At 36.8% G+C, this 72,089-nt stretch overlaps 3 protein-coding genes across 4 annotated transcripts; 1 reads left to right on the top strand and 2 right to left on the bottom strand.

Annotated features, from left to right (window-relative positions):
• Positions 1-11,542: 11,542 nt before the first annotated feature.
• Positions 11,543-31,051, bottom strand: LOC139135543 (uncharacterized). 2 transcript variants are annotated; one of them, XM_070702984.1, is made up of 17 exons: positions 31,012-31,051; positions 26,117-26,205; positions 24,538-24,798; positions 23,791-23,934; positions 22,077-22,127; positions 20,461-21,705; positions 19,708-20,030; positions 19,321-19,460; positions 17,880-18,042; positions 17,573-17,749; positions 16,480-16,591; positions 16,119-16,198; positions 15,733-15,944; positions 15,300-15,377; positions 14,884-14,926; positions 14,140-14,240; positions 11,543-13,483 (listed from the first exon to the last, which is right to left on the bottom strand). In XM_070702984.1, the coding sequence occupies exons 2-17, from the start codon at positions 26,181-26,183 to the stop codon at positions 13,381-13,383; spliced, it is 3,300 nt and encodes a 1,099-aa protein (XP_070559085.1). In that variant the 5' UTR covers positions 26,184-26,205; positions 31,012-31,051; the 3' UTR covers positions 11,543-13,380. The 2 variants fall into 2 exon arrangements, with proteins under 2 accessions (XP_070559085.1, XP_070559094.1); XM_070702993.1 differs by lacking the exon at positions 26,117-26,205 and having other exon boundaries at positions 11,551-13,483; positions 20,461-21,696; positions 31,012-31,049.
• A 4,230-nt stretch (positions 31,052-35,281) lies between these two features.
• On the bottom strand, positions 35,282-56,814 carry LOC139135533 (uncharacterized). The gene is made up of 14 exons (XM_070702973.1): positions 56,687-56,814; positions 50,901-51,025; positions 47,273-48,506; positions 46,394-46,869; positions 45,731-45,897; positions 44,944-45,100; positions 44,366-44,557; positions 43,794-43,899; positions 43,336-43,475; positions 38,958-39,154; positions 38,640-38,717; positions 38,292-38,355; positions 37,890-37,993; positions 35,282-37,039 (listed from the first exon to the last, which is right to left on the bottom strand). Exons 3-14 carry the CDS (start codon positions 48,111-48,113, stop codon positions 36,838-36,840), a joined length of 2,724 nt encoding a protein of 907 aa, XP_070559074.1. The 5' UTR covers positions 48,114-48,506; positions 50,901-51,025; positions 56,687-56,814; the 3' UTR covers positions 35,282-36,837.
• A 12,349-nt stretch (positions 56,815-69,163) lies between these two features.
• LOC139135525 (F-box/LRR-repeat protein 15-like) lies at positions 69,164-71,997 on the top strand. Its single transcript, XM_070702960.1, has 4 exons — positions 69,164-69,826; positions 70,189-70,366; positions 71,100-71,336; positions 71,820-71,997. The coding sequence occupies exons 1-4, from the start codon at positions 69,444-69,446 to the stop codon at positions 71,880-71,882; spliced, it is 861 nt and encodes a 286-aa protein (XP_070559061.1). The 5' UTR covers positions 69,164-69,443; the 3' UTR covers positions 71,883-71,997.
• Positions 71,998-72,089: the final 92 nt, after the last annotated feature.

Genomic DNA, 72,089 nt, shown 5'->3' with positions numbered 1-72,089 from the left:
TCAGCTGCTAATATACATAACACTTCCAGACTTCTTAACTTTACTCAGAAATTCAGCAGATTTTTAACTATCTCTTTGATACAGTCATTTCTGTCATGTTTTTTATGTGTGGTAGCACAAAGAATATTACATATAAAATCAATGTCAAATAAAGTTACAAACTGAGTCAAAAACAAAACCCTATTTAAAGCAATTCATACCTGCTTAAAGCAACGTAAAGACACTAACATATGACACCGATCCCTTGGTTTGACAACATTTCATTAAACATATGCTCTGTAATACAAAATAGATTCTCTTGATAGAGTCATTTATTTCCTCTAACTTATAATCATACGTGCTCTTCTATTTCAATGATTATTACATTTTTGGAGTAAAAATTTGTCTTTGAAAATGAAGTTTTTAAAATGTGAAATAGCACTTTTTTCATTTTTAAATTTTAGCATATTATAGTATTAGTCCAAAAAATACCACTCCATAGCAAATAATTATCAGTAGGCACTACTAATAGTCACATGAGTAGGACATATTTTTCAACAAAACAAAGGACAGCGCCATAAGTTTTCATATTTTATCATAACATGCTTGTAAAAGTGATAACTCTATAACAAGTACTTCCAAAAACATTACATTTGCAAAGTGTGCATGTATAGTCATGTTCAAAGGAAACTCCCTTTCATTGCAAAACCTCTTAAACTTTGCCCGACCCCGAACTAAATTTGTGCAAAACATAGGGTTATATTATGTATAAATGTGGACACTTGATGAAGAGTATAACCATCAATATCAGTATTTATTGATGTCAAATTTTGTGTGTATATCTGAGACATCGTTAGAGAAAGTATGACAAATAATTGACTTCATTATTAACATTTAATTTCAGTTTTTCAGTATTGAAATAGTAGATCTACAAAGGAAAGGCATCTTTCATTGACTACAAGTACTGCACTTTAATTTGTGCAGCATAAAATATGACTGTCTTTGACAACTATAAGATTTGGTAAAATTTGGTTTTCTTTGGCATCGTAGGACATTCTAAACAGAGGGCAGTGTGGCTGAACAGATTATCTGACAAAGGAATGGCATTTTGAAATGTGATTAGTTGCTGCAAGAATCCATTTTTTCTGACACACAGTAGTAATACAAACACTAAAATTCTCGTCAATGTAACTACGAGACATTATCTACCATAGAATTTCTGTTTATTGCCACTAAAAGACTAGAATGCGGCGTCTGTGAAGATATTTTGCAAGCCTTCACTTCTGGTCAATCAGCATTTGTGTCAATCTGTTGTCCTTTTGTAGTGTTGGTTTCATGAATGACATCATAGTAGTCTATAGACTTGATCAGCACATCAGGAAATTTAGCGAGGAAATATTTCATGTTCTCCGTGATTTGTTGATGTCTAGCTGCATTGCCTTCACTGTCCCTAATGTGAAAAAAATTAAAGGTTGCCTAGTAACAGTTATTGTTTATGAGTGCTCAGAGAGCATGTGTAAATTTTGAAACCTATAGTACGTTGACTTTGTTTTGAAAAATTGCAAATGACCAATGCTTGTACATATTTTGAAATCACACTTTTAAAGGAGACATACATAGCCTGGCTGTATACATTGCATTGATCTATTAACTAATATGAAAGACCTCTTCTGTTGAAATTTGCTAAACACGTGCAAGTACCCAAATTTCTAACTCGGAAAAAAAGTTTGCAGATATAAAGACAATGTAGATTCAGAACTAAGATACATTATAGAGATGATGTATGTATGTAATATACATACGGTATGTATATTATTAAGACAAATGCAATTTATCATATACCCATGCCCATATTGCTACATCCTAGTGACGTTCAACGTAAAATATCAGCCGTGATATTTCACGGTAAACGTCGAGATATGCACGATGAACGTCATCAGTTTTAGAGTTTTCCCGAACTACATTAGCAGTTTGTTGGTAAACAACGTAAACAACAAAATGGCTGCCGCTCCCCGCCTGCGAAGCGATGTCGCCGACGTTAGAAGTCGAGGAACACGGGTATACGGAAATATCACGTTGAGTCTTGAAATGTTTTCCCATGATATTTTTTTGGTAAAGTTCTAGCAAACATTCTGCCGTTCGCACGGCGCCGGCACTGTGCACGGTCTCCACCGAACAGGCAGTGACTGAGCGCGTGGCGTGACAGCGATGTCGCGCGCGCGACGACTGTTGACATGGCAACTCTAAAGGTAAACTAACAAAATGGCGTCCCCTCTCCGCGCGAGCTCCGTGCCGTACGACGATCGAAATCAGGATAGATTCAAAGCTGAGCAGTTTTTGATCGGTTACAGTTGTAATAGCATATTGCACGTTAAAATGTTCCTTCTGTATGACGATTTTTGTATCCCGGTGTCTTTCATCTTGGGTTTCATTGAGATATGGACGACTTGCAGCGATGTCACGCGTGATGTTGACATCTTCGTCGTATACTTTATGAATGAAGCCTGTTCACATAAACATTCTGATATTTATGCGCAAGGCGTAATAAAGTAAAGCCTCAAAATTAAAGGTTTTTCGTTCTATTAGTAAAAATTCCCTAAAATTATGGGCATGGGTATATATGATAAATCGGTTATTACCCAATATCGCCTGTTCCTTGTGTCGTATCAGCATTCGTGTCATTTGTGCTGCGTCAGACACTCGACTTCGTCCCCGGGGGGGGGTAACTCCATGGCTAATAGTACGGGGGGGCTCCGCACGAACATGGAAACCCAAACTGTTGTGATACCAGTTTTGAGCGGAAAAAACCTACCCTTTCTGATACCTAGTTGTGGAAACGCAGCTATCTCTTGGCGCGGTAGCGTGGGGTTGACCTTTGACCTGCATAGCAACTCACGCTACCCCGCCAACATACAATACCATACGTGTACAGGGTTCCCAGACACTTCGCACCAAAACCACTTCGCACCATACCATCTCGTCCCATACCATTTCGCACCAAAACCACTTCGCACAAAAACAACCTCGTATTAAAACCACTTCGCCCCAAAAGTCATGTCCCCCAAACCACTTTGCCCGAAACTTATCGCTAACTGGTAAAGCTGAAAATAACCACCTCCTGTCATCCTGCCAGTGGGACTGAAATCTTGAAAGTGTACGCATTTCGCGAAATTGACATCGTGCAATTCCGCGCACGGCACCTGAGTTGTAGCATTTGCGTGTTTCTTTTTAGGGGACAAAGCCCTATGGGGCTTGTCCCCTATTGTATTTACTCTGGATCACTTCTTCTTCTTCTTCTTTTTCCTCTTCTTCCGACAATTCTTTGCAAAGCTAGATCTCCAAAACCGTTGCGCGCAGCCTTTTCAAATTTGCAGGGCATATTAAGCATACTGAGTACTGGTGCACCTGACCCTTCATATTTGATTGGATACATGACCTGGCTGTTATTAATTATTAAAAATTTTAATTTCACCTAATTTGCATAAAAATTGAAAAATCGAAAATCTGTTAAGAAACTTTTTAGACCATACTACCTAGATGCTACATACCAAATTTCAGGAATTTTCACCTTGCCGTTTATGAGAAGAAGATTTTTAAAGTATTATTTTTCTGATTTTTCAATGACCTTTGACCTCCCCTATACCTCTGCAGCTAAGCTATACCAATGGCTTATTCTGGCCTATGTGAGAGTCGTGGGGGCCGGGGGGCTAGTGACTACTGAACAATGACCTACAGGGGATCAAAATGCAAATCAATATTTTGAGGATGAACTTGACCTATGACCCTGGCATGTTTCTCTACCACATTGATTATGCACATATGTAATTCCAGCCTTCAAACTAGAGCTAGAGTTCTGATTTTTGGTACACAAGGACATGTATCAGTGTTACGGTTTTTTAACAAAATGTCACATGACCAGCTCATCCTATACCTCATTGATTATGCACATATCTAATTCTGGGCAAGCCAATAGAGCTGGAGGTCTGATTTTTGGTATATAGTGATAACCATTGAAACAATTTTTTTCACAAAATGTCACATGACCTTGATGACCCTTGACCCCAAATATACATATATGTCCATAACTCAGTAACCACAAGGGCTACACCCTTCATATTTGGTATGATGGGAGACCTTATGGTACCATAGGTCATGCCTCATTAAATATGCACATATCTAATTTTGGGCAAGCCAACAGAGCTTGAGGTCTGATTTTCGTATATAAGGATAACTATGGGATACAATTTTTTTGACAAAATGTCATGTGACCTCGATGACCTTTGACCTGAATTACACATTTCTGTCCATAACTCAGTAACCACAAGGGCTACACCCTTCATATTTGGTATGATGGGACACCTTATGGTACCATAGGTCATGCCTCATTAAATATGCACATATCTAATTTTGGGCAAGCCAACAGAGCAAGAGGTCTGATTTTTGGTATATAGGGATAACTATGGGATACAATTTTTTTGACAAAATGTCACGTGACCTCGATGACCTTTGACCTCAAATATACATATCTGTCCATAACTCAGTAACCAAGAGGGCTACACCATTCATATTTGGTATGATGGGAGACCTTATGGTACCATAGGTCATGCCTCATTAAATATGCACATATCTAATTTTGGGCAAGCCAACAGAGCTAGAGGTCTGATTTTTGGTATATAGGGATAACTATGGGATACAATTTTTTTGACAAAATGTCACATGACCTCGATGACCTTTGACCTCAAATATACATATCTGTCTATAACTCAGTAACCACAAGGACTACACCCTTCATATTTGGTAAGATGGGAGACCTTATGGTACCATAGGTCAAGCCTCATTAAATATGCACATATCTAATTTTGGGCAAGCCATCAGAGCTAGAGGTCTGATTTTTGTTATATAGGGATAACCATGGGATACAATTTTTGTGACAAAATGTCACATGACCTCGATGACCTTTGACCTCAAATATACATACCTGTCCATAACTCACTGACCACAAGGACTACATCCTTCATATTTGGTGAGATGGGAAATCTTATGGTAAGATATGCTGTACCTCGTTAAATATGCACATATCTAATTTCGATGACCTTTTTTCCATAAATATACATATTTGTCCATAACTCATTAACCAAGAGTCCTATACCCTTCATATTTGGTACGATCTTAGACCTTATGATGCCACATCCAGTACCTCATAATTGTGCACATTTCTAATTTTTAGCTAGCAATAAACCTACTTCAGATTTTTTGTTGACAGATGTAACATAAGGAAAGAAAGTTTAGTTGGAAAAAAGACATGTAACGGTAATTACCTTTGCCCTCTCTGATTACATTTGCCTTCTTTTTCCCACTTAAGATTGCTTTGGCCCCGGCATTGCTGCTTGCAGCTATATTTTCTTATTCTATTGTTTATGGTTTCATGCAACAATAAATGGTTCGTGGTAGCCAAATGTCCTAACACATTATCGATAATGCTTCCAAGTTGTAGGTAAGGGACTGGTCAGTTTCTTCGGCCTGGGGGGCGGTGGATTATTTTTTGCCGACGTCAAAAAGTGGCTGACCCCCCCCCATTCCAATTTTTGAAAAACAGGGTGACCCCCCTATTCCAAATTTCAAAAACAGGGTGACCCCCCCCCCCCCGGCGCCGACATAGGTAAAACAAAAGGTGGACATAAATATATATATATATATATATATATATATATATATATATATATAATATATATATATATATATATATATATATATTATATATATATATAAGGAAAATAATTGCATCAATGAGAAGGAAAGATATCTTGTCATTTTTCTGTCCCTAAATTAAGTCACTGTATCAAATATATATTGTGAAATATTGTGCATGTTGCTTTCTCATACTGAATTCTCATAGAGAGAACAGAAAAGTATCAGGAATTTGTCATCCTTTTCATATGAAATGCAGATTTCATAATGGTACACTTTCACTCAGCAAACATCAAGATATCTCTGATTTATTGAAGTATTGCGCCCGAAGGGCGCGCCGAAAAATATGAAACATCCTGATATCTCTGATATATATGCCTTGTATATTAAAGTCATGCACCTGAAGGGCATGCTGAAAAATGTCTGATATACTAGTATTAAAGTAATGAGCTTGAAGAGCACGCTGAAAAATATTGAACATACAGATATCTCTGATGTATGTATGCTTGATATGTTAAAGTTGGGCGTGCTGAAAATATGACTGATTATTAAAGTTACGCGCCCGAAGGGCGCGCCGAAAAATACAACTGAATGATGAAATTTGTGGCTGACACTAGCATTTTCGGCAATGATGAGCCTGTTTCAAAATTCAAAAACACACTGACCCCCCCTATTGGGCATTTCAAAACACGGTGACCCCCCCCCCTATCACCAAAGTCAAAAACAGGGTGACCCCCCATGAATCCACCGCCCCCCCAGGCTGAAGAAACTGACCAGTCCCTAAAAACAACCTTATGATACGTCGTAACATCGTTGTTTCAGGACGAGTTGACGGTACTATACTTTGGGCGAAGTGGTTTTAGTACGATGTGGTACTTGGGGCGAAGTGGGGTTGGGCGAAGTAGTACTTGGGACGAGGTGGTTTTGGTACGAAATGGTTTTGGGACGAAGTTGTGTGGAGCGAACTGGTTTTGGTGCGAAGTGTCTGGACCCCCGTATACAGATACGACTCACTCGCCTTGCGTACCAGGGGTACCAACAGTCAAACCGACAGATCGGAAATATTGATGGTAGATCTGGGATGTAGATACATGGGTTTCCAGTGTTGACAGCATGATTTTTTAACAAATGTCAGTTTGTGTTTAAAACCGGACCCTTTCTCATACCAACACCTCGTGAAAAGTATACCCTTTCTGATACCAAACAGTGCAAAAAAAACGACCCCTTTCGCGCGGACCCTCCCGTATAGCCATCTATGGGAGTTACCCCCCGGGACTTCGTCTCGTGTCTGACGCAGCACAAATGACACTCATGCTGATACGACACAGGAACAGGCGATATTGGGTAATACCTCTAAGTGTCAAGCTGATACACATTCTTATGTATATCAGTTTGACAAATATGAAACATTCATCATGTGTATATTATCCTGACAATATAACAGAACATATATACGTACATATTACATACATTTATTATCTAGTCTTTGTAAACTTGAAGGATGTATACATTTGTACATTAACCAGATAAAATAAACAGGAAACGTATGTAAGTTATGCAGAGAATATAACCACTGTGGTTGGTTCATACAGAATATACATGCATGAGTATATTATCAAGATGATTTGCATGTACAATCACGGTTCCTCTCACTTTTGTGGAGGGACCGTGGTACAGTTGATAGATGCGGAACATAACGCTAACATTTACATTTATAATATGCCTTGTATATAGAACGTCGCATGCTCCATATGATTCAATGGTAACTCCCTGATGACGTCGTGGGTCGCATAGTCATCATTTGATTGAATGTGAGCCGGAACAATTTTCATCTTGACAACTTCGTGTAAAATTATGTAAGACAGGGCATGTAATAAAACTTATAGGCCAAACATGGCACTATGTACATCGAGATCGGAGATTAAGTCGGGCAAATGGTCACCTATCCCCGGGCACGTACTGTCATGTTTGGAATACAATATATAATATTTTATCCAGAAAATATAAATTGATATGGGACATATATGCATATGTAAACATGTATTATCCAGATGATATAAATAAAAAAACATAGATACATTTGTAAATAATACATGTATACATGTATAAAAACTACATACATATCAATACTTACAAGAATAATCATACAAGAATAGGTATATCAGTGGACAAGTATTGAATGATTGCATTACCTCTGAGAGCAGCATCTTGACAAAAACTTCGGAAGACCCGTTACACTATTTATAACCTCTGTGGGCTATAGCAAGTGTTCATATGTATTGCTAACTTTGTGAAGAAAAATATTAATGAAGTGAAATATTCCTCAATGTTCCTCATCTGTGTCGTGTATACAAGTTGAAATATCATATATTATATATACCAGTATATCACTTACATTCGGTTTATCGCATAATTTTGTAAAAGTTGTATTTCCTATTTAAAATTATAATTTCATCATTTTTAAATCCCGAAGGTGTGAAGCTGAAAATAGTTCCGGTACACTTTCAGTAAAATAATAACTATACGGCCCTTGACGTCATCAGCGAGTTACTGTTGAATCCCATGGAGCATGCGACGTCCGGTATAGAGGCATGTAATAAATGTATATGTATGCATATACAAATTCTCTTCTTGTAAGCAAATGTATCTCTCATCTCAATGGATATTTAGGTTCTGAAACTCTTGTACATCAAATTTGATCTGCGGGTGTATTAAACCTTTGTGTAATTATGTAGTTTTCACTACTTCCTCATTGCGAAAAATATTTCTTCTTTTGGATCAGGACAAATAGCATAACATTCCTTATGTTTTAAAATTAAAATATCAGAAAATAGAATGTTACCACGCGACTACATGTCTTGAGCTGACAGTTCTCTATCTGAGCACAAATGAATGTAGATTAAACCCATACTTACCAGTTAACGTATTTCAACAGCTGCTCTCTGCAGTCAATCTTATTTGTCACACTGTCACTACCGCTGCAAAAGAAATAATAAATCCACGTCAATGTAATGTTGATAAAATACCTATTCCAAGAATGGGTTATTTTATCACACCAAATGTGTGATAGCAGATGTATGGTCAGCATGAGTGAAGTGGGAAAAACGCAAATTACGGTTTGGCTTGATATTCATGGATATTTTCCTTCAACTCATGCAAGGGCATTGCACAACACAAGTATTTTATAAACACAATATTCAGTCATCACCTGAGAGGAGAAACATGTCAACGACATTATCCTCATCAAATCATAGATTTTCAAACTTTTGTCTATACATTGTTAGCTTGAGGTAGCAACCATTAATAATGACATTCTTACACGAATGTATACACTATGGAATGAATGATTAATATAAATTCTATACCTGCCATTGGAGATCATCTCTTTGCCAACAGACACCAGGAACACCAGTGGCGTTGAACTTTCCAGAGGTAAGGAAGTCTTTAACAAGTGCAGAAAATACCTGATGTTCAATACTGAATTATGTTCTTTTTTCTAGTTGTTGAAGTACTGCCGTTGGTACAATCGTCTGCAGACTCTCCCTTCAGCTGATCAGTATAATTTGCTGGAGTGTGCACATTATACTTAAATTTGAGAATTTCTGTATAATATTCGTTATAACTTCACGTCTTGGATGCAAAAGTGGTTATCTAACTGCTGTCAACATTCATCCACTATATTGATTTATCTTCTCATTTTGTGGACGTTACATTCATAGTTAACTTGACACTTCTTTCATTGAAGGTCTCTGCGTTCTGATTGGATCATTCAATGAATTATATTTTTGCATAAGAATCTTGATGCATTCCAGGTTATTTTTACCACACAGTATGTTCATTCGTAGGTTTAGTGGACACTTAAGGTAGTTCCAAAAGGGATGCCTTCCACCAGAAAGTATGAAGTAGAACAACATTCCAGCAACACTGTGATGAAAAATAACATGTCTGTACTATATGTATGTATGTATGTATGTATGTATGTATGTATGTATGTATGTATGTATGTATGTATGTATGTATGTATGTATGTATGTATGTATGTATGTATGTATGTTTTTGGATATATCTGTCCACTGTATCTCCAAAACGGCTGCATATAATCACTGTGATATTGGTGTGGAGATGTGTCATGGGGTGAAATAAGCTCTCCCAAAAGGGATGACTTCAACCAGAAAGTATGAAGTAGAACAACATTCCAGCAACACTGTGATGAAAAATAACATAATGTCTGTACTATATGTATGTATGTTTTTGGATATTGTCATGGGGTGAAATAAGCTCTCGTCGAGCCATCGTTATGGAAATGAATCAGCGTTTTCACTGAAGTCAATGTTGTCTATACTGAGAAGGAAAAATCAAGTGAACTTACTACTTGCTGTGTGCCTGAAAAATGACATTATACGGAACACAGAAACGATAATAAGTCTCAGAAATTATTCACAGAAGACAATAAACAGATCAAATTGATATATTACATAAACATTCAGAGAGTCTATATATTTGACTAGTTTGTTATCACGCCCATTCTGTTTATTATCAAGGGTTTTGATGGTATCTTTGTGACGTCCCCGTGTGGAAGACATGCATACCTTAGTTCCAATATGTTATTACTCTGTCAGTCTGTGTGTCATTCTGTCCTTTCTTCTGTCAATCCTTCAGTCCATATGTAGACCAAGCTTGTGGATCTCATTTCACTAAAAATTACCACGACAAATATGACCAGCTTTAGTATGTTATTGTTTGGGTGGTTATGTAGAATTAAGTGGAATCTTGCAGATGTGGCTATCAGAATCACGAATAAAATCATGATGTATTTTGTAAATTTCAAAACTTTCCATTTATAGGACAGTCATTACTTTGATATTTGGTAGTTTTGTTGGTATGGAGAATGAATGCAATATTTGTTCAAATTAACATGACTTTTACGAATTGGTACTTTTTTTCTCAACCTTAAAGCCCCCCACTCAATTATCAGATTTATCTAATATCAATATTATTTCCTTTATAAAATATTCAATGGAAAACTAAAGAATGACAGACTGTTAATGGGCTGTTGACACATTCGCTAATGCGAGAACCAGGGATTGAGAAGGGCGCCTTTAAGTAAATGTCTTCATTTCAAGAATTACCTATGGACTAAGTCTCGAATTCAGAGATGAGTCTTTGAGTCTGTTATGACAAATGATTATAAAATTTAGATAATCACTATTTGGGCCAACTTCATCTTTTTTGTCATATTCTCCAAAACTGCTAGCGTAATAGTTTTCGAAGTTTATGAAAGGGGCATAAACTGTAACTTATGGCACGTTTTTCTGTATTCTGCTTCTGTATATCAACTACAGTGTCTGACAATTTTCAACAATAACAATGGAGATTATACTCACAAAGGTTGTGTTGATATGCTAAATACTTGGCATTAAATTACAGTTTGGGGATTCAATGCAGAAAGTGTAGGGAAACCACAAAACAAAAGTTCTGAAAAAAATAGACAAAAGATACGCAGCTTACGGAGCTTTAATTTGCATTAAAATTTACATATTATAATGTGTAAATTTTAATGCAAATTTTTCATTTTTGCCGTCTAAAGATAGATATTTTTGTAAAATACTTTCTGATTTATGCAAATAACAATATAAATTTGCATAATATGTTCTTTCTTTAAGCGATGACAGTAAAATTAACCATTTTCAGTTAATTTTTTTGTGTTTGAATTTCGGTGCTTAAATACTGATTAAGTTCGGGAATAATCTTGTACATAGAAGTGTACATTGTACAATTGTTTTCATTGCTACCTTGTAGCACGGGGGATGTTGGAGTCTTGTCGCTGAATTTTTACCACTTTAGGTACAAAATATCCTCTCAGAAACTGAACATTAGATTTGTTATATTTCTTTATTTGCAGGTTCTCACAGATGTTAGAACACATATCTGTTAAAATGTAAATGAAACGAATTATGAAGACTTATTTCGAAAGGCAAATTGCAATATTGAGAACTGTGAATACCTTGTAAATTTGTCAAGTGTCTGGCTACAATGAATGCACCTTTGCTAAATCGAACCTTAAACCACTCACTTTCAAAATGAAAAAGAAAAATAACAGGTGGCACTACACATTGCTTTCGTACCCAAGGAACATTGTCAGCTTTCTCAATGTTTATTCTATTTGGAACAATTACTTTACGAAAATAATCGCAATCATACCCATCCATAATCCGATAACACTAGGTTAAAAATGGTAATACAGTAGTTATACACATAGACACAAAATAGCACAGAACAGACAGTAAAGCACCGGTACACACAACAAAGTCGAATGCATGACCTCACAAATGTGAAGATGAAGACTTGATTTACTCCATCAGTTTCAAAACGAACCTATACAGGCAGCTTACAAGATCCGTGTCATAAACGTTTAAAAGTGTGAATGTCTGTCCTAATCAAGGTCTAACTCTATAAAATTCTGAGAAATGTAAATGATTCCTTTTTAAATTGCTCGTATACGGAATGTTTATAGGGCTAAAGCTTACAACAGATCACCGATGGTCTGCGTAGCATAAAACATACCTCCTAAATTTATGAAAATAAATAATTTTTTTCCATATTTAACATGAATCCGTAAAATTTGTACAATTTTCGTTTTCCACAATTCTTTAGGTATTCGTAAAAGTTTAAAATTTTACATCTATTCAGAGTCTGAGTAAAGGTAGCGTTAACAACTAAGTCTACGTTCTTAATCTTATCAGCTTGTAACAACTCTAAAATTGCAAGCTGTTCATTTACATCTAATTCCAATATATAGTTTATCACAACAAGTGCTGTGAAGAGTAGTTTGACTAATTAAAGGCCTGCCACATAGCACAACTCATCACACATTAAAGAAGATGATCTCTGTGGAGCTAAGCTAAATGAACTGCCGCTACAATGACCAAATGACGAAATCAATGCTAGATTGAGCAGTTTTATGCAACACATTACTCAAAAATTTTATGTTAAATTATGATTTGAATAAACATCTGATATTCTTCATTGTGATCAACATTACAACAAAGGCCGAAAATTAGAGGAAGAGTCTTTGTGTAACAACAGCATGAGAAAAGCTCTAAAGATCGCTCTTTTTATAATATGAAATTCAATAACAAATCCGGCCTTATAAATTTACAACTCTGGTCAAAAGTTTGATTACAATAAAGATTCCCTAATTGTAATGCATCTCGTTCTAACAGTCATTTTTCCTCGACATTTTGATCATATTTCAATTAATATCAAGAACTGTTTCCTGGTTTATTAATTTTCACAAAGTTTTCTGGGTAGCGCTTTTTATTTTTGCTGTGAAATCCATCAACTCTTCAAAAACACGGTGAAGAAATCCTCCATAGTATGAAATTAGATTTTTCTATATAAGGCACGTGTGGATAGGTGAAAGTGATTTATGATGGATCAGAAATATGAATGCTGTAATTTGAAACATCATTACATAGTAGCCTGTGTGGCTAGCTGCATTTTCAAAATAATCTCTTATTCACAGTAATGGGTTGACCTTGTGGTATTCCTGAGGAAGCGGAATGATTGTATTTTGGGCTTTGAAAAGAATCTAACCTTAACAGTAATAGAATTGACCTTGTTGAATTCCTGATAGAATCCAACGTTTTGGTATATTTGTGTTTCACAAATATGGCCGTTTGTAGCAATAACAGTATATGGCTGTGCGCACGATTATTGGTGCTTCGTGCTTGGCCCATGTACGGCATCATAGACACTGATAAACATGTCTGGAAAGTTAGTCATGATGTACTCAGCTGCATTATCCCCAGAAGCACTGTTGAGGTAATACATATAATATTTTATCAATCGGCGTACAATGAGGCATCGGGATGCAAGATAATACTATGTACATTCACGTTGAATAAGTATGGTCATCTGTCGGAAGTTTAAAGAAATAAAACCAGCTCTGAAGCATTGCCATTATAGACACGTTTTCTGTTGTCTTAAGTTTACTTTAAAACTCGTGACAAGTTTACTGTAATAAACTCGATATATCTCAAACAATTGATTTTTCTCAGCGGATAATGATACGAGACCAGCTACAAAGATACTCAGCGCATGTAAAAAGGTGTTTGCATAAGAGATTCTTGGCGCATGAATTTTCCCTTGCATCAGTATAATGACAAGGGTGGTTGGGATTGATTTATTTACAAACGGGTAAATGGGCAGCGACTAATGCTGGCAAGTCCTACACAAGTTCTATGGCGAGGAGACCCCTGACAGGAAAAGGAAAGAACTGTGATAAGAAACAACTACTAGGAAGCAAGCGATTTTTTAAAACGGTATCGTGACGACCATAAAGAATTTTTATCCTCTCCTCCCAAATTTTGCACTGTTCTCTATATGTTAGAATGTCACATAACTTCGAAAACACCTCTGCATTGCTAATGAAGTCGATGAAGGGTAACAAAAAAATCAATGTTCACAAACCTGTCATTGCAGTTCTTGGCAAATTGGAGAAAATGTTTGAGTGAACGACCATTACCGCCAGGTAGCTCATTTTTGAAAGGTCCAACAGCTGCTATCTCTACCTGTTGTTGAAAAATGTCAGGTAATTTTCTTAGCATTTAATGAAGATGCCTAAGGACATTTACCTTTGTAATATAGCTTGGCATGTGTTAATGTTTTATGGTTGTATAGGCCTTAAAAGTGAACGACTTGAACTTTTACCAAAACTTTCCCCAAAGAAACTTTAATGTTTCTACATCAAGAATAAACGTCAGGGATTAAAATGCAAATATTGATACCAAAAATACATATTGCCGTAAATTTACCGTAAATTTACTGGTATTTGAATTCCAAACTAGCTGCCAAATCTGTACGAAATCTACGGCTTAAAAAGCAAATTTTTAATTTTCATAAAACGAAGAAGTTGAAAATGTTTCTCTAAAAATCTTCGACATGTACTCATACAAGTGGCAGTCTAAAAGCGTCGTAAACTTGTGCCGCAAGCCACATTCCTCCTGACAACATCAAAGTTTCGAAAGGTGTTATTTTCCTATTGACTCAGGAAAATCATTGTGCACTTGTTTCTTCAAGTTGCAACAAAAATGAAATAAATGATCGAAAAGTAATACAGCAGGTGCTACAACCTTCCCTATAACGAGTTTCATGGATTTCTGACCAGCTTTACATAGGAGAAAATATACGAGCAGGTTTGAATCAATTTCTCACCCATTTTTCGTCCGACTGTTTTAAATGAAGATGCTGGACATTGCTGTTTCGAAAATAAAAAACAGGAAAATGGATTACTAACGTCAATAAATATTTTGTTGTTTAAGAATTGTTCTTGGCTGTCAAAATTAAGATTAGATAAACACAAATCTATCATGGATAACTTGGAGTGATATATTATATTGCCATGCTGAGAGTTTGTACAGCCCTAGGTTGCATTTATAATGATCCTCTTACTTTGAAAACGATTATCAGATTTGGTTTTAGCATATGTGTGCATAATGTTTAAATACAATGACTATATAGGCGAAGTTGCCACTGAAAACTAGTCCGGCAATTTTATGAAAGGAGACAGCATCTATTCCCTCTACTTATCTTGCAAATTCGTTTTTCATGCAATTTCTTAACTATGTTACCTTGTGTCGGAGTCTGCTTCTGATGTTAATTTAACGATAAATTCAAGGCAATGTGAGTATTCCCAAAAGTATGGATGTCTGCAACATAATCAATTGAGAAATAAGTGGAGATTACATGTGAAAAAAATTTATTAAGGGATCTTTGTATATCAATGGGGATTTGACATAAATTACAAGAATAACATTCACTAAACATTAACATTCACTTCTTGGTCTTTAGGCCATAGGTCCACATATCTTTCTTTCATGAATTTGACTTTGTTTGTGTACCGGCTATTTACTATCTGTTCTGTGCTGTTTTGTGTCTATGTTTACAACTATTTTGTTACGAATTTTAACCAAGTGTTATCGGATTATGGATTGGTATGATTGCGATTAACCTAGACACAAATTCGTAAAGGTAATGACTTTAGTAAAGTGTGTCAAAACATACCCCAGCACTTCCTTCATTGATGGTCGCGCCTTGCGTTCCTTTGCGAGCATCCAAGCAATTAAGTGTTTTGCTATAACACAGTCAAGGTGGAAAAGAATGTATTTTCCTTCAGAAATATTGTGTTGAGTTGCTGCAATATCTTTTGGTGTGCCAAATTTACCAAAGGGATGATGACCATCGGATAATATGTAATACATCAACATTCCCGCCACCTTGAAGAACAATGCACAGTTTCATTTATATGCATAGCTACACCAACAAAATGTGTTGAAATTAAACTTAATGCAGAAATATATTGTCCTATTGGCAGTAAAACAGTAATCTCAATATAGAAACATACTCTTCTGCATTAGAATATAAATGTTTGTAGGTTGCATTACTATTACCTGGATATCACCCTTCAGACTACATTCCATTAGTCCATGCTCACTCGTCATTGCTTCTGTGGGCAGCCAACATGGAGTACCTACAACATGATCATAAACCTTATATGAATAACTGATGAAAATAATGACAGAAGACATCTAGCGCTAGCGTTTCTACTTTTGCAAAATCTGATGAGGAAAAGCAACCCGAACTGGTATGTGTACATTTTTAGAAACACACATTCAGATCGAACTTCATTTAACCTTAAAGGTTGAAGTAATAAGTTAAAAACAATTATTCTCAATTGTGTATTATAAGTGACAGATTTGAGAAATCAGTTCATTAATTAAAATTCATCAATATTTAGAATGGTCAACATGCCTGCAACTCCTGTCTGAAAGGTTTTTTGGGTTTTCATCATATCTAGCTGGCGACTTATTCCAAAATCAGTCAGTTTTGCTGTACCATCACAACCAATCAAAATATTCTGCGGCTGCAATGAAGAATTTCCAATATTAGTTTTAATTGCTATGAGGTTCATCTCGCTTACGGTCGTAATGTTAGGGAAAGGGGAAAATATGGTGTCTCCGTTTTCAGTATGTTTTTATATCTTACCAACTACACTACGGGCTTGCTTTAACTAATGTAGCTTTTAATGTTTTAAGGTTCTGCATACCTCGCAATCATACTTAGACTCTCGGAAAATAAGTTTGCTAAGGTTTAAGAACTGAAGTAATTCTGATGTTTCTATTAGATATCACATATTTTCTTATCCTATAATCATTTGTAAAGTCTGGCAGCCAGTTTATTATCATGGACTTTACCCTTATTACCATGTTTATTATCCCTAGCTGTCTCACCCAGTTTTTAAGGTATAGAAATATGTTTTAGAAATAATGCTTGATATAATTTTTGCATACATTCATCATGAATTAACATGTTGACAGGAGAGAGAAGTAGATAGTTTTTTTATTTTTCAAGTGTCCAGTTTTACTCTTCAACAGAAAAAGTCCCAAGTGTTTTATCACGCGCAAGTTTGAAATGTGCAACCCAACACCAAAGCCTCCTTACGGAAGATGTAATTTATAATTGGAAAAGAGAATATCAAGATTGTTATGAGTTTTGGGCGGTCCTTGAAAGGATTTTGAGTTTGTTAGATGGTTCGTTAAAGTCAAAGATAGCTTCCTTGAATCTTTACCCCTCCCACGTGTAAGTGAATACAGCCTTAACACATAACATCAAATGCACATTGACCTAATAAAACTACCTTTTCCGCGGCCAGTGTTCAGGTAGATTAACTTAGGAGTCTGTAGACCCTGAAAGCACCAACTTATTTCTAATAAGGTAAATAAAGAAGCCCTGATAACTAGCCATTGAAATTCAATTGATAATTTTGCCCGGGGCTGGTCAAGAATGAATCTGCTAAAAAGCCAAGAACTGCTTACACTAACACAATGACAAGTTATGCACTTACTTTCAAGTCCCTATGAACAATGTTTGCATCATGTAAACACTTTAGACCATTCAGCATGTCAAGTACTATTTTCTTTCTCTTCTTTTGTGGCATTTTTTCATGTTTCAAGTACTCATCCAATGTTCTTTCACATAGTTCCATCAAAATGTAAAGAAAGTCATCATCTGCAATAAAATCCTGCCAGGCAAAATATCAAGTAAAATATGTTAAAAGGAAATTGTTTGAATTGTCAAATTCGTTTCACCTAGTGAAAAATTCTTCCATATAAGTTTGAAAACGCAAAAGTACAAAAAGATTTCATACTTACATGGTATTGAACAATATTGCTATGTGATTTAATGATGCTATTCTTGGACATGGTAGATTCAATATCCTTAGCATCTAGCTCTGAATCGTTATTGATGCATTTTACAGCAACCCCAGATTGCTGTTCCATATCAATCCCTAAGTAAACTTTTGTGCCATCTTGCCTGATAAAAAACAAATCATAAACTGAATTAGATTTCAATAAGAGTTTCGTCATCGGTGGAGCATGTTTAGCAAACGACCAAGAACACTCTCACTGCACAAAAACGCAATAATACAGATAAATTCACACTAATGAGTTGCCTGTATTATAGAATAATACATGTGAATTCACATGAATCCACACAAATACAGGCTTGCTGAATACAAGAAATGGATTCTTGACTGTATTCATCTGTATATGCACTCTTTATCAAAAATACAGGCAATAATCCATGTAAATACAGTAAGTATTATTGGGTTTTCATGCACACTCTGCTTTTACTACACTGTCATGAAGCAGTAAAATAGTCAATTAGTTACAGATTGATAGTCAACAATGGTCGAAATAATAATTGTGTGATGAATAATGGATAAAGGAATCTTTTAATTTATGAAGGTGCATATTGTAATAGCTAGTCTAATAACCTATGGGATATCAGAATAATTTCATCTAAAAGGTGATTGGTGTCAAGTTATCGCGTAAAATATCGGAGATATTTGTGCTTGATACAAATAATTACTTTGACAATATAGCCTGTTCCAATGTCTTCCCATCACGGATGCTACTTGCATAGTGTCATGGCCTGAATGATGAGGACACACAAGGTACGGGGACATTGGGTAATAAACGATTTGTCATAGACCCATAATTTCACATATTATTTCGAAAATCCTCAAATGATTTGCTTTAACTGAATTCCATCTGGCGCACAAACATGGCGATGTGTCTTTAAACAGATTCTGTTCACAAGTTATATGTATACATTGCTACGTCTACAGGCTTGTGTCATTTCAATGGGAATGTACAGACGAAAACATGATGTAGAAATAGGTTTTTATAACACAAATTCACATTGATCGAGTCACCAATGTGCTTGGCTGCAGTACTACTATGTAAATATAACGCATCAGTGCAACGACTGTTTTGTCGTGAAATGCAAAACGTATCAGTCAGACTGAACCTGCAATCCTTGCCGCGGGTGGCATTTATTAATAGAGAATGATACACCTTGATCAATGGTAGCATGAAGGGCATATTTACCACATAAAATGTTATTCATTGTTGCACAAGCAATTGTTATCGGCAATCACACATAGCTGATATATGGTTTAGGTTACTGCGTATTGACCGAACAAAATATTACTGGAATGTAATGATCAGCTTCAACAACAACATATCTTGAATTACACATAGTTTACTGTATGATGAACAATTAAATGAGATAAGGAAATAAATTTACCCTCTGGCAATAAGATACTTTTTTTTCTTGCAAACTTTGTATAATTTTGATGATTCCTCCGATTCCAATATTTTCGAGTCTGTTTTCATGTCTTTCAGATCACTAAGTTGTTTTGCCCATTGTGTACTCAAAGCAGTTGTCTGAAACAGAAAAAACAAACAAAAATGACTGATATTGATATTGATATTATAGAATACAAAAACGAGCACATAATTATTGATCCAGAAGCAATGTGTATGGCCAAGCGTCATTTTAACGGAAAAGTTAATGTTGTGATGCAAGGCTGCATTAGTATGATTGCATTTAATGTAACTTTATAAGCATCATTGTTCACTTAATACTGGGGGAAAATATAAATGTCTTCAAAGGGGATCTTTCAGACGATACCTTTACTGGCGATTCCGTACTATGAAAGACTTCTTCACTGTCATCAATAGATGATAAAGAGGCCGCACTAATTGTCCTCTGTCTCTCAGATGTGTCACCTGTAGACGATTTCCTACTAATGTCATAGCTGGTAGCAGGAACTTGACTAGCCTTGATGCCCGAAACATCCGCTGCTGGTGCCGACTGGCGTCTGTTGGGATGTACTTTGGCGCTCTGTTCATTTGACAATTCAGCAACACTATAAGGTCGTTTCTCGCGTACTGATTCTTTCTTCTGAGGTTCTTGACTTTTCATACTTTCATTAACGACCTGGTCGCCAAATTCTAAAATAGATTGACGTCATAATAAATGTTTGTTTGTATCTCTATATGTCTGTCTATTTGTCACACACACACTCAATTCATGAAATATGCCGATGTACCTAAAACAGTAAGACAGATAGGCCAGGCGAGCTGTAATTCAAAACAAGCAAGTGAAAATGAGTGTGATTATGAGAGCTGTATTCAAGCGCCTGTATGTTTTCAATTTGATTCTAAATTTTAACAATAATGGTTCTACTCCGGAATAAAAAGGACGCGATGCGTTCTACAGACTCAGTACGCCCAAATAATCACGTGATGCCGGTACAAACAAACCCACATGTGTACTAGCGCGTATGGAAATACACGTACGTCTATGCGCGTTTGCGCACATGGCTTTGTTTGTACCGTGGTCGATTCGAATTCCGGGTTTGGCCTATTAGAAGTCACTTACGATTTTGAAACCTCAAAACCTCCTGGCACTTCTGTATAAATTGCTTTTGAGACTGTAAAATCTCAGGGTTGTCGACCAGCTTCTTTTTAATTTCATCTGCTCTCTTGAAGGCAACACCACATGTCCTAGGGTTGATTCTACTGATGATTTTATCACACCAGTTTTTACTGTCCGTTTCTGCTGTGTTGCCATAGAATCCTGTGTCCACACTGCAGTAATCGCTGTAGTCATCCCCTGGAAAGAGCCTATCCAGGAAAACATTGATGCCAGAGCAGCTAGGAACCAGTGTTGGAAGACCAGCCTGCATAGCGAGATATGCCGCAAAGTTGAATGGATCCTTCTTCTCTGGTGCTAACAGCAAGACACTTTGCTGAATTGCAGTCTTTAAGGTAGCCAGAGAAACGTTTGAGTATGGTGCCGGAATGTTCAGGTGTCCACACTGTGATTTTGCGATGAGATACTTTCTGAAGTCATCACTGATTCTTTCATTTACACCATACAACTTCCAAACAGGAACTGTTTCATGCACACCATGGAATTGCTTTCCAACCTTCCCCATTGCCATTGCAACCACATCATATCTACAGAAGTCGTCCTTTGACTTTACGTTGCATATTGTCAGGATTTGCTTATGACTGCCACTGTATGGTTGCACCATCGTCTTTGAGAACTGCTTATTCAGATCGGGATAGTAACACACATGTTCGACGGACTTCAAAGCCTGATATTTAGTGCGGTAGTGCTCATACACATATGGACCAACAGAAAAGATGGCGCTTGCCTCACTTGCGATTTTGCAAGCACTGTTCTCTACATCGATTTTTCCACAGTCTTCTCCAATTTCATGGTTAAACAAAAAGAATTGCGAACCACCAGCAACTTCGTTCGTGATTGTCAAACCTGCATTGGCCAGATGTTGGTTGTCTTCATCTACTGCAAAATGTCCTAGCACGAGACTAATACCAGGAATGTCAGACTTTAAGTGACTGAAATAGCTCGCATGGCTGACCAAAAGCCATTCGATGTTTGGCGCCCTGTTGGGAAGTCGATTCACAACCTCTTTATTAGGACTGACCAATCTCACGCCCGTTTCTTTATCTTCAGTGATGTTGTAATCTTTGACTTCCAACATTGTAGAATATGTTGGAACTTTCTCTGCTAATTGAGTAGCAAGACTCTGATTGACAATAGCTACCCGATCCAAACCATTATTCCATTTGTTACAGATAAGTAAGGCTGATGAACCTAGGCAAATAAGAGAAGGCAGTAAGATATGTGTCTGAAATTTCGCTCCATGTCGTTTTCAGGACTTAGTGTAAACCTCAGTCGATGAAATATCACCATGTAAATTTCAACAGAAAGAAATAACACACAATTTACGTAACCCACTTTTGCTTATATTACAGTTGGAGATTCGCCATTGACGTTATGATGAGGGGTAAACCAAAAGTGAGATCATGTGCCAGCCTAGGTCTTTGCAGCAATAAAGACGCATAGTTAGTATGTTTTGAAAAAAATCATTGAAGGGAACATTTATTTAAATATTTCTCCATCAACAGAACTAATAGTGTAAGCATTTCTTTAATACATTTCTGTGATTTTGATAAGAAACTTACTAGAAGGGTTACTGCCTTCCCTATAGGATAACAAGCGTGCGTCTGCGTCGCCTGAAACCAAACAAAATTACTCAGCAATCGTGTTCAATATATACGTACATTTCGTTGGAAAGTTGCAAGGAAAATCATACTTTTCACATTTTAGCCCATGAAGTCACAGGTATCATTGTTTACGGACGTGTTTTGGCAGTAAACTAGTAAATTGTCTCTTTAGTGATTCCGTATTGAAACACTCATTTTTGTAACTTAAGAGAGTTTCAGTGATTAACCCTTAAGGATGTACGATCGGTAAAATTAAAAGTAATGTCATTTCTCTAAATTGTCAATTTTTGGATACTCCTTTGTAAGTATTATCAAAATGTATGATAAAATATAGGGGTCACCGTGCTCGTTTGTGAGATAAATGACCATGAATTTTGCCATTTGTGAGAAAAAATGCTGAGTCAGCATTTTTTCACCAATGCATTTTCTATGGACGAAATAATTCAATGCTGTTTATCTCAAAATTTAGCGCGGTGACCATATAATTTTATTTGATCAGTATTATTTATTTCTCTGGACTGAGCTTTGTGCAAATTTTCATGAAAATGACATTAGTAGAAATTGATTTTCCAGCAAATTTCAATGTAATCCTATGGGAAGTGACAAATTCCACGCGCGCGTACCACTCGTACATCCTTAAATCAACCAATTGTTAGACCATATCTGGAATTAATATGAGAAAACGAGCGTAAAATTGTGAATGTGCTGTAAATTACACACTGCGTCACATTGTTTGCCGAGTATAAACACGACAGCTAAAACGTTCGCATGGAGACGGAGTACAATTACAACTAGTTGTGTTTTGGTTCTGTATTGATGTAATAATAGAACACTTAATTTGCCATAAATAACTTCAAGAACTCCGAAATGAAAGTTTCCATCGTTTTTAGAGTACTGTCACTATTTATATGAAACTGTTATGTTGGTATAACAGAAAGATTGTCTTATTATGTGAAGGCGTCATGGGCCAATGGCTAGAGCAGTGGACGCACGATCACTGGATGGTGAGTTCGAGCCCCAGCATGGTTATGGTGTTGTGTCCTTAAGGGCACTTTTTCCTCATTGCTTCTCCCCACCCATGAGTGATGGGTACCTGGTAGGACAGTGGTTGTAACGTGTGTGTTTAGCTCTGCTGCGCTTATTGGCTGCACATGTGAGCTGTTGATCTCCCCAGGGAGCTGTGTTGTATCATATTAGGTCCAGTGACCAGGGTAATAATAATGTGCGCTATGTAACCAATTATTATTATTATCGACGCTCAGATCGCTCACTCTTTCTTGCCTTGGGTGAAATCAACCTCGATATATCGACATGCCCAATGTTTATTTCAATTATTGCAGATATTTTCAACTTATAGACATTGAGCACTGTTGATAGAATTTGAAAAGGATTATTAATACAATAGAGAATTATTTTAACATGTCGAAACAATAAAATAAAGATCTCGGGCAAATTGCCCGAAATCTTTATTCATCTTCTATCAATCGCAACATACAAGAAACATCAAGATGGAAACATCATTTAAAAATGAAATGGCTCTTTTTTCTTCTTTTGAAGAAAGGAATGCAGCTCTAGTTGACCTGTCATCATACTTGATCAGGTAACATAAAATTAGCTGACAAAATGTATTTCATAATCCTTGCTGCTAATATGGCATTTTATGTATACTTACTGCTGCTTTGAGATGATAGAGATAGCCTCATTGCATAAGAAATCTGTTCTTCCTCTGTCATGGAATGTATGTCAGGCGTGGGAGAAATTGGCTCTTGTACCGACATGGCAATGGCTTGTTCTGTCGAAAGTGCTTCACCGTCAACTTAGTCGAGGAAATCACAAGAAAGTGTTTTACTGAGTGTTATCAAAATACTGCACAAATAATTTTATTGGATTTATTCAGAATACAGTTGCAGACTACAGATACCTAGATACCGGTAGTAGTGGATGTGTCACAGATAGTCGTGGATTCACTATGTGGCTGTGTTAAGGACATTTTGACAACTTTTAAACATTAACATATTGCATCTGTGCAAACAAGGCCACTGTATTTGAGGATGTAAATTAATCCTATCCGTCTTTGTAAAATTACATAAATCTTATTTCAAAATTTGGGCAAGTAAGAATATAATGATACCCGATGTTGCTTTAAGCTACCAGAGACTGCAGGAGGCTTAATTTTCGTGATTGCAACACTTTCAAAGAGTTCTAGATAAAACTTAATGAACGCTTTGTACAAAATGGATTGAAAAGGTGTCTATCCCGAAATGACTTAAAATGGTTTTAGTCAATCAATACGATGACTGTCGTCGGGCATTGAATCTACAGATAAGCTTTCATACGGGATCGATAATTACTTGTAAGACGGCGCATAAGCAAAATGATATGTTGAAAAATATGATATCCATAACGTGCTCAGTTTTACCTTGTGAATCCTTAGAACCTTGGTCTGGAACTCTTCTTGTAAATCCGCTTGCATACCTAGCTTTGACCTTTTTAGCGATATCTATGCAATTCGATTTCTCAAGAAGATACACCAAGGTATCGCAATTGTGCTCATCTAGATGACCATGACTGCACAGTGCCTTTAGTAAGTCGAGAGGTTGTTCAAAATTTTCAGTTTGTCTTACTGTTATCGGCCTAGGCCGTAGATTCTTTGCATGTTCGACCAATGTTTTGAATTGATCTAAAATTTAACATGAAGAAGGAAAGTTATTCGATCATTTGGTTGTCATTTCCTTCGTCAATTACATAATATATCATGTGTAACCGTCAAAATTTATGTATCTTCAGTCTTAATTACATGCCTCGATGTGAGTGCAAAACATTTCATTGACTTGAATAGGAACATCTGGGGAGTTAGCGGGCCGGTAAACGATGTACTGACCGGTTTCCATGGTTACCCGGTCCTGTGAAGCCCTTCGACGTTTTCGACGTCAAGGTAGACGAATATATTTCCTAAAATATCACCAAAATGTCGCCAAAAGTTGTGTGAGATAATGATCAGTAAATCTAGTGCAAAATAAATGTGCCTCGAAAAGAGATTCAATTATGGTAGAGTTGACTTTTCAGATCCTCAGATTCAGATCCTCAGATCCTCAGATTCAGATCCTCAGATCTCAGACCTCAGATCCTATAACTTCAGATGCAGATTCATAATTAAAATTTCACAATTTTCAAAGTTTAATGAAATATACTGATAAATAAAATATAATTTACGTTTGAAAAGGCTTTAGAAATTATTTGATTTCTATTTTGAATCTTGAACTTAAAAACTTCGATCTCAGAATCAGAACGTCATCCGTCGAAGACAGGGTGCGCAATGATTCCACTTGTTATGTCATCACGTGAACGTTCCCTCATAGAGATAAACACACCCGCGCGCGATCGAACGATCAAGACCGCGACGATCATGTAAATGCTGGCTATCGACAGTCCGTATTTTACCATCGTTCGTAATATTGATGGCGAGGGAATATCACTAATCCATGTTGGAGGCCAGTGACCCCGGGATAAATCAGAATTCAGGGGTAGGAAGAAGCAAGTTAGCTAATCTGTAATTGTAGACCCGTGTTCGTTGAAACTTGTTGAGCGAAAACGTTTACGTAGACTTGTTTTTTTTTTTCATAACTGCTTTGTACATGTCATATTCAAATTATTAAATTTAATATTGCAATCATACTATTAATACGGGTATTGTAAAAGGCTTGTAAATTCGAATCTGCATCTGAAGTTATAGGATCTGAGATCTGAGGATCTGAATCTGAGGATCTGAGGATCTGAATCTGAGGATCTGAAAAGTCAACTCTACCATTCAATTATACATTACATCCTTCATACATACTACGATTACTCTACCGAAATATTCTATTTCCCTATATGCAAAATGCACTGAAACATACACAATTATTACAGGACACATAGGACAAAACTCACATTCAGCGTTTCGATTTTGTTACAGTGTAAGATATACACTGAATAAAAGTTTTGAAAAAAATGCTTACCTGTGGAGATGTCTTCTGAAAGGCTTATTAAATATTCGCCGAATGGATCAACTGTTACGTTAGCCATTGCATTGTGGTTTAGAACTCACCTGGAGGTGATAATGTCAATGAAGTAAGTGATAAATAGTATTATGAAATACATTGTTTGTGAACAACAAAATCCGAATGTCCAGTACCGACAACTCGTTTCCTTATACATTTTATTAAATTTTGTGATGTCATAAGATATAACTTATAGGTCCTATTTATACTTGTCAAAGTTTCGTAAGTACACAAATTAGCAATATCATTGACAAGAAACAGCCCAACGACCGTGACCAATATATGACTCATGAAGTATTGCATGATATTATTAATTATGTATGTCACACCTACTAAACATTGTCCATGTACAGGGTCCTACCAGATTTGATTCCGACACGATGTCTCTCTCTTTGAATATTGAATCGACAGAGACGCACAAAGGCAAATAGAATCGGCATGCATGATATTGTCTGCCGCGTGTGATGGGGGCTTAAAGTTAAATACCACAGTGTTACGGCAAGAACGGCGTTACCATTCTTACTTAGACATTTTGCCTCTCAAATGACACGCAGCCATTTGAAATAATACAACGAATTAATGTCATGGAAGTACATGTAGTTTACCTACAGATAACGTTGCCACAGAAAATATTTAGGTCGAAACTGTTACTTCACAATTGTGGCAAACATGTCAGTCATGATATAATTATCGACCTCATCCTGAGAGCCACTCTTTTTAAGATGGGAGTCGTCGGAACTGAGCGTGTGCGATTTTCTTGTTTACAAACAATGTAGTCCATGCGTGACATCTAGATGCATCACGTCAACATAGCTGCAACATTTAAATTTTACGATATTCCAAACAAGTTTTAACTTCCATCAATCTCCAACGTACCCTTGATACAGTGTTTGCATCGGTCGTAGGGGTCTGAATGGAGTTCCGACGACCCCTTCCTTTTACAAGTAAAACGAGTACTAATCGGCAACACTCGACTTGTGCGTGAACTCTGACTACACTTGACCTCTTGACCTGACCCGTCGAAAACAACGTTACGATAACAAAACAAGTCATTGACAATGACACAGTCCCCACTTGTAATAGGAGTATTTGTCTTGATGGGGCAGGGAAATGTGGTCATTAAGAAGTATCACTGGAGTGTATATGTTGAGATCTATGGGCACATAGGTCTACGTCGTTGTTCCCAATTTGAAACACATGAGGCATGTCTAAGTTATGGTTCTAAATCGGGAAAAAAGATCGGACCTCTAGCTGTATTGGCCAGCCATGAAATACATATGCACATAATAAATGAGGTACAAGATGTGACATCTTAAGATCTAATGTCCTATCAAAATTGGAGGGTATAGAACTTGTGGTTACTGAGATATGCATATATATATATATATATATATATATATATATATATATATATATATTATATATGTAAAATCAAGGTCAAAGGTCATCGAGATCACTTGACATTTTTAAAACAAATTGTATTGCTAAATCAGACCTCTAGCTCTATTCGCTTGCCAAGAATTACATATGTGCATAATTAATGAGGTAAAGCGTGTGTTGTCATAAGGTCTCCCATCCTACTAAATAAAGGACATAGCGCTTGTGGTTACTTATTTATTGACATAAACGTATATTTTAGGTAAAAGGTCATCGAGGTCACATGACATTTGTCAAAAACTTTTATCCTATAGTTATACCTATATACCAAAAATCAGACATCCAGCTCTATTGGCTTGCTCAGAATTAGATATGTGCATAATTAATGAGGTACAATATGTGGCGTCATAAGGTCTCCCATCATACCAAATATGAAGGGTGTACCACTTGTGGTTACTGAGTTATGGACAAATATGTATATATTTCAGGTCAAAGGTCACCAAGGTCACGTGACATTTTGTCAAAAATTGTATTGCTAAGTCATCCCTTTATACCAAAAATAAGACCTCTAGCTCTATTGGCTCGCTAAAAATTAGATATGCACATCATTAATGAGGTACAATATGTGGCGTCATAAGGTCTCCATCATACCATACATGAAGGGTGTAGCACTTGTGGTTACTGAGTAATGGACAAATATGTATATTTCAGGTCAAAGGTCACCAAGGTCACGTGACATTTTGTCAAAAAAAATTGTATTGCTAAGTTATCCCTATATACCAAAAATCAGACTTCTAGCTCTATTGGCTCGCTCAAAACTAGATATGCACATAATTAATGAGGTACAATATGTGGCGTCATAAGGTGTCCCATCATACCATATATGAAGGGTGTAGCACTTGTGGTTACTGAGTTATGGACAAATATGTATATTTGAGGTCAAAGGTCACCGAGGTCACGTGACATTTTGTCAAAATATCTGAGATATCTGCGTGAACTGATGGACGAAAGGATGGGTGAAGGACAGACATGACCCAATCTATAAGCCCCCTGGACTTCATCCGTGGGACTAAAAACTGTGTCACTGCATCCTTTTTGCAATATGAATACGATGAGAAACTAAATTTTTATTTTTCTTGGCCTTATACATGGGAGTCTATGGAGAACTGACTTATACATGGGAGTCTATGGAGAACTGCCTTATACATGGGAGTCTATGGAGAACTGCTTTATACATGGGAGTCTATGGAGGTGTAAACTAAAAAGTCCTCTAACACGGCCAAATTTGATCGCATTGTAAAACAAATCGACGTGCATCTGTATGGGGTAGGGTACTATCCATATTATATGCAAAGTTTGAAAGAAATTGACCTGGGCATGTCTGAGATATCTGCGTGAACGGACGGACGCACGGACGGACGCACGGGCATGACCAAACCTAAGTCCCCCGGACGGTGTCCGTCGGGACTAACAAAGCGTATGGGAAGATTTGCTCATTTTTCATAGTACAATGTTTCTATTTTTATAGCACAGAAATGGACATTTTCGATGTACACGACTGTGCTAGGTATGTGACATCCTAAGATGACCAGTCTTTTTACAGCTACACGACTCGGTGATTATTGGCCGTTCTGTTAATGATGTCAGCATACCTAATGATGCTCATGGTCTTTCTACCTGACACCCAACGTCATGCAAGTGTGACGCGCGTATTTTGAATCTATGCAAATCTGATACATGTATGTCGTCTGAATGGGAATGGGAATGGACCGAAATTACATGTCGCACAACCGAGGGTCTAAGACCAGGCCGGCTCGATGCCTGACCTATCGACCTGCCCCAATGCGGTAGAAATTTTGGACATCAAGAAGCAGCAGTGAAGAAAACGTGAGTTAGTTGTTTGAAAGCCTGTCCGCTGTTGGGAGTCGAACCGCTTCCTTTTGCAGCATACTGTCCAGAGAGTCTTTCTCGCCGATGCAGTAGGCCTACTGTGACCGCGCTACTGCTGTGAATATCGACCACATTTCTTGGGGTCTGCCTACAGCTGGGTAAATTTGATATAAATAAGCTTACTTATCATCATTTAGGATTATAGTGCTGTACGGTATTTTTGTAAGTGTACAATAATGACTGAAATAAAATTTTTGATCAAGAATATTTATGATCATAAATGTATTAATAAGAGGGTCTTTAAGCTAACTACAACTGCCTGAGTTTGGCATAAAAACTAATTTCCATTTAGGATAAGTTCAAGTGCAGTAGGGTGCTTTTTAAGTATTCAGTAATGGTAGTAATACCAATTGTTTATCTTAAATTAATGATTTTTTTAAACACATACTATGACTGATAACGCCATATGACACTGACCGGTACGGCATATCACCCATGTACACGGTTGGATCAACACAATACATCCTTCATTTATGCACATTTCAGTCGGTTGGCGTTTGACCCGGCCCATATTATGACCTCGCTCTTTATCAAACAATTTCGTGGAAAAAGGTGGTTGTAGCAGCCAGGCGCCTTATAATCAAAGAGATACGGTGGCATGTATGCGAATGAGTCATATGTTTTTGAGTACGCTTGTCTAAAAGTAAACAGAGACCGTTTATAGTACCATTGTCAAATTGGGCCACAGAACCATCACGTTTCTCGCAGGCACTCACTGTGAACTTGTGTGAGTTCGCAGTACCCAGAGCCTCGAGGTCATAGTTCAAACGAGCAAGGGTCGTTGTTTACGACATGTTGTTTACAAGTACGTATAATAGTGCAAGCCGACGTACAGCAGAAAACTGCTGAACAATAATAACCCAGCCTTCTACTTCCTGGTCATAGGCGACCAGCATTGCATATTTGGAGAGGGGTGATGCAATGCTAAATCGGCCGTTTTGCAGCTCGGCTACTTTGTTAAAATATCAAATGATTGTATGCCGAAAAATAGTAACTTTCATCAAAACTAACTGAAAGCATACTACCCCGAAAACGGTGTCAAATATCGGGAAGTGAAAAAATGTATGTCGATAACCTTTCCCATGAGATCTGTAACGATACCGAAAAGTTTACCCCTTACGCGTAAGTGTCGCCGTATGTAAGCTTGGCTAGTTCTTGTGCTTCAAAACGAATTAAAATGTCGCAATCTCCAACTTTTATGCTGTATATTAGGATCTCAGACAAGACAGATGGACATCGATGAGTAATAACAGTAAGTGTACCTAGTATAAACCATTATGTATTGCAGGCTGTATTCAGTGACGTCATCAGATAAAAAATGAACGTAACCGTTAACGTAACTTGACCTTGACAAAGATAAGGAAATAATTTCCGATTATTACGATTGGTCAGAAGTTTTTCTTTGAAAAGCAAATGACAATAAACGTCTCAGTTGTTGCCGAAATTGCGAAATACCTAGTCTAATTCAGTACTCATTGCTTTATCGGATAGGGAACTAACAATGCAGACCAAAGTACAAATCTTACCTTACAATTGTTCTCTCCACTTCGCCGGTTATTATTGTGCCGTTCTGTCCAAATAAACCTACACTTATAAACAACTGGACCCTCTAACCCGCCGACAATTCATACGGCACCATGTAACCAACAAATAGCGGGGTTGGGGATATTGTCCTGAAATCCACAGGTGATAAGCACACACGGTGAGCGCCACTGAAAATTAATGAAATAGATCTTACAAATCATTAGCTTATGATCTTAGTCGCGCCATAGCGTTTCAAATAAACGGCCATGGCTGCATCTTGAATTAAGTGTTCAGATCGAGCCCATCCATGGTTTTTGAAAGTACGGTATATGAGGTAAATAAATTAAACTACGATGACAGATCTTACTATTTTATTTCCTAATTTAAGAATAATTCATCATTGCACACTTTATAAACTGACGACTAAAGGTGGCTACACAAGATTGAATGCCTACCTGTTCAGTACTTCGTAAATCTTAATGGCCTTTGTAATAAAAGTGACTTGAATGTATTGTCCCAAGGCCGCTTGACAGGTTGCTATGACAGTCGAAAGTCGGTAACCCGGGAAATACCCCAGGCATTCCCCAACAGATGACACCTGCCTCAGTGATTCTTGTTCGTTAGCCAAGATTCAAACTTTACATGGCATTATCACACTGGCAGCTGGCCAGAAGCATTTAGCAGCAGACATTACGGGACACTTGTTGGTCGTAGCATAGACTGCTACCACCTCTGATCATAGGCGGTAACGTTATAATTGTTATAAATCAGCCCCATTACATCATGTATGAGTGACTCATACACTTACGAGGGACCTAAAATGTGCGCTGGAAATACCCGAAGACGTGGCCATTGCATGCGTGGGCTGCACACGACCGGACCATAGCCTTCTCGGAATGAGAATAAGGGTATGGTCACTGTGTAGGCGACGCAGCGTAAACAAACAAATAGTAATAGCAACAGCCGTCCCACCCCTCCGGTCGACATTAGTGCATCTATAGTTATATATCACATAAAATGGGGACTTTACTCCGAGATAAGTAAACAGGTAATTAGTACTGCATACCTTTAGTCGTATTGTATTTTCGAAAAGACGGAGATTTCTATCCAGCAGAGAAGGAAATAAACACCTGCCCTGCAACAGGTAAAACGTTACCGGGCATGTGAACTACCTGAAGTAAATTTCTTGTCGGACTGGCGGAGAGTATTTGTCTGCCGGGATCAGAGACGACCTGTACCTTCACTAGTTATTTTATTCGGGGCAAGTGTTTTTTCACCTTGTTAAAGTTCAAGTCCTGACGTCCATTTTTTTCCATGACATTTTCGACGAATTCCCCCTCATTGTTTATGTACCCTCGGATGGCAACCCAGAATTGAATAAAATTTTGCTCCGGTCACTTTTGCTCCGTCCAGGTTTCCGAGTCACACTGATGAATCGAAGGGACTTTAAATCAAAGAGCTACGTTAAACGGTCCAACGGAATTATTGTCCATGGTTCCATACCAGTATGGAGCCCGGGCATGAGTTAGATAATGCCCTATTAACATTAGAGTTGATACATCCGAAGGAATCAAAGTCAATTAAACTCGTAGAATCACACAGTACACACACACACTAATAGTAGTAGGGCATTCATATCACATATGAATCGCACTAAGAAATATCTAAGTTATCTTGCAAGTAAGGAACGTTTGTAAATTCGCTGTACGATAGAGAAAGGTCTTAGAAGGGCATTCAAACAAATCACTACATTGATTGGATGTAATGTGGTATCAAATTCACAATTAACGTTCTGCACTCAATTCTAAGGTTTCCATCACATTTGCCTGCACGTCTAATTACTTGTCATTGCCTTAGGTTGTTTCACAGAATAGCGTAGCTGTAAATATGTGTACAGATCATTAAAAGTAAAATATCAGCGTAGGAAGTGTCTGTTGCTAGCTCTCACTTAGTTCGTCAGGTATTACAGTGCACAGAGTCATTCATGTTTCATACATTGATATGATACTTGTGGATATCTTCATTGAAAAGGTCAATGATGTACGTACCTACTCAATGCAAGCAATCGCTCCTCATTGTCCAGTATAAGGTTAAATATAAGCTGATCGGCCACGTAGTTGGTGTTCTAAAGTTCCCTTCAGCTGGAACCTAGCCAATCTTGGAGTTGACCGTTGACCCTCAGTGTCCGTACTTTGACATAGAAACAGTCCTTTCTAAAGTTTTATAGTCCAATATTCTGAGCACCATTTCGTCATATTCGGTTCTTGTTATTGTCATCGTGGCTGGTTGCCGGTTTTCAGTGTCTTCGTTGAGTTTGCCTCGTACTCGGATTCTCCACCACTCGTTATAATTCAGTTGATAGAACAAGACAACTTGCATCTCCTTCACATCGAAGATCAACTCTCTTTGACTGTACGGGACATTCAGAGTATTGCGATTTGTTACAAGTGATCTAATTATGTCACCAACTTTGCGAGGCGTGACCGTAAAAGTGAGATCGAATCATAGCATGTTATCGATCCCTAATGTTTTTTTTGCAGCCTCATCTTGAATAGAATCGACGGGTGGCTATCATTGTTAATAAAATGAGAAATCGTGCAAAGAGATAGCAAATATGTCAATTTTAATTCATATATGTAGTGTTTTCATATCAACTGGAGGAAAGACAGAGATATAACAGTTGGTGTGCACATTTTTAATGTATAATTGAATTTTGGAGGGAAAGACATTTACAACAAGTCATCGTTGATGACACAGTCCCCATTTGTTAATGGGTACTTTGATTACAGGTCCTCAGAGAGAAAAGAGTCCTCTTCATTAGGTCTGTGATGAAAATACTTTTGAATAAATTCGCTTGATACATGTCTGAGTTGTAGTTCAGCACATGAAAAATCGTAATGAAATGGCCTCATGGTGGCCATATTGGATCGTATCACAAAACAAATCAATGTGCATATGTATGACATAGGTCAATGTCCTTGTACCAACTTTGATTAAAATCGGTTAAGATATGCCTGAGTTATGGCTTTGTACATGAAAAAATCATAACAAAATGGCCGCACAGCAGCCATATTGGATTTATCACAAAACAAATTAACGTGCATATGTATGACATTGGTCAATCTTCTTGTACCAACTTTGAATAAATTCGCTTGATACATGTCTGAGTTATGGTTCTGGACATGAAAAAATTGTAATAAAATGGCCACACGGCAGCCATATTGGATCGTATCACAAAACAAATCAATGTGCATGTGTATGACATAGGTCAATGTCCTTGTACCAACTTTGATAAAATCGGTTGAGATATGCCTGAGTTATGGCTCTCTACATGAAAAAATCATAACAAAATGGCCGCACAGCAGCCATATTTGATCGTATCACAAAACAAATTAACGTGCATATGTATGACATTGGTCAATCTTCTTGTACCAACTTTGAATAAATTCGCTTGATACATGTCTGAGTTATGGTTCTGAACCTGAAAAAATCGTAATAAAACGGCCACACGGCGGCCATATTGGATCGTATCACAAAACAAATCAATGTGCATGTGTATGACATAGGTCAATATCCTTGTACCAAGTTTGATTAAAATCGGTTGAGATATGCCTGAGTTGTGGCTCTCTACATGAAAAAATCGTAACAAAATGGCCACACAGCGGCCATATTTGATCGTATCACAAAACAAATTGATGTGCATAGCTATGACATTGGTCAATGTCCTTGTACCAACTTTGAATAAAATCTGTTGAAACATGCCTGAGTAATGGCTCTGTACATAAAAAAAAATCGTAATAAAATGGCCACCTGGCGGCCATATTGGATCGTATCACAAAACAAATCAACGTGCATCTGTATGACATATGAAGTAATCCTTGTACCAAGTTTGAATGAAATCGCTCCAGGCATCTCTGAGATATCTGCGTGAACAGACGGACGCACGGATGCCACACGCACGCACGGACATGACCAAACCTATAAGTCCCCCGGATGGTGTCCGTGGGGACTAAAAAGACTCACCAGAAAAATCCATTCATTTTTCACAAATTTTCTCATTTTGCTAATTTCCTTATTATTCTTTTATGAAAGATTAGCAATTATATTATAACATAATGTCCCTTGTCACTCATGCAAACATCATGTATATAAACAAAAAATGGCCGTTTCTAATGAACACATTCACTGATGAAGCACTCACAAAACATTCAATACAGGGGCATCTTGCACCATTTCAAACAAAAAAAAAACAGATTCAAAGGAATATGTGTCTGATACTCTATGGTCTCTTTAAAACAATGACAGCAGTACCATTGTCATGTAAAGTGGCTTTTATTAGAAAATAAAAGAAAATCACGGAATTATATAAAACTTGAATGTTGTTATTACAATATTCTTGAACTACTCAAACCTTTATATAAACTAAAATGGCCTACATTCTGACCTTCAAAAAACACACAAAGCAGCAGTTGTGAATTCATTACATGTAAACAAAATTTATGTCCCCTGTCAATGTGATCTTGAAGGTTCAGCTGCTAATTTATACCGCACGTGCAGACTACAGACTTTTATGGTTTATTCAGAATTTGAGCAGGTTTTTGAACGATCTTTTTGAAACTGACGAATCTTTCATGTTTTTTGTGTGGTAGCACAAAGAATATATAACATAAAAAATAAATTTCAAATAAAGTTACAAACTGCATCAAAAACTAAAACCTCTATAAAGCAATTTACACTTGCTCAAAGCATAATGCAATCTCAAATACATGACACTGATCCTTTGTTTGACAAAAGTTCATTAAATGTATACTCTGCTTTAAAAATATATTCTCTTTATAGAGTCATTTATTTCTAATCTTATAATCATAGAAACTATGCATAGTCTTGATAACGATTAATGTACTCTTATTTTTCAACGATTATCACAATTGTATCCTTTGGGAGTAAAAATTGGTCTTTGGAAATGGATTTTTGAAAATGTGTCATAGCACATTTTATTTGTAATTTTTTGACAATGCAGCATACCATAGTATCAATTCAAAACAAGAACGGCTCCTTAGGGTAATAATGAAAGGTTACTGGTAATAGTCACATGATTAGAATACAGTTTTCAACAAAACAAAGGACATACAAAATCACATAAAAACACATTTTGCAGTACTATAAGTTTTCATATTTTGTTTATCATAACACACTTGTAAAAGTGACAATTCTATGATGAGAAAAGACAAAGTTTACATTTAAAAAGTGCATGTATAACAAGTTTTACGAAAACTTTCAAAACTTACTGGGCTTGTCCTGACCCTGAACTAAATTTGTGAAAAACAGGGCTACATTTGTATGAATAAGGACACCTGATGAAGAGTTGGTATTGATATAGGTATTTGTTGATACCAATATTTGTGCATATACATCTGAGATGTCTTAAGAGAAAGCTTGACAAATAATGTGACTCCATTAAAATTTAATTTCAGTGTATCAATAATGAAAGTAGAAACCTGCAAAGGAAAGCCATATTTCATTGACTACAAGTATTGCCTTCTTTGTAGCATAAAATATGACAGTCTTTGAGAATTAAAAGATTTGGTACAATGTAATTTTCTTTTACATGATTAGACATTCTAATCATGAACGGCACAATGGGCAGTGTAGGTGAAAGACTGAATAGATTATCTGACAAAGAATTAGCACTTTGAAACATGATTAGTCTCTGCAAGAATTAATGGCTCTTTTCTGACACACAGTAGTCATACACAGACTAAAACTCTCATCAGAGTAACCCTGAGACAATATCTACCACAGAATGTCTATTCATTGACTCTGAAAGACTAGAATGCAGCTTCTGTGAAGAAATTTTGCAAGCCTTCTCTTTTGGTCCAATCAGCATTTGTGTCAATCTGTTGTCCTTCTACAGTCTTGGTTTGATGAATGACATCATAGACATTGATCAGCAGATCAGGAAACTCTCTGAGGAACTGTTTCATGTCGTTCATGATTTGTTCATGTCCAGCTGCATTGACTTCGCTGTCCCTAATGAGAAAGGGGATATAATGATGCCTTGTAAGTGTTATTATAAGTGTTCACAGAGCCTCTCTCAATCTTAATAACTACAGTACTTTCTGTGGTGACAATTGCAACTTACTGGTGCTTGCACATTTTTTAAATTACACTTATCCTGGCTATATACATTGCATACCGTAGATCTACTCACTAATCGGAAAACTTCTGATGTTGAGCTGTGCGAGTAGTTGTATACGGTACATGCAAATTTTTCCAACTCAGAAAAAAACTTTGCAGATATAAAGACAATATAGATACAGAACTTAGATGCACTGTCAAGATGATATAAGTAACATGCATACAGTAGGTATATTACGACAACACATTTTCTATGCAGCATTCGTAAAAATGTATCACTATCAGGCTGATACACATACATGTACCGGTACTTATCATATTATTTTAGACAAATACGAAACATACATCGTGTGTACATTATCCTGACAATATACATGGAATAATATACATATGAATACATACAGACAGCTGTGTAAGCAATAAAACATGTATACCTATGCACATTAGCCAGAAAAAAATACACGTAAGTTTTGTACATAATGCAGACAATATAATCATGAATATATATACATAAGTATATAATCCACATGATATGCATGTACAGTGCATACTCCCAGGACATACATGCATACATGTATTTTATCTGGAAAATGTACACGTCTTTTCCAGATGATACACATGAGAAAGATAGATACATCTGTAAATTATACATGTACTGAAATGCATATACTGGCCAATCTATATTTACTAATCATAGAAGAATTGTGTACGTCAGTGGAGAAGATTTGAATAATTGTCTTACCTCTGAGAATAGCACCTTGACACAAACTTCAGAAGGTCCGTCACACAATCGGTCAACTCAGTGGGCTGCAGCAAGTGTTCAAATGTACTGCTAACTTTCTGCTTCTATGAAGAAAAATGTTAAAGCAGTGAAATTTCAGCGAGAAGTGGGAATATCATTTCTTGTAATATATGTAACATGCAATGTTTCTCTTTGTGTAAGCAAACAGCAAAATATACCATCTTGATAGATACTCAAGTTCTGAAAATCTTAACATCAATTCTTATTTTTCATATTGGATTTATATCAAACTTAATGAAATTAAGTATATAGTTTTTATTTCTTTATTGTGAAAAATATTCCTTTTTGATCAGGATGAATTGAAAAAAAAAATGCTTATGTTAGTTTTTAATCCACACTTACCCAGTTTTTATATTTCAACAGCTGCTCTCTGCTGCCAATCGTAGTTTTCACACTGTCACTACCACTGCAAAAGAAATAATCGAATGTTCTGTTGACAAAATACCTATTCCCTGAGTGAGAAGACAATGCCTTACAAAATGTGTGATGGCAGATGTACCAGTATGGTCAGCATGAGTATGGTGGGCAGAAAGGAAATCATGATTTGACAAGTTGATAGATTGTTCTCATCAATCATCGATTTGAAAACTACATTTTTATACATTGTCAGCTTGACATAACAACACTCAATGATACTTCTATATGAGGTGTATATACTGATGGAATATATGATTTATATACATTCCATACCTGCCATAGGAGATGATCTCTTTGCCAACAGAGACCAGGAACATCAGTTGCTTTGACATATCCCAGAAGTATGGATGTCTGTAACACAAACAGAAATACCTACTATTCAATACTAAATTCAAGATTCTTTATTCCAAAATACAATCATCCAGCGACTCTCTCTGCAGCTGCAAAATGCTCTATGACAAGCACATTACAATGAAATTTGATAATTTTGCTTGATATTCATCACAACTTGTCTTTTAAGGAAAATGGTCCCTGTGCTACTTTCAACATTGATTTCTTTTCACATGTTGTTAGAGTGAAATTCATAGTTACCTTGACAGTTCATCTATTGAAGGTCTCTCCTTGCGTTCTGATCGGATCATCCATGAAATCAGATGTTTTGCCAAAGGATCTGTGATGCATTCCAGCGTGCTCGTTCCGTTACATATGTTGTACTGTATTAGTGTTTTATTATTTCCGAATGGATGCTGCCCACCGGAAAGAGTAAAACACACCACCATTCCTGCAACCTTTGAATCAAAGAAAGACACATGACCTCATAAATTATCATTTTCTCGCATACATGTATTGACAACAAAGTGGTATCATGGTAAATAATTCATATCCCTATGACTGTACCCTTACCGAAAATTATTTCTACTGCAAATTTGCCGTAAGTTTGCTGCAAATATGCAGCAAGCATATAGCTTGCAGGAAGGCGTTGCAGAAGTTTGCAGGTAGATGTGACCCTCCCGCAAACCCGTAAGTCAGTTTGCAGCAAATTTGCCGTAAACGACCAAGTTGCTATGCAAATTTGCCGTAAACGACCAAGTTGCTGCAAATATGGCGGCAAAACATATTACTTGCTGCAAATATGCAGCAACACATGGATTGACATATTTCCCACTATTTCATTACCAGGGAGTACACACTACACACTGAGTACCGTTGCACTTCATGACCAGTCATGTGTAAGCAACATAAAATTGATCTTTCATTTATATTTTATGTTCATTTATTTCATAACAGACAATCCACTTTTTAAATTATAATAACTGGTAATGCTAGATAATGAACAGCTTCAGTTATGCTGGTGAAAGCATTGCATGGATATAGAGTGCATCTATAGTATATACTGTAGTGACATGATGTAATAAAAGTGCCCTTTGACAATCCGGTTGGGTAAATTATGGTTGGATCGAAAACTGAATTTTTAGGAAACAAATTTTTAAAACAGGGACTTGTCTGTCTTGCAAGTTACACCCTGTATTTTCTGTGAATGATACCAAAATGCAAACAGTTTCGAACGAAATGTGCGTTTGATGATGGTCTGTAAGGACACGTCGTAGACTTTTGTTACTGCAAATCTGTACAGTAATATTTCCGCTACTACCTCCAAGCAGAGTAGTGGCTGTGCTCCAAGCTATTAATCCCATCAATATAGTACATAGTATATACGGTACGTACAATGCACGCAATGCAATGTGGTGGCGGGGTTAAAATCGTAAAAAGTCAAAACCAGCCCGTAAAAGGCAGGAATCCCGTCCGAAAACACCACAGCTATGGACCCACAGCTAAGTCTGTCCCATTGATGCCGCTGACAAAATCTCGCCTTCTGATAACATGGGTCGAGGTAAAAGGCTTTTGTCCATGTTTTCAGCGTTAGAGTTATATTGCCGAGCACAAATTTGAGGTTTAGGATTACACTCCATCCCGAGTCGCTGTACGAAAATTCAAAGCGCCGCTTCACCAACGTCCAACACGTCCTGTGTATCAGCTGCGAGCAGCCGACATGTTTACACTCTCCGGTCACGGTTCATCAAGGTCAGTTCGCGCATTGATATTGATTCTTCGTGCTGAAAGAATTTTTACTCTCTTTTTAGTCTTTCTATGATAGAATAACCATTTTCATTAAACTAATAAATTAAATGCTATATTAAGTATAAAATATAACGGATTGGTGCAGATGTAGAGTCAATTCCAGCATTTAAAAACGGGACTACATTAGCAATCGCGTAATGATTTATAGATCGCACTTCCGTTATCGTCATGAGGCTTGATCGGCGCGAAGTTAGATTTTAGTACCATCGGCCAGTGTCGGCTGCGTACTCGTGAGCAGGGAGTTTCTAGTGGACAATTTCGTGATCTTTCTATGGAATCGCCAACCAAATGATATCACATAGTTGTAAAAACGTGTATACAGTACCGGACAGGCGGAGTTCTAAATTTGTGAACGCGAGCGGCAGTAAAGATGCCGACTATATTTTCTGAGTACGGTTTTTACACACAGCACGGTGAGACCTGCAACCGGACCGGGAATCGTCCAGCGTCTGCGAGCCGTTCAGAAATGTAAGTCAATGTACTGTTTGTCTGTACGTCGATCGCTATAATTATGTTCTGTAATCGTTGTATTGCAATCTTTACCTATAGATAAATTTTCGTTGAGTACTGATTCATACTGAATTCACTTTCGTTTCACAACAGTTACTTACAGTAAGTGCTGAGATTTTTGCAGATTGTCGCCGTCGTGTATGTAAACAACATACGGCGAGTTGTCCGCTGTCGGACATTTTAATCATTATTAATTTAATTTCGATCATGAATATTTATGCATTTTCTGCTTCAATTTTTCAACTTGATTTTGTCTCATTTTCAAATAATTATCGATTTCTTTCATGAAATTTACAATGTTTGGTCAAACGGTAAAGACTTACACTCTTCCCTGAACGATTTATATTTTTCAGAATCCATTGCTGGTATACTAAAGGGGACAAGAAATTCAGAGAACAGAAAGCCAAATCGCAGCCTTTGACAGTAATGTAAATGTTACATGAACTTCTCAAGTCAAAAGAAAATCTTGACATGATCATGACACTTATGTGGCATGAAATGAACATGGCATATAAAATAAATTGTACCACAATTGAATTTAACTTTTTTTCTCTGTCATCTTTTTGTTTATAATAACTTTATTTGCGCTGACCGTTGTTTCTCGTGAAACTGGTATTTCAGAGTTTAGTTGGATAAATAATATTTATATATTGGCGGACTGTGGACAGCACAAGATGTGTTTTATCCAACTAAACTCTGAAATACCAGTTTCACGAGAAACAATGGTCAGCGCAAATAAAATAATTTGCTGTATGGAGTTTGCGGCAAATTTTCAGTAACATTCAATTAATTTGCCGCAAGTTTGCTGCAAGGATTGTGCCGCAAATTTGCTGCAAAGAGTTGCAGCAACGTTGCGGCAGGGAGTTTGCTGCATATTTGCAGCAAGTTCACAAGAAACCTAATTTGCATCTGAAAAATGAACCACCCGCATATTTGCGGCAAGTAGTTTGCTGCAAATTTACTGCAAAGCTTGCGGCAAATTTGCAGTAACAGTTTGCGGGAGACCTAAAATTTCGGTAAGGGTAGTACCAGTACAACACAAAGTTTTACCAGTTTTGCCTGAACTACATCCTACAGACCAGAATTTCAGCATAAACAAGATTACCATGTAAATCAACATCAGCATTTCTGGAATGGTACTGATAGAATCATGACACATCACTTCTCAGTTCCTTTTTTCTTTTACAAAACAACTTTGATGAAACTCGTTAGCATTTGTTTGCATCTCCTGTATACGGCACCAGTTCTTGTGTTTTTTAGTCATCAGTGTTATGAAAATTAGCTTGTTTGACTGAAGACTAGTAACCCAGCGAGTCCACTCATACTATCACTTTTAATAGAGCCCCTATGGAAATCCATTTGAGTCGGCTACCAAAGTGAATTAAGGGGGCGCTGTACCCAACACAGCATATTTTGCTCAAAAATCACTTTTTACAAATATTCATTCAATTTTAATTAATATGTTAACCCAAGATTAAAATGTTGGTGGGGTTCACCTTTGGGCTTGTCAAGTAGTCGTAAGTTTTGTGATAAAGAAGTGTTAATTTATGCAAATGTATGCAAATCACCCGATTTCCTGGCTTCTTTTTCCTCCTAATTTCAAAATTTCCAAAGAATTTAACTCCACTTTGGCTGGGTCAAATTTTCTGAAATTTTCACATTATATTCTTCAATGATCTTTAAAAAAACGACTATTTTGTTTGGCAATAACGTTCATACATTTTAAATAAGAGGCATTTGAATGTTACTAATCATGATTTTAATCACCTTTTTTTGAAAGTCAGTTTTTCAACCCTTGCCATTTTTGAATGAGGATAGATAATGCAATATAAAATAGTGGTTTTTTACTACATATTCCCTTCTTTCAAGTTAAATATTACATTTCAGAAAATAGTGTCAAGGTTTTGACTTAAATTAATTTTCATCATTAATACCGAAATTGAGGTTTTTTACCCCAAATATACACCCAACTCATCTTTCGAGTAAACTACTGCTACCATACTAAACTTTTGAGTCTCTGCTTTTTGAAAATATATAGTATGAGGGGTTTCCTTGTCATCTTTGATGAGAAATATTGCTTTGAAAAAAAATGTGTTGGCAACATGCAGCTCCACCTTAACGCTAATCTTAAGTCATCCCTAAAAGTTTAAATACAGCCCATGTTTCTTCTGTTCTCTTGCTAGGAACTCTATGATAGATAATATTTTGTCCCTATGATTTTATGGATTTAACTTCCTCATGTATACACAATAAAGTAAGAGATTATGAATGTAATTGCACCGTTAATGACACGCACATTGGTGAATTCATTTGACCCTACCTGAATATCACTTCGCCAACAGAATTTAATCTTGTCATTGTTTTCTTCAATACCACTGTCTGATGCCTTATTTCCATCACACTCATCCTGGTCTTCAACCAGTGCCTGTAAAAACTCTGTAGGCAGCCAACACATTGTACCTAAGAGAGGAAAATCAGAGGCAAAAGTGAGCAAATCATCTCAGCATTGATCATACACTGTCAAAATATCTCTCTCTACATGCAAATCAATACATTGCAGGCAGTATGGCTCAGTCAATATGTTTGTACACAAGGCAGGAACAAAGGCAACTTTTTGACGAGGACTATCAAAGAAATTGTTGCTTTGTGAGGTAACCAAAAGTGTCTTTTTTTACTGGTATATACAGTTATAGCGAAGACACAATGCCTTGAATTAAATGGCCTGAAGTGCAAGGGTACATGGCACAGTATTTCAAAATATAGTACCGGTACACCTACCTATTCCTCTGGTTGTGTAAGTGCTAGTTCCTGTATCAATGCATCGGCTGATACCAAAGTCTGTGATTTTTGCATTGCCTTCTGAATCAATGAGAATATTCTCTGGCTAGAAATTGGAATGAGAGGACAAAAGAGCAAAGCATAATTACAGGTGCACAATGCTGATTGATCTTTTGGCTGACACTTTACAATTCTGTTAACATAAAGTTAAAACTTTGAATGTATCAGTGAGTGTGACAATTGACAAAACAAGATTAGACCTCAGTGAAAAATTAATTAAGATCTCAATAACAAATAAAATGTACCACAAAAAGTAAAGATACATGTATGCATTATTAAAATTTCAGGTATTTCTGGCAATCTTACAATGATAGCAGTCTTTTACTAATAACAAAACTAATATGATAAGTAGACTTCTATCATATGGCTTTTAAGATTATATTGTAATTTTTAGCCCTAAAATATTTGTACAATTTTCAAAGTGATGATGGAATGGTCTTCAGCTGATGCTTTTTCATCCCACTCAGCTGATCTGTAACAAGCTTTTAAAAGTGTGATATCTAGTGAATCACCTTTAGGTCTCTGTGTACAATGATGGGATCATGGTTGTGAAGAGCTTTCAAGCCCTTGAGAATGTCATGTACTAACTTCTTGGCTGCTTCTGCTAGCTTTCCATCTTTCTTCAAATGTTTGATGTGTTCCTTGAGTGTTCTCTCACACAATTCCAGTACTATATACACATACTGCTCTGTTTCAATAATGTCCTACAGGGTAAAGCAAATGTGAAAATGGATTTTACCTGTTTATTAGCAAAGTAAATGCTTGTCGACATTACAACACAAGTTGCTGTTGTTACAAGAGTTAAGGCACGGTTTCACTGTGTGAAGTTGTTGTATCAGAATGCACCGCCTTTGTTTATGAATGAAACATTTACTGTTAGCAACATATCTATGAACAACAATGAAGCTAGTTCTGAAATGCGCTCTAATCTCTTGCCAATATTTGGACACATTATGCCCGGACGCCGGACGTGATATGACAAATTATAACACAAATGTGAGTTTTTTTACTCATAGCGCTACACAGGAATTTACATGTAGCTTGAGGTATATGATAATGTACGGTTTAACGTCTACTGGCCGATACTCACATGACACTTGACAATATTGCCAAGACACAGATTAGGACTTCTCAATACCATTTTTTCCTTGTCTATTATGTTTGACATCGAACTGTCAATGCGTTTTACAGCTACTCCCTGGTTATTGGTCATGTCATATCCCAAAAATACCCGGGTACCATAGGATCTGTTGAAAAAATTGGAAAGTTGGTTACCCAGAGAACTATGATCATATCAGTCATACACACGCCAGTCACACACATGTAGAAAAGAAATGACATGAATATACTGTATCATTCTGTCTTTCACACTGCTGGGCTTGAAGTTCATCTGCTCTACCTCGCACAACTGGCACAATAAACTGTAACATTTTGATCATGATGATAGTTTGTGCAACAATTGACTTTTATTTTAAAACAAGCATATTATATTGTTTTTCTCCCTCCATTTTGCAGAAATGCAAATTTATAATCATCCAAAGATAAAGCATTATACCGGTATTACCTGTGATATTAATGTTGGCATATGAATGTAAGTCAAGACTGCAATTCAGATGTCAATAATAATATCACAAATTTCATTCGTACAGGGCTATGATTGACAAGCTGAACACTACCTTTAGGGCATTGAGAGTAGAGCAAGAAAATGTACATGTTCTTCACAAATTTAAACAAAATTAATGGAAACTCTTGAAAAGGAAGATTTAATGGAGCTGTAACATGTGGTGTGCAAACGATATCGATCAAATTCCATGAAAGATATGATGTGAATAACTGCTTACAGGATTAATAAAGTGTACATCATAAACTTATCTTACCCAGTTGCAATCTGGAATTCTCTGCCAGTTTTCTCACAAATTTTTATCTTCCCTCCTAATGAAATACTGTTCAATAGAGTACATTGGTTGTTGGGGAAAACTTGCAGCCTTTCTAACTTGTCTGCCCACACGCGAGTCTTATGAGTCATAGGCAAAATTCTGTCTTCCTAAAGTAAACGAAAAAAAATATGATACTGTAAATGTTTCTGAACAGGTGTACATGTATTCCAACAAGCTCTCACAGAACAAAACACAAAAAGCAAACCAATCAAGGAAAAATATTTGATACATCCGAAGAATGATTATACTGACACCACCATGGATGAAAAGATTTTAAATAAGAGCATGTTTACATACCCTTAGTCTTAGCTTGAGAAAGAAAGGCTTTTGTAGAGTATTGGGTATTTTTCTTCATTTTCTCATTAACTTTAGATTCTCTTGTACATAAAGTTCAGGCGCGTTTATGTTGAGAAATAAGTCTAGCTTACTACACTTGATATCACAAAGTTGCAACAATGATAAAATTATCTGTTGCAACTGGTATTGTGATTTTCATTTTGTCTAATTTGACTTGCAATGAAGAGCACACGTACATGTACACACAGAGGGTTTGTCTACCGAAAGTCTGAAGTTGAGTAACGAGAGTAATTCAAAGTATGTCACCTGGTCTTCTGGTATTTCCATCGGTGACTCATCAACACAAACACTGTTTTCCAAGGAATCCATAGAGATGTCACGGAGGGATCTTGTTAAACTGTCTGTGCGCCTTCGACTTGGTATACCTCCCCTGTTGCCCATGTTCGAACCTCCATGTACATGTCCCCTGGGCATGCCCTCCTGGGCACTACTGCTTTCTGCAGACACCGGTACACTCACCACATTTGATGATGAACCATTTCTTGCGCTACCAATCGGCCCACTGATAGATTTTCTTTGTTTGGCAGGCACAGCACCATCTTGTCTCTCCTGCTCAAGGGATGTCCTAATACTGCTCTCTGTGTTACTGCGAGCCAGATTGTGAACAGATCTTCCTGTAGTTGCCTCTGGAATCAGTTCTTTCTTCCTCTCCCCTGTGGAATTTCGTTTTCTACTTGTCTTAGCAGCTGTCGGCGGGGTTGATTCATCCATGCCAATTGAATCTATGAGTATAATGAATTGATAATTTAAATTCATTCAAATAATTTTTCCAATATATCGACAATACAGTGTTTTCAGTCGCGTTCAAACCCACAACCTACGGTATCAATCACCTAGCGGAGAAGCAACAGACAAAATCGCTTGGCCAAATCCCCACTCTCAAAAAGAGTGGTTCAATAACCGGTAAGTTGTTACATTTTTCTGGCTGAGACCCCTCCACAGGCTGTAGAGTTCAGAAGCACTCATGCTTGTACGCTCACTATCACACATCACACACAAACTTTATTGAAGTAATGAATATACATCACTTTGAACTGTTAAGATTTGTTTAACTTGCCGCATAGCATACCGTACAACAGCTACAGTATACCGGTATATGTTCCTAATGTATACTACTGTTCTCACCTGCAGCCTTGAACCAGAGATCTACAAATTGATTCTTTGATTCTGCCAATTCTTTACATTCAATCAGATCAGCTTTCAACTTCCTTGCTTTCTTGAAGGCAATGTCCTTCTGAACAATTCGCTGTGTGATCTTCTCAGCCCACTTTGAACCATCTGAGGTTTCAGTGGTCGCATAGAGTCCAGTTTCCACACCGCAATAGCTGTTGTAGTCGTCAGTTTTGAAGAGCTTTGCTAGGAACTTAACAATACCAGAACAGCTTGGTACCAGGACGGGCAGGCCGGCTTGCATTGCCAGATACGCTGCGTAGTTGAAGGGATCTTTCTTTTCTGGGGCAACGAGCAAAATACTCTGCTGGATGACAGTTTTCAGTTCTTTAAGTGACACAGCTGCAGCAATGTTGATCTGCAGTTGACCACACTTTGATTTTTTCAGAAGGTGCTTTCTGAAGCTTTCAGCCACTTCACTGTTGACACCGTATAAGTTCCATTTTGGTACCTTGTCATAATGATGGCTGAAGTTGTCACCGACTTTACCCATTGCCACGGCAATCACATCATATCTGGAGAAATCCCTCTCAGACTGAACATTACAGATTGTCAAAATTTGATTCACACCACTGTCGTAATTCTTCACTTGTATACTGGTGAATTGCTCTGACGTTGGTGGATAATAGCAAAAATGTGGAACTTGTCTGCGTAGACTTTGGTACTTATTCTGAAAATGACTGTACACCTCTGGGCCGACCGACAACACAACATCTGCCATCTCTGCAGCATGGTATGCTTTCTGTTCAAGCTTGTAGTCACCGAAATCTTCAGGAATGTCATGGTTTATGAGCATGAATTTTGAACGGCGACCAATCAGCAGTCTTAAGTGCCATCCCTGCAGCCACCAGTTGCTTGTCAGCTCCCATTGCCTGATGTGCAACTATCAAACCAATCCTTGGCATTGAACCATTATACAGTTGCCCATACAAACTACTGCTGTATACAGAAAGCCAGTCAATGGATGGAGTTTTGTTGTGTAGGCCCTTAGTTTTATGTTCCTGAGCATTAACGAGGTAGACACCAGTTTTTTCATCAAGAGTGAAATCTTCTGCTTTGATTGTCAGCCTTGTGGAAAATGTTTGTATTCCCAGACTAGCCAAGGTAGTGGTAAGCGTCTGATTGCCTATTGCAACTCTGTCAACCTCTTCTGACCACTTATTGCATGCAAATACTGCACAGTATGAACCTGTGAAGAGCACAATGAAACAGATCATGATGCTGAACTGTAACATTACATGCAGATCATACTACAATAAATGCTCAAATCACTAATGTACATCAAGCCGTAGCCTCACTGATAGGATGAGCAGAAATTATGCAGAATATCACACAGTGTACATGAGGAAGTCTACATACTGGTACCAGACTACAAGTGTGTGTATTTACAATTGCCCACAGACATTGGTCTACACATGTGATCCAGCCCTACCCCTATTTACCCTAGTTCCCTATAAACAGGTCCACATCTACCATTTGTAGCCATCAGTTTAGGCGAAATCATCGTTGTGACAGGGTTAATATGCAACTACGTGCGACCTGGCAGACAATATTGTTGATGTTTTATCATGGCAAAATTATCTGACAGTGTTTAATTTACACTTTCTCTTGATTTTGTTTCTAATTTGTAGATACATGTACGGTACATTCAAAACCAAACAATACTGGTATGATGAAACTTTGGCAAATTTATATGAAAACCCAACACACAATGTATACATGTAATGTAAATTTCCTGATTTATTTATTTGAATCAGAATATGCTACGTTATCATCTCTATACTTTAAAATAAGATGCAAAGGTTATGGGACCAGTGGTTTCAGAGAAAACGACAAAAAATGAGTTGATTCACCAAAAAAACCCACATATTATGCAAGCTCTTCTCACTGTAAGTTGTAACCAGATATGAACTGAAAATGCTCACGTGTTTCATTATTATTGCAGTTATGTGTAAATTTGAACCTTTGCCACATGTTTGCAACTTCATTGAAAGTATTATGATCAACATAATGAACAATATTCACAGCAGATTAACTCTAAAAGATCATGAAGTATACAAATATGTAATTAGCTGAAACAAAAATATTAAAGTTCTTTGACTGCTGTCATTGCACCACCACTTTGTATAGCAAGTGTAATTACCTTTAGCCAAGTCCTTCAAGCCATATATGCCGAACTGTGAAAGCTCATTAGATATGCAAATTATAAAATTAGCTGATATGAAAATGTGAAATGACTTTCGATATTGTTTTAACCTCGAATAATCATCAATGTACATAGCATGTTTTGCCAACTTTGATCAAGTAAATCCCAGTATATATCCCTAATTAGAAAAGATCATTGAAAATGCAAATTAGGAATTGGCTGAAGAATTTTGATCAAGTCAAATCATATATATATCCCTAATTAGAAAAGTTCATTAAATATGCAAATTGGCAACTATCTTTCATGTCATCCCTGAATGGTTCCCACTGATGATATACCGGTATCTTGTGTGATCAACATTTGTACCAAATCTCATCAAATTGAGTGCAGTTGTTTTCAATATCCGTTTTTTTTTTCTTCTAAAATCATTAATTATGCAAATTAGCAAAAAGTATGCAAGCTACACCCACCAAAAACTAATCAGTTCTTGGCATTTGCTAACTGAATCTATGTACCAGATTTGATTCTGATCTGATAAGCCGTTTTTGAGATATCGGACCAACAGACAGACAGACACACAGACAGACAGACAGACAGACAGACAGACAGACAGACATCGCTGCGACATATGCTCACGTGTCTGAACACGTGAGCAAAAAATCAGTCCAAAATTATCCCTATGAATGTAGAAACTAAATTTGAAAAGTAATGATAGAATGACAGAAAACCTTGGCTTGATATTTATCCTTAAAATTTACATGTGAGAACATCACCTGATATTTTTTTCACATCAGACCATAATCCACTGACCAAATTTTAGGCAATCAGACTAAGAGGTGACAGAGGAGAAATATTTCAGCCAAAAGACTCTAAAATTTACATATGCAAATTTCCTCATGAGGTGAACATAATCTACAACAGTTTATCCCTAAGCATCTACAAAACACACGTAAAAGCTGTTGGAACACTGTTTCAGAGAAAAATCTACCTTCCCCAAAACACAAGGAAAAATCTCATACAAATATGTATTTCAATCAAAACTGAGTGACTACTGATACATAATTAGCTAAACTCCAAATCTCAGAGTTGTTTGATACCCATTGTGAAGATAAAGAAAACTGAGAGAGTATTTTTAATTTACATCTTCAAATCAGGAGGAATGAGTAGTTACGTGTACCAGTAGTACTAAACAGCAACAGGACAAGCAGTTTGAAACGACTTCCGCATAACAATTAAATATATTGAAGCCAGGCAACAGAAACTGAATGAAAAAAGATGTTTAGTGTTGTTTATGGAGGAACTAAAAAGGAAGCAATGAATAACAAAACACATAATACGATAAAAAATTTACAAAAAATATGATTTAATGCAAAGTTAACATTTTTGGGGACAAGGGCAATTTATATGTATGGATTTGGTTGATTTCAGTAAACTCACCTGAATCTGATGCAAAAGCTGACATTTTGTAAAGTTCATTTAGGGTGGCGTTATTTCTAAAATTTCTCTAAGTTTCAGTCTTCTCTGCCTGGCACTTCAAAAACTAAAGACTCTGCACATCCATGCTAAAAATGTAAAATAATATATGAAAAAAAATATTAAAAAATTTTCACCAACCTTTAAAACATACAATGTTCTTGTGCCAACCATAGATAGCTGTACAAATATGTACAAATATTGATTGTTTCCAATTAGTAGGTCTTTTTTAAATGTCTGTGCTGCAGACACATGAATGATGAAAACATCTGTTAGAGTCTTGTCAAGAAAGAACTACATTAGTTTTGTTTTCAGTCTATGTACGGTAAATGATTCTGATTGAATTGACAAACAGTGTCAGTGGATGACCTGCCACCATACAGTAGGCAAGTGGTAAATAAACCAATTCAACTGCTTTCTCAGATCATTTGCATGTGTGGACTGCTGTAATAAGAAGAGGGACTCACTGTTTGGAGATAATATATTATTTCAATAAGTTATGCACCTTCACTAATAGCAAGTACAAATGCACAGCTACATGTACCGGTAGTTCCTAAAATACCGGTAGAAAACAGGTTCCATGATAGCTGTGAATAATCAGCGGTGTTGTAGCATATATGTACATGTATTGATTGGCCCCCCGGGACAAAAATGCCGGCCAGAAAAAGTGAGTTGCATGTACAGTCAGTGATAAAGCAGGTACCTGTAGGTTGATTTTGTCAAAGCCTCTTGATTCATAATTTTGCGAGCTAAATCAGCAACAACGATCAGTGTCATAATAAACTACCGAAAAAGCCCATTGGTTAGCTTGCAGCGGTTCTGTGGCAAGGACCCCTGACCCAAGTGCAATCGATATGCCACAGCACTGTTGTATATTAAAAGCTACATGTAGTTCCAGGACAAATGTACTTGTATAAAAAGCCCCATTCAGGAAGAACTATGCAAATAGCAAAGAAAAGTGTGACTCCTTGACTCATCATTCTTAACGTTAATATAGTTTAATACCGGTATAAATTTTTCAAATTGAATGTTCATGCTTGTGAGCAAAAGTTCTCAGGAGGCAACATAAAATCAGCATATTTACGCATAAAACATGAAAAATTAGACAAATATGAATCTTATTATCTATTTCTTGGTATCTCAACATTTTCTAGGGTTTTTCGTTCTATTTTAAACTTTTTGTAAATCTACCGATATGTGCATAACTACTGTTAACTCCCGCAGACCTAAATTTTATGAATGAACCAAAGCAAAATTAATTTTTTTATGCATTACAGGAAAAAATACATACATACATGCAGAGTTCGCGATTACGCAAAAATTGTGCGTATTTACGCATTGAAATTGAGTCTCTACGCATTTTTTTCATTGTTATGCGTTTTCTATACGCAAAGGATAACACCGAAAGCACTCCAAACAACTGAGCTTAGGCGACAACCAGACGAAATTTGTTGCAACACATTTCTGTCAATCGCTCATTTTGTGTGGAAAGTTTCGGATTCTCTGGGCGTTGTCTAAAAATCGGCATCGTAGTTCACACGTTATCGCGTTAGGCATGTTATCATGTCAGCTGTACCTATGAATTACGTTGCTAATTTTCAGGTGAGCGATAGTTTCTGAAACTTATGACACAAAGTGAGTGATTGACAGAAATGTTGCGACAAATTATATAAATGCCAACCGTGCACGATCATGGCATCTCGCTGTTTCCAAATTTTGATCAAGCACACATGCAGCATAGCGTCAAAGCAGACAAATCTGTTTTCTTTCAACTTTGCTCTACGAGTCTGTGAAAAAAATGATTCATCCGTAGAGCTCGTCGGAATCCCGATAAATTTTGAACACTGCAGAAGTGTCTGGATAAGCTGCCATAACTCTAACTTTTGGGTTGCCCGATGTGTTTTGACGGTTGCATGTATACCCTTCGCTGTTACGTTTCAACATTGTTCAAGTTGTTCGTTAAACTGTTTTCATTAAAATAATGTTACATCGTACAATCCGAATATGTAGTGTAGGTTTATTCAACGGCACATTGTATTTTGCAGTCAGTTTTTTCATCAATCGAGTGCGGAAGTGAAATTACACACTCAAATCCAGCCATTACGCAATTTTAGCAGACTAATGCGTATGCCGTACGCGAGGAGAAAAAAGTCACCGCGAACACTGATACATGTATAGATAAATAAATAAATGAATAAATTAATAAATAAATATAATATGTATTAAATCATATGAAAATCAAAATTTATGCTGATTGTATCACAGGGGCTGAAAAATTATGGTGTGAATTTTTCTCTGGCGAAATACATGTAACACTAATTAATATGTGCATTAATATCTGCTATTGCAATTATTACCAAAATACAGGTACTTGAGCAGTACTGGTATGCACCTGTGACTGCTGCTATCATTCATGACAGGTCTATCAACAAAGCAATGAGATTATGGAGAAATGTAGTTATCGCAAATGCATAATACAGCATATTGCATGATTAAGGTTAGATTCTTCCATGTATAACTTTTATTTAGAATCAGATTTGCCTGTCCCCATGTTTTAATAGGCACCCTGGAATCTCCAAAACAAGTATGGTTTAAGTTTGTGAACACCAGCCATCACATCAGTCAACACTGCCAGTCACTGTTCTCCACATACAGTTTGGAAAATCAGAGGGTCAGTTTACATGTACATAACAAATATGTGTATTCTTTTCTTGTGAAAGATGTTTTCTTTTTGTTTGGTTATTAACATCCTGGTATAAATAGATTGCTCGCAAACAACAGAGGGGTGACCCACATTTCAAAATCTCCTTGTCGACACACCCTGCAGACAGAAAGTTCACATGTCACATGACATGCCACCACAGACTACTGGAAGTAAAGTACCAGGTGTATAAATATGCTGTCTGGCGATAATTAATGCTATATGGATAACATACATTTGAATTAGGGGGAGTTTGTGATACTCATAGATTTCTAACATGCCACCTCAGGCTAGTAAATAAACTTAAAGTTTAAAAGTTCAAGCATGGATGATTCACACAGTTTGAAGGCTATAAATATACACATTCTGAACAATGCACTCAGTCTGGTATTGCATTTCCATGTTTTTGACACTAGAGGATGTTATTGAAATACATGTATTAAATATAAAACCAAATATGAGCTAAAAATACATGTACAGGTAACAAAAGCAGATGCAGTTAAATAATAGGCATTTTTAATACATGTCAAAGTGATCACTACCAGTACCGGTACACTGTATCATGTATGTGCAAAAGTGCATACTGGTACATTGATTGGTAAGTCATATTTAATCTATATGCATTGGTTAAAAAAATAATATTAAAAGAAATATTGATATTTTTCTGCACTTGTGCTACATGTATCTCAGGACAATTAATCAAATGCTATATATCACCAAAGTTTATAGATTGGATCACCTTTGCATGCCATTTTCAGTTTGTCTACAATTAGATTAATTTTATTTTTGTTTCTCAGGAGCAGATTTTCTTTCAACATTTACCATACTGGTAATGTCTACAGATGCATGAATCAAGAGTACATCTCAGGAATTGCAATATTTTTATCTCCATGATGACCACTGGTATACTTGTATAGATTTGACTCCGTGTTGTCATTGTGTTTTGTCATTTTAAGAGAAAAATGTTTCATGAGAGAATCAGTGCAACTTCATATGTTTCAATAATACGTAGGATCAGGGGGCTGTGTGCTATTATGTGATCAGATTTGTTGCCTTCTAGCCTGCACATACACATCACAGTTAAAAACTGCAATTATGCAATTCACCATAGTCAAATCAATTATAATATGCCTTGAAACTCAAATACTCGGTCATAAAATTGCTTGGAAATTCCCAATGGAAATTAGAGACCAGCCTCTCCAACACAGAAACATCTCCACAAGATGCACTACTTTGCTGATGTTGCGTGGGCAACAATATGTCAGTCTAACCCCATCCTACATAAATGATGACTCATCAAGTCTAAAGGTTGGGTTCTGTTATACAGGTACACTGAAACTAATAAATTTCACATACTGCCAGGAAACAAACACCAATATTTTTTCAAAAAGGCTGACTGCAATCAATGTATGATAATTCCAGATTTTAACTGCAGTTAAAAGATCACATAATGTCAGTTAATTAGTATACTGGTGCTGTATGTATAAAATGTAAAGTACATGTCCACATATTACACTGTGTGTGACCTACAGTATCTTAGGTATATGCTCAAATCATTGTACATGTATCAATACTCCTGCAACTGCTTGTCTGAGCATCATTGAAACTACCATACCCCTGAATTCATTGCGTGATTGCAAACAGATCACATTCAAGTACACAAATATGATAGGTGTACCGTATAGCAGAGTTTGGCTCACCATATCTACTCAATGGATATTCCTAATGACTCCTTTTCACTCCTTCTCTGTGCATCAACCAAAGTCACTTTGTTTCAGATCATGAGTGTGGACATGTAAACCAGGCACAGAGAGGTGAAAAGGTGAAATGGGACAGGACATAAATACAATATATTGAATTGCAGCCAACTGGGAAGTACACTTTTAATTGTGTTAAAATATCATAATGAACAAAACTTTAAGACTGCCTTTGTCATCTGATGAAAACACAATCAATTATTGTACGTCTTTCTTTCTTCAGCAGAGTATAATGTTATAAATGCAAATTTCCTTGATTTATTTGTTCCAATCACAACACACTAGTTGTCATCTCTAAATACCGGTACTTTACCAAAAATGTGAAGGCTATCAGACCAGTGGTTTCAGTAAAAACAACCAAAACTGAGTTAATTCAACAAAAAACACTACATATAATACAAGCTCTTCTCACTGTAAGTTTGAAACATCAGTACAAAATCATTCCCATGACTGTTGAAACTAACTTTGAAATGATAGAGTAATAGAAAACCTTGTTTTGACCACGTGTTCATCCTGAAAATTTAAATGTGAGATCAGATAATCACCTGATCATTTTTTCACATCAGAACATAATCCACTGACCAAATTTAGGGCAATCACACTAAGAGGTTGCAGAGGAAAATATTTCAGTAAAAAAACTCTAAAAATTTACATATATGCAAATTTCGTCATAACTTGAACACAAACAGGAACAGCTCTACAGTATCTGTGTGCATCTACAAGCACATGTGGAAGCTATTGAAACTGTTTCAGAAAATAATATATCTTCCCCCAAACATGAGGAAATATCTCATACAGATAATGCATTTTAATTGAAACTGAGTGACTACTAGTACATATGTTAACCTACCGTACACTCAAAGTCTAATGGCTATTTGATATCCATTGAAAGGACAAAGATGTATAAAAATGATGAGAAAACGACATATTTTAAATTTACATCTGCAATTTATCTTAATTAAGCCACTGTCAGGAGTAATGAGTCGTTAGTACGGTACTGTTAAAACAACACCAGGAGAGGCAATTTGTGAGAAGTTCTGCATAACAATAAAAAATTGAAGTCAAGCAACAGAAGATGGATGAGAAATGCCACTACCAATTACATGTACATGGTACATCTGATAAGTTACATTGTAAGTGTTGTTGATGGCAGAGCTATAAAATGAAGCACTGAATTACTTTCCTCATATACGATCAAAATTTAACTAAAAATGTGATATAATGTGGGAGAACATTTTCAGGGACAAGGACAAGTTATTTTGTGTGGATTGGACTGATTTCAGTAAACTCACCTGAATCTGATGCAATTAAGCTGACATTTGCAAACTTAAATCAAGGTGGAAATTTCTTCAAGTTTCAAAATCTCTGCCTGGTACTTCAAAATCAAGGACTGTACACTTCCATTCTCTATAAGCATGCTGAAAATGTAAAAATATTTATAAATAAAAATTATGAAAATATTTTACTAACCTTTAAGATGTGTTTTTGGGCTGACCATACAAAGCAAAACATACGGTATAAACATTACATGTACATGTATACATGTACAAAATAAAAATTGATCCCACTGTAGTAGATGGATCTATTTAAACACCTGCCATTTACACTTCACAAGGTACCAGTAGCTCTTTAATACCGGTACAGGTACTGGTACCGTAGGTCTTTAAAATGTCTGTGCTGCAGTGGTTGAAACTTATCAATGTTTAAAAAAACACTTTGTAGGGCACATGAAAATCTGTACATGTACAAACGGTAAATCAGTACTTTTAAATCCCTTGAAATCAAACAATTTTACAAGCATTTTCACTGGCTTTGGCAAAAGGTATGTGTACATGCTTTTAAACTGTGGATTTATTAAAATTTCAGTGCATGATTTCATAAAGGTTGACAAGGCCAGATTTTTTAAAATTAAAATGAAATTAGCAAGTGTACCATTGCTATCAACTCCAAAGCATAGATTTGTTGTTAACTCAAAATCCATGTTGAGCACAATGAGTAATATTTTGTTCACAAATTTCCTCCTAATTTTTATTTGATTTGAATCACAGCTACAGTTAAAGAAAACTACATTTCCAAACTTCAAAGACTTGCAAATGTACCATACTTGCATTTCTATGAAATTACACACTTAATGGCAGTTAGCCCTCATTCAAGCCAATCTTCATTGCAAATATCATTGAAAATTCCTCTTAGAAACTGTTGCTCAGCTATTTGAATCCTCACAATTTGCTATAAAATACCAAGTAAATGTCAAATTATGAACCATACCGGTACTTGTTGCAGAGACTTTTTAGGTGAAAGGTTGAAACTTCCTTCTGTCAGCTAAATACTGAAGACATCTGTTGGAGTCTTGTAAAGAAAAGACTAGTTTTGTTTTCAGTCACATTCTGTGTCTAGTAGGTTATTTTGATTAGGGTGAGAAACTGGGTCAGGGAGTCACCTGCCACCATAGGCTAGTACTGCACCTATTCAAATGCTTTATAAGATAAACAGTCAATGAGTCATATGTGACGGGGCTTTTATTGGCAAATATTATTATGGCAATTCTGCTCAACAACAAAACAATATAAAATGCACAATTAATCAAAATGCATGGACTTAGCGAGATCATTTACTTGTGTGGATAAAAGGAGGAATTTTTTGAATTGTAGACTATTAGAGATTATATTATTTACTATTACTTCTGTACCTTTGCCACAAGCCAGCACCGGTATAGATGCACAACTTGTCCCAAAAATTAGAAAACATGTTCCTCGAGAGTTGTGAATACACAGCTGTGCTGTGGCATATTGATCGCGCTAAGGTCAGGGGTCATCAACACAGAACATGAGTTGTAGATAATTAGTGATAAAGCGGGCATAGGTTGATTTATTCAAAGACTGATATATTTCATAATTTTGTGAGCTTATTCATTCAATTCAAAATTTTTTTTAAATCTCTACGTCTACTGTAGTAACACCCTGCAGATCTAAATTTTATGAATGATAAAAAAAGCAGAATTTATCTTGAATGCATTACAGGTGAAAATAAACTAATAAGTAAATAAATAAGTAAATAAATAAATAGGTCTTAGTTCAAATGAAAATCAAAATTTAATATGATTGCAAATTTCAAGCCTGACTGACTTGAATGTCTCCATGTTTATCCCTAGCATACAGGATTTATGTTGGGCTGAATTTCTAAAACAGTACCAAAATGGGCCTTGGTGTAAGTTTGTTGACACTAGATACATCTGTTTACCTGTCAGCCATGACAGAAAGTTCACATGCCACCACAGACTACTGGAAAGTACCGGGTCTATAAATACATGTAAGATGTCTGGCAGTAGTTAATTGTGAAGGATGACATACATTTGAATTAGGGGAAATCCGAGATACTCTTAGGTAAAGGGAACAAGCGACCTGGCGGCCGATATAGCTCCGCTGTGTTTATGTAGAGAATAACTATTTTTGACACATGTTGATGAAGAAGGTGGAAATCTTTGATAGCTCAATGCAGTGGCCAGAAAAAAGTGGCTAAAATAAGCTGCAAAAATACACAATTGAAGATTTCATCATACTTTGAATGTATCACATAGGATCATCCCTAAGAACATGTCAACCGAAGCTATCTGATGAGTAATTTTTGAGAATAAATTTTTTGACCTAAAATGGCAACAATTGCCCCCCAAAATAAAAATTGCAGATTTCATCATAATTTCAAAAGATCAAATTTAGTTTCTCTATAGAAACCTGTATACCAAGGGAAATTTCAAAGCTGTTAGACAAATACTTTTGAGAAATGCATTTTTGACCAAAAATGGGAAAAATTGCCCCAAAAATTCAAAATTGCAGATTTCATCATTATTTCAATAAATATCATTAGTTCATCTATGGAAACCTGTATACCCAGGGTTCTCAAAAAATTTTGAAGTAGGCGGAAAATTCAGAAAAGTAGGCGGTTAGCTTTCTGTGTGCAACCAGGTTCCCTGGGCAAAGGGGGGGGTGGGGGTGGGGGTGTGTTTAAATGAAGGCATTTCTGAGCACTGTCATGCATTCTTATACAGTGTATAAAAGACTATTCCAACATACACACAGGGGGAGGGTTTCAGGGACGGGGTCCCCCGTCTCTGTGGGCAAGAAATTTTTACATTTTGAAGACATTTTGGAGTAATTTTATGCATTCTTGTACAGTATTAAAGACCATTTCAGCATACAGAATAATCATTACCATTGTCAATTACAACATGTTTTCAAGGGATAAAGTTTTTAAAACACGTCAGAAAAATTAATTTGATCACTCGGGCCTGTCAACTGCATTCAGTTGTCAATGACAAGGATAATAGCAAAATTTCACCAGACTGTTGTGTAGAATTATGTTTAGCTCATGACTTGAACAAACATTTTGAAATACATCATACCGGTAGAATAGGGGTTTTCACAATCCAGAAAATGATCCGCTAGAATCCTGACCAGCCTTGCTGTACAAAGTTTTTACTGATTTAAATAAACTTGATTGAAGATACAGTTAATCAAACAGTTCATTCAATTCAATGAATAATAGAAACACAATTTTCAGTGATTTTAATTCACAGTACTAATTTCACAATAAAACGAATCCGCGAGCTGATTATTGATTTTTTGGTGATGTTGAATATAATTGAAAAAGAGAGCTAAATTTCAGTGTTCATGTTTGATAAAACCTCAAACTAACGACACCGAACGCCAGCCTGTGTACTACACCATGTGTGTACAAAGCACCAGCAGTAACACAGTACACACAACTCGATATCGGTCGACCTGAAATTTGACACTGTGATCGACGTAGCGTTTCAAAAGTATGAAAAGTGAGACCAAGTAATTTTTTGTTTATTTAGATTTGATCTAAACCTCCCAAAACCAACAGACAAAGTCCTACTCTTACGCAGAAAATCAAAGTTTTCAAGCGTCGACTTTCTCTTCCGCGATGCACACAAACACGGCCCCTCCACAAAACGCGATGTCGATCGACTTGAATATTGGCATCGTGATTGACCATGGATGGATTGACATGGCGTTTCAAAGTATGAAAAATGAGACTCAGTAACTTTTGGTCGCTTTAGATTTGATCAAAAACGTACCAAGCCCATCAGACAAGGCCCTACTCTTACGCAGAAAACCAAAGCTCTCAAGCGTCGACTTTCTCTTCCGCGTTTGAGAAACAAAAGTCGGCTTCATTCGGGAATGGTCGGGCTATTTACGGGCATAACGTAATTGTATCTTACGTCGGAATAATTCGGCCTGTGATCGGGCAAGCAAGGTTGACGTACCTCGAGAGCGGCCCAGTATGAGTACAACACGTTCGCTGATCGCGGTACTACAGTGATAGCAACAAGTTCACCGCGTAAATTGCTAGACTACATGATATAGCCACATCGGCACTTCTGAAATATTATCTCCGGCTTGCAAGACCACAAAAAAAAATCAAATATTGTTATCAAAACCAGACTTTCCGGGCCAGAGAGCGAAACAGTGCTGAAAAGTAGCCGGCCAAAATACGAAAGTAGCCGGTCAATTTGACCGGCATCCGGCTAAAAATGAACACGCTGATACCAAATTTCAAAGCTATCAGATGAGTAGTTTTGGAAATACACATTTTTTGACCAAAAATGGCAAAAATTGCCCCAAAAATACAAATTACACATTCCATCAGAAATTCAATATATATTACTTAGCTCATCTGTAGAAACCTGTATGCCAAATTTCAAAGCTATCAGACCAGCACTTTTTGAGAAATACATGTTTTGACAAAAAATGGCAAAAACTGCCCCAAAATTACAGATTTCATCATAATTTCAATAAATATCATTTAGTTCATCTGTAGGAACCTGTATACCAAATTTCAAAGCTATCAGATGAGTAGTTTTGGAAATACACATTTTTTGACCAAAAATGGCAAAAATTGCCCCAAAAATACAAAATTACACATTTCATCAGAAATTCAATATATATTACTTAGCTCATCTGTAGAAACCTGTATGCCAAATTTCAAAGCTATCAGACCAGTACTTTTTGAGAAACACATTTTTTGACTAAAAATGGTAAAAATTGCCCCAAAATTACAAACTTGTAGATTTCATCATAATTTCAATAAAATATCATTTAGTTAATCTGTAGGAACCTGTATACCAAATTTCAAAGCTATCAGATGAGTAGTTTTGGAAATACACATTTTTTGACCAAAAATGGCAAAATTGCCTTAAAAATGCAAATTTGCATATTTCTTCAGAATTTGGACAAATCTGAAATAGATCATCCCTAGGGACCTATGTACCAAACATCAAAGTATCTGACCTGTAGTTTTAAAGAAGTAAATTTTTAAAGATTTTTTGACCAAAAATGACAAAATTGCCTTAAAAATACAAATATGCAAATTTCACCACGATTTGAACAAATCTGACTGAAGTCATCCTAAGCAAACTGCATATCAAATTTCAAAGCAATCGGACAAGCGATTTCAGAGAAGAAGATTTTTTTACCAAAAACTCCAAAAAATGCCCCCAAAATACAAATATGCAAATTACACCACGATTTGAACTGAAGTGAGGTCACCTCAAGTAAACTGCATATAAAATTTCACATCAATTGGACTTGCAGTTTCAGAGGAGAAGGCAATTGTTGACAGACGACGACGGACGATGACGGAAAATCAACCTATTAAGCTCTGCGTCGCTGACAGCGGAGCTTAAAAAATAGGGTTGGTCCAAACCATGGTGGTGAAAACGTAAAGCCAAGCATAGACCCTCAAGGGTCTATGAGCCAAGCTGACCTGCCACCTTAATTACAAAAGATCATTCAATATGTTACTGGTAGTTAACAATAAATTGACATGATAGTACAGATAAAAGTCTTTGTGCATGATTTTACACTTTCCGGTCAACATCGTTACTAAATGTAATAGTGGTAAGTCATATAAACTAACAGTATGGTTGAAAGGGATGTGGTACGGTACATGTACAGGTATTTGCTCTATCTCAGAACAATTAATCAATTCATAGAACCATACTTCACAGATTTGATCACTTTTGAATGCCAATTTCAGTTTATTCATATATTAAACTGCTATATTGGTTTTGTCATTACTTCTAAGGAGTCAATAATATGTACAGATCAAGAGTACGTCTCAGGAATTACTGTGTTTACATGTGTATATCTATGATGACAATACTTGGATATGAAAAAAGTACCCATATTTAACCCTGTGTTGTCACTGTGTTTTGTCATTTAAAGAGAAAAATCCTCAATGAGGGAATCAGTGCAACTTCAGATGTTTTATTAATACCTACATAAAAGATCACACAGGTGGTTCTACATTGATGTGTTAATTGCAATGAGATTAAACCCCAAGCTGCAATTTATAATTCACCATAGGTCAATTAACATGCCTTGAAACTCAAACACACAGTCATCAAATTGCTTAGACATTCCCAAGGAAATAAAGGGGCTGTCCCCTCCAATGCAAAAATAATATATTAATTAAAGGAACATGTCATACCCTACACTATTCTGACATTTATGTGGGCGACAATGTCAGCCTGACCCCGACCTACATACATGTACATGTATATGATGACTCATGTAGTGTGGAGTTTCAGTTCTTTTCTTCTTATACATTGAAACTACAATGGTACATTGCATACACTGCTAGGAAAATGAACAATGGTATTCTTCTTTGAAAAAGCTGGCTGCAATCATCATATGATAATACAAACAGATTCTAACCGTGTAGTTCAGGGATCACATAATGTCAGTTAATTACTATTGATAAGGTAGTCCACAGAACAAAGATACTGTATGCCTGAAACTCAAACACACAGTCATCAATATGTACAGATCAAGAGTACGTCTGTGTCAGAGTGCCTATCTTAGGTATGATATTTTTACCTTTGGAATAATTATCTTGGTCTTTTAATACTCCTGCTTGACTAACCATCATGGGAACTAAACAGAATCATAGACAGTAGAGAAACGCTGTCTATGACAGAATTAATTTCCATGGATACCAACAGTGCAATAACAACTTAAGACTGACTGACCAAATGCAAATAGGTGTAAAAGGCATGGCAGATTTTAGTACAGGACAGCTTGCTGTATTTATTGGAAATTCCCAGTGACTCATGTTCACTCCTTCGCCATGCACAATGGCATACATTGAATAAACACTCATTGTTTTCAAATATCCAGGTAAACAGCAAGGTGGAAAGGTAGAATGAGGACAGGTCAAAGGTCATAAACACAATACATTTGGATGGCAGCCAACTGGGAAGTACATTTTTGATAGTTTAAATATCAATGTGAACAAGACTGCCTTTGTCATCTAATGGAAACAACATGAAATATGTTTTTCTTCTTCAGGACAGATCAATTTTAAGATAATTAAAATTAAATTATGGCCTATAAAGTACAAGAATTAAATCAAAAACATGTAGAACAAACAACTGCTACTAAATGAACAACACTGGAACTGTATCAGCAATAACAAATAAATAGCTGTACATGTATGATGACAGACTTTACTTTGATACATGTATGCTTTCAGGTAACCTAAAAGGAGATAGATCGAATGGCGAAAGCATTCAATTGACATCAATTTTGGTGAAGAGTTCCCAACCAGTTTTAAAGATTATTGTGTACATGTAATTGTTATGACATGTACGGTACAAGTAATGTATGGAATACTCTGCTTTAGGTCAAAGTTGACTAGTTTGTTCATATCTGAAAAACCAACTTTTCAAGAAAATTACTGAAACTCAACTTACACATCATCTGGCAGTTGTGTTACATGTGTAACACTGGGAAGTGTTAAAATGCCATTATTTTCACTGATCCTACCCATTGTAACAATGATATATCTGGCCATAATCAAATATCCCTATGAGCAGACTGCATGGTGTTTCTGAGCTCAAAAACTTTTTCTTTGAAATAGAACTTTGTTGAGGAATCCAAGCCACACAATCAGCATTGAAAAGAGACTGTTAGCCTGCATCAAGTTTTTTTTAACTTACATTTTGCCAACATTTGAATTTGTGCATTCATAACAGCTATTCATAACATTAACTGTCATTGACTCACATGACCCAGGGCACAGTTTGCTGTGAAAAACACCACCAAAATAACACCATGACATCATTGACTGATTAGTTTTTAGATCGGAATGTTTGCAAAACAAACGCCTACAGTTACTGAGTACATACAGGTGCATGTACACAGAAACTGTGCTGCACTTGGCCATATTTTTTAACAATGTACATGTACACCAACCAAGGAATATTGTACATCAACCAAGGAATATTGAGGAGATAGAAAAGAGTAAATAAACTCTTAGAAGTCAAAATGATCAAGTCAAATCCAATTGTTGGTGGTAGACACACAAATCAAAGACAGAGAAAACAAATGTGATATTTTGTCATGATGAACAGATGGCCAGCTTGACAACAGGCACTATAGGGGCACCCACCTTTCAAAACAAGTTCCTGCATTCAGGACACGTACAGGTAGTTATTGTTCCTGAACTAGTACAAGGATTCTTTCTCAGAACTTTGTGTTCCGAAAGAAAAACATATTTACACAAAGTTATTTTTGGAGTTGTGCACCAAATTGAACAGTTACACAAAAATTGTTGAGTGATCCCAAACATGTGAAAGAAGAAATCATACTAAGATACCGGATTTGATCCATACTTTCATGGTAGTGTAACACGATTAAATGTGGTAGGATTCAAGTTGGCACAATGACAACAGATCCCTGCTACTGTGCATCTGCTTGCTAAACTTATGGTGAAATCCCATGCAGACAAGTTACAGTTTTCTTTCATTGACTACATACCGGTACATGTACCGGTATGCTTTAATTCTAAAGATGAAAATTTTGAAAACTAATAAAAAATTCATACAATCCAGGTGCACTTTTTTAATTAGTTTCATATTCTCCTGGAATGTAGCTTGACTAATGTTTGATACTTTCTTAACAACTCCTCCCCACTTGAATAAAATTTGGAATATATTTGTTGGAAACCAAACCTGCTAAAATCACCTTCAGCTGTGCTTTCTAGCTGTGGTTTAGGTGTTTTTGATCTTAACAGACATACATCCATAAATCCATACACACAGACATGTAAATGAGATGCAAATGAAATGATTCATCTTATACGATAAGCACTCTTTGGTATACCAAATGAGAGCTAAAAATACACTTATTTTCAGACTGCTACTGGTATATTCATGACCAATGAACTACTGTAGCTCTTGTGTGTTCAAATACAACCTGTCAGCTAATACTTAAGTTCTTTTAAATTAAGGTCAGCCTTTGATGAAATTGTGTCACTGATTGTAATCACTTGGCAGAAAAAATTCAGACCACTAATAGATATTTGTTTTACATGTTACGTATGTGGCAAAATCTCACATTTTTTCCAGTAATTCCCATTGTTGTGATGGGATTTTCCCCTCTTGTGCTAAACAGTTTTCACAACTGCCAAAAATGGAACCAACAGTACCGGTATATTGTGGCATTGCTTAATAATTTTGGGCCAGTGAAAACACAGAAACCGTACTTTGTGATAGCCCTGCCAAAAATTGCTCATTCACATGCAGTTTAGCACACATGCCCATATAGTGTTGGCAAAAGAAAATGGACCATTACCAGAACAGCTTCATGGGACCACAAATAGTTGTTTGTTGTTGGCTTTCATTAATAACCTGTTCACCAAAGTTCCCTCTGAAAAGTTCACAATCACCATTGATAAACAACAATGGGTTTGGTTCAACTGCATGGTGATGAAAGAGTCAGTGTGATACCAGAATTTGCCTTAAAGCAGGAAGTCTGAGACTTTCCCAAAGGTACAGTAACAGTTCTCTTTCATTCTCAAAAATAAAAAAACAGTGGTCACGGAGCAAAGATTAGAATTACAGAAGCACAAAACCTAACATGTGGTGCGTTATGAAATTCAAAATGATGGCTATATCCTGAGTTAAAGTCTGTGAGAGAAAAAGTTGCTATTTGCACCTATAATCGGAACAGCACATATTTTTTTCTTGGCCTAAGCGGTGAGAATAAGAAATCTAAATTTCTTATTCGCCCTGCAGGCTAAAACCGAATCAGAAAGCAGTTTACATGCACCCAATGAAATTGTAGCTTTCAAACATGCAACAAAATCTGTTCAGTATAATATGCTCTTTGACCACATTTATTCAAGTCATAGACCCAGTGGCCCACCGTAGTAATGAAGTAAACTGTGGTGTCTCTCCCGAATATTGCACTTTTTTCTTTGTTGCTGCTGCATTCGCCTCCTACTACTGTAGGTGACGATTTTTTCCCCCTTTCCCATCTGTTTTTTTATCTCTCTCTTGTTTGTTTTTATCTCTCTTTCTCTATCCCTCTCGCTCTCTCTCCCCTTTCTCAAGACCCTTTCCTCTAGCCCTATTTCCCACCTGTCTCTCCATCCCTTCTGCAAATCCATTAAATACACATTGCCTGGGCCACCCCTTTCGTTTACATGGCCTGACCATCGTGAGAACAAAATTAATTTTTAAAAAGCATTGTCCCATGCACTACACAGCGTAAGCACTGATGCAATGCCAAGGCAGCTACCGTACACTAAAAAAAACCAAAACAAAACAACCAAAAAAGAACAATAAAAAAGTTTAAGTTTTATCCTATGCCACTGAAACATGCATAAGTTGGACTATTGAGACTGCCCGCAGATCACTCTACTACACAGAATATTTGAGTCTATTATTTAGGATAAATGAGAAAGAATTTGTACAAATGGGCGTCGCTACTCTCACAAACATTGCAGTTGAAGGCCTCAAATATGCACTATGGATCAGGAAAAGGAAATTTTGGGGCCTTAAATAATGGCGATTGCCAAGCTTTGATACATGTATGCCAAGGCTAAAAACACATTTTAATGTCATAATTATTATCGGTTGGATTGTTCAATGGTCGTGAAAACATTATAAATCAAAAAGAGTCGTCTTGTACCACAGGCAGTGACTCGAGTCAACTAAGTGTAAGCTCTGACACTCAGACAACACGAGTGCCATGAAGGACATCCGAACTTCTTTTCGGGCTTTCCGTTTTCAAAGCTTTCCGGAGGAGTAAAAATTCTGATGTCCTTTTCCCTTGAACTTTACAAGACAAGTTCGTTTTGCCTGTCTAACATGTCCCTGATCCTTGTCAGAGGATGATGATTTTTGCTGTTGGATGAATAGCTATTCTTTTTTTCTTATCCGCCCTGCTGCGGGGCAAATAAGACAAAATTTACTTTTCTTATCGCACCGCTGCAGGGCGAATAAGGAATTTAGACTCCTAATTCACACCGCTGCAGTGCAAATAACATCTTCCGTCATTTCGTATATACAGATATCCATGTAGGAAAAAATAATCTGAAAAATCATTCTTAGCTGTCCAATTTGCTGTTTCGCCTTGATGATGACATGCTGCATCATTGCAAATGTAATTATACCATGTTCCCACTCTAGGCTTGTACCCATGACTAGCTGCAGTACTGGAGCTGGAGGTTTGTCTGGGTTATATGTGGGCCGGACGGTTTTGTCGTCCGATCCATATACCCAGGCAACATCTCGAGCTACGGCACTGCACAGCCCGCCTAGGACTGCAGCTAATCCATAATATGCAAGTAGGTTTGATTCCTGTCTCGAACATCTCCGGTCGGAGTGTGGTATGGTGCCCCATGGAGCTACAAACGCCCCATGGGCGTCCTAACACATAAGAGCGGAGATGCTCTTCCAAAACTACGGAGATATACTGCTACAAGTGCTGGACAAATTTGAATCTACCGCCATGATGTCCTTGTACTAGTTGTAACACCCCGAGCTCTCAACGAATATGAGCTAAATACACATTACTATTTTGTAGTACATACCTCACTGTTTCCTCGTGGCTTTCCACTAATAGCACTTATCCATCTGCCTAGCAGAGAATATCTGTCACGCCTCTTATTACCTATTTGCTCCCTTATTATGCCGCTGATATGCTGATGGACCGAGGAAAGCATGACATTATGGTCCGCCCACTCCCACTGGCGCACACTTTGTCACGACTCCCTAACTTTGCCATTTCCAGCCACAGCAAGACAATCTTTCAAAAGATATTCAATCGCTATCTTGCATATGCACAGTGCTAGGGATTCATCGAGGAAGATAAACAAATTCATACCGAAAGACAGTTTAAAATTATCCCTTCTATTTTAATAAAGGTGAGTTTTATGATTATGATAAAATACTGCTGTGAACGAGGATAAAATGACGCTTAGGGAATCCCCTGCAAACAATGAACGTAAACAAGTTATTCTTACTTCAATATCTGTATACTATTTTTCGTATTTGACATAATTATAACAGAGCTTTAGACCAAATAATGTGACAAAGTGCACGTTCAGAGTGTAGCTTCGAGGGAAGGGACGTATTGCATACTGCTGTCTCCTACGTTGGAAGGCATAACTGTACCGGGCGCCAACCCCGGGCGGCCAGTTGTGGGCCTACGGCTCTGGTATATGTGATGATTAAACACATACTTCTTATGTTTTCACAGCCGCTGTCCTTCAAGCTTGTGAATTTTGCAAGAAAATTTAATGGCATTCGTTATTCTTGACATTTAAAATATGGCATACCCTTTGCTTTATATTCTCATGACCATGACTGGTGGGGACGAGGAGAAAAAATTATATAGGTCATCGTTGCTGGCGTCGTTCATGACCTTACAGGCAACAACACAAAGTTGCACTACATCTACAGGTGATGCGTGATTTTAAAGTATATATATCCCTTGCACCGCCGAGTCTATATTTTTCCACGCAATGACACGCTGCTAATTTCTTGGTCGTCGCATCGCCCTTCAAAACACATCGATCAACTGACTGACCCCATTCCAAGTAAGCATGTAACACATGTATGCGTGATCGTTGTGTTGACGTTTTGTTTGAAACAGGATATATACTACTATATAGTGCTTGTGCCGTGAAGACTTGGGGAAAAACACGTTTTCAGCGAGATTGTTTCACTGCCTTGACATGGAGGATCTTCGTTCATCAAATGGCAAATTTAGGAGACATAATGCGCCAAATACCTCGCACTCGCAGGACGACGGCGACGATGGTTACCAAGATTCAGTACCGGTCAACCACGGCTGCACTATAGAGACATGCAAACGATGTTCCTCGGAGTACAACCATTTCACCCGACTGCCAGATGAAATACTTGTCTACAACATTGTCTCAAAACTGGAGACGCCCGAGCTGTGTCTCCTGAAACTTGTTTGCAAACGATTCCACAGACTTGTGGAAGAATATTTTAGACATATGAGGGCGCTCGATCTGACCAAGTGGAATTTCATGATAACACAACAGGGTCTCAATCACATTATAAAGCACGCATCCTGCCTATTGGAACTAAGGTATGACACATTACATTGTACTTAGTCTTCATCCCTTCCAAAGGACTGTGTTAATGTAATGGTATAATGATATACAGATGATATCATCTCAAGTCAAGTGTACTGGCACTGTTGTGTTGTGGTATGCTGAAAATCAAATTACCTGTTCAGTTCAAGTTGTCCTGATATGGAGGGGACATCTTGTGAAGGTTGTGTGGTATTTCTGTCATTCTGATACGTACAATCTTCTTTGACAAGGTAAATCTGGCATAGCATCAGACTTGTTCAGGCCATTAATTGTGCAATCTGATATGGGCATATCCTTTGCATAATGTAAGATACAGGATTTAATTTAATAATATTATTGTCCTTTTTTTCCAAAGACTGGATAGGTGTTGGACAGCAGCCACAGAAGCCAATCTGTTGACCATTGCCAAACGTTGTCAAAACCTCAGAGCATTAACACTCAGCATGTGTAAGAGTGTCACTGACTTTGCTGTCACTGTACTCTCACAAAACTGTACACAACTTGAAGAGCTTGACCTGAGTAGCTGTTTTATGGTGAGTGGGTTTTTGTTTTTGATTGGTTTATTTCCAGACAAAAATTGTCAATTAGGCCAAGAAAAGTAAAAAGTTTGTTTCTCATCCTAGTCATATTGCAAAATGATGCGGTGACGCATTTTTCTTCTTCTAATTTTTTTATTCTTCAACCAATGAGAACGTGCAAAAAACATGAAAACATCATAGGAATCTAGCAACTGTTCTGTGGTTTGACTTTTAGTGCAGCAATGCACAGTTTTGACACCTTAATATAACAGTGACATATGTGTACAGTTCTGAATGGAATGTCAGCGTCAGTTATTTTGTTGACAGTTCTGTTTTATACAGCACTGTGTTACATGTACATTAACATTGTATGCACTATTGTCACGTATTTTTGCAGGGTTTTTCCATTTTATTTCCTCATGAGCAGGAATAAAAGGTTGACGCAGGGGACGGAATTGAGGCGCACAAGGATGAGAAACAAACTTTTAATTTTTCTTGGCCTTTATATATTATTTATATTTTTAACCCACCTGGGCTGAAACTTTTGCTCACTGAAGCTGCAATTAATTTCCCAGACATTCATGATTGTGATTTAAATACAACATGGTATTACCTATACAAAAAGATACCCTTACCCTACTGTAAATTTTTACAGTTACAAGTAAAATGGTAGAAAGTTCATAGACCATTTTGATATATTTCATTGATATTGTTGTTTATTTATTTATTCTTTTCATTTTGATTTCAGTTGTCAGATGAAGGAGTTTGCAACATAGCCAGGTTCTGCCAGCATCTAAGAGAGCTGCACCTGAGCAGTGACTATGGCGTCACAGACATCAGTGTCAGGGAACTGGCTGAAAACTGTCACTCACTGGAGGAGTTAGACGTCAGCTATTGCTACAAAGTAACCAACAGCAGTGTCAGAGAATTTGTGACCAATCAGAAGTCCAGTTTGAAGCTTTTAAGAATCAAGAATTGTACAGGGGTGAGACAGAGACACTTATAGAATGCATCTAGAGGGAAATTTACAGACTCGCAAATTTCTACAATCCTGTTCTGATCTGCTGCTTGTGTGAAAACATTTTAACCTCTTCAGCCGATCCCCCCCCCCCCCCCCCCCCCGAATCCTTGTAAATACCGTAGATCCACCATCACTGTTGATAACCATGGGGTTGGACTAAACCATGGTGGTGTAAGGGTTGAGGCCTGTTGAGCAAGGAGTAAATGTAGTGTTCACTTTCTTACTTTTTCAAAAATCGAAAATTTAAACTTTCCCCATACAGTCTAACCCTTGAAGAATGTTAAATATTGTTATATTATAGGTAATTTTGTTTTCTCCAATTGCAAAGTTTGCACGGGGACCCAAAGTATTATTTTGTCATTATAAATATGGGTGCAGGATGTCTACAAAGTGTAAACAATAGCAAAATATGTAGAATTAGTCATATTTATTTTTTTATGTTTGCAGGTCACACAGGATGTGGTAGAGAAGCTTTTCGTAAAGGGCATAACTGTCAACAATATGTTTTAATGAAGAAGAGACAGACATTGTACAGAAGCTGTGTGCACTTTTCCATTACTCTTAATACAAGGGGTAAGCCTAATTCACGTGCCACGCGCCGCGTGCCAGGGACTCATGAGAAATTATAGGGAGGGAGGGAGGGCCTAATTAAAAAGAGTATACGGAATCTAGGAATTGCGTTAGAGTATATTCAGGCAACACCACAATACCCATCTC

This window comes from Ptychodera flava, chromosome 1 (assembly GCF_041260155.1).
Source record: "Ptychodera flava strain L36383 chromosome 1, AS_Pfla_20210202, whole genome shotgun sequence".
NCBI lineage: Eukaryota > Metazoa > Hemichordata > Enteropneusta > Ptychoderidae > Ptychodera > Ptychodera flava.
The sequence above is the reverse complement of the archived record's forward strand: the minus strand, read 5'-3'. Positions and strand labels throughout refer to the sequence as shown.

What these genes read in the sequence shown, in the direction of transcription:
- LOC139135543 (XM_070702984.1), bottom strand. Translation starts at nt 26,183, where the DNA reads ATGGCTAACGTAACAGTTGATCCATTCGGCGAATATTTAATAAGCCTT. An exon ending in GTACGGAATCGCCAGTAAAG is followed by an intron (nt 19,461 to 19,707) that starts GTATCGTCTGAA and finishes TTTCTGTTTCAG; the next exon opens with ACAACTGCTTTGAGTACACA. An exon ending in GAAGCAGACTCCGACACAAG is followed by an intron (nt 14,927 to 15,299) that starts GTAACATAGTTA and finishes TTTTCGAAACAG; the next exon opens with CAATGTCCAGCATCTTCATT.
- LOC139135525 (XM_070702960.1), top strand. Translation starts at nt 69,444, where the DNA reads ATGGAGGATCTTCGTTCATCAAATGGCAAATTTAGGAGACATAATGCG. An exon ending in ACCTGAGTAGCTGTTTTATG is followed by an intron (nt 70,367 to 71,099) that starts GTGAGTGGGTTT and finishes TTTTGATTTCAG; the next exon opens with TTGTCAGATGAAGGAGTTTG. An exon ending in GAATCAAGAATTGTACAGGG is followed by an intron (nt 71,337 to 71,819) that starts GTGAGACAGAGA and finishes TTATGTTTGCAG; the next exon opens with GTCACACAGGATGTGGTAGA.
- LOC139135533 (XM_070702973.1), bottom strand. Translation starts at nt 48,113, where the DNA reads ATGCTCATAAACCATGACATTCCTGAAGATTTCGGTGACTACAAGCTT. An exon ending in GAATTCCAGATTGCAACTGG is followed by an intron (nt 45,101 to 45,730) that starts GTAAGATAAGTT and finishes TTTTTTCAACAG; the next exon opens with ATCCTATGGTACCCGGGTAT. An exon ending in TCAAGGTGCTATTCTCAGAG is followed by an intron (nt 37,040 to 37,889) that starts GTAAGACAATTA and finishes CTTTCTCATTAG; the next exon opens with GGACAGCGAAGTCAATGCAG.